General features: G+C 40.9%; 1 protein-coding gene and 1 pseudogene across 1 annotated transcript; one reads left to right on the top strand and one right to left on the bottom strand.

Moving 5' to 3' along the window:
* Nucleotides 1-9940: 9940 nt before the first annotated feature.
* LOC124791138 lies at nt 9941-10040 on the top strand (annotated as a pseudogene).
* Nucleotides 10041-29035: 18995 nt separating this feature from the next.
* LOC124788843 lies at nt 29036-45782 on the bottom strand. Its single transcript, XM_047256126.1, has 2 exons — nt 45586-45782; nt 29036-30034 (listed from the first exon to the last, which is right to left on the bottom strand). The coding sequence occupies exons 1-2, from the start codon at nt 45743-45745 to the stop codon at nt 29637-29639; spliced, it is 558 nt and encodes a 185-aa protein (XP_047112082.1). The 5' UTR covers nt 45746-45782; the 3' UTR covers nt 29036-29636.
* Nucleotides 45783-72089: the final 26307 nt, after the last annotated feature.

The following is a 72089-nucleotide window of genomic DNA, read 5'->3' as shown; positions in this document are numbered from 1 at the left end:
AAATCAAAATCATAAGTTTGATAAGCCAATGTTTCACCTTAAATGAGAATCATTCGGACTGTTTAATAGAGATGACAAGAAAATAACAAGCGAATACAGCAGGATAATTCTGTCTCACTCCAAGAAGAAAGCACAAAATATCATAGTAGCCAATATATATTCCACAATGTTAGCAACTGTTAGTTACACCAGCAGAAGGAACAATACATTTCCGATATTTTGCTTCAACTAGCACGCACTTCGGAAGCTCACGCTTCAAAGACGTGGTGGCAGCGGCTGCTGAAGCGTTGACCGGGGGCTGTAATACCTGAAGTATAGGCCACTTGGTTTCATTCACGTTTCTGTAACGAGGATTTGCGTCTGAGGCACAGTTACGAATAATATCCGGATACGCCAACTGCAATCCGAGCATCACAAATAAAGAGCAGTGAGAATTATTTGGGCAACATGCTATGTTGTAGCTATGTGTTTTATTTCTGTCTTAAGCAAACGGTGAAACTTATTCACAATGAGTGATTCACATTTTTATTAGTATCATCAGACGCTGCATAGTAGACATTATACGTAAATAACCTTTTTTCTTCTTTTGTTCACACGTCAATTATCGAAGTGTGTAATTCTTAGAACACCTTACTACCTTAAATAGCACACTATTTTGGATAGAATTTGACTCAGGAAGTGACACTAATTTTACTTTCGGTCCTACTGTTGATAATTTACCGTTTGACTGTTGCTTGACAACCTTGTGAATTTTTTAAAGTGTTGTGGCAGCTGGGAATCAGTACTGAATACAGATATGAGCAAATACTTTACTATTGTAGGAGTTTACTCTTCTTAAGTGCTTGTTTCCAACACAGCAATTACTAAATTAAATTAGCTCACTGTGCTAAAAATCTCAATGTCAGTAAGCACTTCTAAGAATCTGCGAGGTGGAGGAATGCATAAGTGACAACAGACTGTTGGACAGAAGCACGGACAGCTCCATGCCCTTTGCGTTTCCCATAGGGACTGTGGTAAGACTGTGTCATCACGTCATGCTGCAACATCGAACAATGTTAATCCCAGAAAAAGCAATGGCCAACTGGTGCAGGCTTGCAGCACGAGTGAGAGATATTTAGAGGTCATCCTAGAAATTTCTCATGCTGCTAGAGCATCTGACACTTGGCAGCCTCGCTGAATGTGTATTTCAACTCCGATTGTCCACTTACTTCATCGAGAGACAAAGAATTATCATGCTAAATTCATTTAATATTTTTGTTATTATGTACAACTCTTATTTAAGATGTAGCGATGGATTAAAATGTTTAAATTTTAGACTGACAATGACAGATAATAATTCTTCATCTCTTCTTTCTGCAAGTTTTCTACACCATGCGACTTCTATCGCATCCAAGTTTCCATTTCCCTCTGCCCCGCCAGTCCTCTTCTGGCATGGCTCTTTCCTGCCCCGCAGGACTCACTCCACCGTTCCATTGTAGCCGAGGTCTTCCTTTTCTGTGTCGTGGACGTCTCCAGCGCCTTATAATACTGGGCCAAGAACGCAAATATAGGCGTAAATTGCAAATTCTCTTTCTATGTGAGCAATTTCTTTTTATTTCTTTCTCTCATATCTTTCTCTCTCTCTCTCTCTCTCTCTCTCTATTTTGTGGCGTGGTGCAACAGCAACGAGATAGTGCACATTTCAGCGTCGTCCCGCGAGCACTGTACTAGTTTGTAGAAGTGTATGCAGCTATAGCCGTATTACTGTCGTAATTATTCACAGCTAAACAGTATGAGGATAATTACTCTAATTCTTTGTATTCCCTTTCTCTTGTTGCCGTATTCCCTTTCTCTTGTTGCCAAGGGCATTTGTACCAGAGGTATTAATTCAGTTGATTATTATTACGGTCATGACAAGTCCTGACATTTGCTATTCAATTGTGTTTGGGATACGTGTTATTTCTCATTCTTTCTTTACGGTTTACTTTCCTATGCTGACTATGTTTCCTTTATTTTGTCACTTTTTTCTGCCAGGGACACGATCAGAGTCATTCGAAGATGTTTAATTGACACTATGTATTTAGGTGGAACATCATATATCTTTATCACTCATTTTGACAGATCATTCCTTATAAATGTCAGTAACTCAAATGCGTTGTTTGTCACCAATATAATGTTGCACCTGAAGTTCGATTGGAGGTTTTTTTTGTTTTCTGCTCATTATAGTGCTCCAACTTTATTGTACCTGAAGGAGTTAGCTTTGGCTACACGAAAAAAGGAAATAAAAGTGATTGGTTAGCTCCCACCCGACGGGTAATCATTAGCGACGGAAAACAAGCTAGATCTGGCCTCGTCAGTGATGCAGAAAGTCACGGCAAAATCTAAAGCTGGATTTTCGTTGGATATGAACCCATCTCCTTTTAATGTGAGACCAAGGCTTTACTAACTACCAGGTCATTCGCTACCCATGATAGCGATTGTCACCAACTGAAATTATTTGCGCAGAAGTAAATTCTTCGATCGCTCAGTACAGCTTCGTCAAACAATGGGACCAAAATTTTAATTGGTTTTCTCTTTCTACAGTCAGATGTGAGACGAGGAACACTGCAATAAACATCCTTTTGCTGAATTCTGATTGTCTGAGATGCGAGGCACCGAAGACTGCCGTTACCATTCCGGCCCTGGCGACAAGTATGTTTCAAGCGAAGAGCTACCGGAACGGAGTGGCGTGGGTGTCACGTAGCTCTTAACAGTACACGCTAACTGTATACAGTCACCTATCTTGTGACCGATGGTTCCACATGAAACTCTAGGTCCACATACTCTTTGTCTAGTAGTTCTAGTTATTCGATCCTAAATTTCGGTGTTTCAAGGCAGTATACAACATTTACCTTAATTAACAGCGAAAACCGATGTGGCTGAAGATATACCACACTTGTAGCAGAAGAACATTCCAGAAAACGAACCGTTAGCGAAATAATTGTGAATCTGTGATTGTGAGGTGCCACCGACTTCAATTCGATAGACTGTCCGAGTTATACAATGTGTCTGAAATGTAAACTTATCGATTATGAGCTGTGGATTAGATATCAAAAGATGTCGGATCAATTCGAGGTGAATTTCATCAACAGTCTCAAAGAATATTTTGCGAGCTGTTTATTCCGCAACGCTTATTCTTTCGCAGAAAAGAATACCTTTCGGTGATAACGCGAAGACAAGAAATTAAGAAGGATAAAAGGAGTGAGCCACGAAATTACACCCTTAACATAGTCTTGCTGCGAAATTCTTGGGCGTATTCTATGTTCGAATATAATAAATTTCCTTGTGCGAGAGGAAAGCTACTATCCATAAATCAGCAAGAATTTAAGATGCGTCTCTCGAGCTAAACTTAGATTTTCTCGCACCATGGGTGAAGTTCAACAATCAGATGCCTTATTCCTAGATTTACCGACACAGTACTACACAGCTGACTATTAACGAAGCACACAAATTAGACTGTAAAATATGTGAGGGGCTCGAATAGTTTTTGTGCAATAATTCCCAGAACGTTGTACTGGTAGGCAAGTGCTCGTCGGAAACGTAGGTGTCGCCAGGTGTTACCCACAGTTGAAGAATAGGACTGCTCTTGTTCTCAATCTACGTAAACGATCTCACGGATAGAATGAGCAACATCTGCAGTTGTTTAATTTTGACGCTGAAATGTAGGGGAAAGTGTCGTCATTGAGTGTAGGAGAGTACAAGATAACTTGTCTAGGATGTCTGTTTGATGAGATGAATGGCAGTTTGCTTCAAATACGGTAAATTGTAAGTTAAAGCAATTCAGTAGGGAAAGCCATCCTGTAATTTTCGAATATAGTATCAGTGATGTGGTGCTTGACACAGTGATGCGTAATAGCTAACAGAATGTGACAGTGCAAAGCGATATCGAATGGAAAGATCCCTTAAGGTCTTTTGTAGTGAAGGCGAATGATCGTCTTTATTCATTATAATTCTAGAAAGGTTAACTCTACCATAGGTATTTTGCGACATACCCTTGAGTGCTGTAGAGTGGATGGGATCATCACCAGGTCTGATTAAAGCAAGACATCCAAGCAATTCAGAGGCGTGCTGCTAAACTAGTTAGGTTTGATCAATACACAAGTTTTTTTTTTTTGCAGACACCATTCTTTTGGCTGGTTTGATGCGGCACCCTAAAAATTCCTGTTCCGAGCTACCCTTTTAATCTCAGAGCCGCACTAGCGCACTACGTCCTGAATTATTTGCTGGATGTGTTCCTATCTCTGTCTTCCTGTACCGTTTTTACCCTCTACACCTCCCGCTGTTGTTGTGGTCTTCAGTCCTGAGACTGGTTTGATGCAGCTTTCCATGCTACTCTATCCTGTGCAAGCTTCTTTATCTCCCAGTACCTACTGCAACCTACATCCTTCTGAATCTGGTTGGTGTATTCATCTCTTGGTCCACCTCTACGACTTTTACCCTCCACACTGCCCTCCAATACTAAATTGATGATCCCTTGATGCCTCAGAACACGTCCTACCAACCGATCCCTTCTAGTCAAGTTGTGCCACAAACTTCTTTTCTCCCCAATCCTCTTCAACACCTCCTCATTAGTTATGTGATCTACCCATCTAATCTTCAGCATTCTTCTGTAGCACCACATTTCGAAAGCTTCTATTCTCTTCTTGTCCAAACTACTTTCAGTCCATGTTTCACTTCCATACATGGCTACACCCCATATAAACACTTTCAGAAACGACTTTCCTCACACTTAAATCTACACTCGATGTTAACAAATTTCTCTTCTTCAGAAACGCTTTCCTTCCCATTGCCAGTCTACATTTTATATCCTCTCTACTACGACCATCATCAGTTATTTTGCTCCCCAAATAGCAAAAAACCCTTAACTACTTTAAGTGTCTCATTTCCTAATCTAATACCCTCAGCATCACCCGACTTAATTCGACTGCATTCCATTATCCTAGTTTTGCTTTTGTTGATGTTCATCTCATATCCTCCTTTCAAGACACTATCCATTCCATTCAACTGCTCTTCCAAGTCCTTTGCTGTCTCTGACAGAATTACAATGTCATCGCCGAACCTCAAAGTTTTCATTTCTTCTCCATGGATTTTAATACCTACTCCGAATTTTTCTTTTGTTTCCTTCACTTCTTGCGCAATATACAGATTGAATAACATCGGGGAGAGGCTACAACCCTGTCTCACCCCCTTCCCAACCACTGCTCCCATTTCATGCCCCTCAACTCTTATAACTGCCATTTGGTTTCTACTAGTTTTTCCATTCGTCTGTAAAGAATTCGCGTTAGTATTTTGCAGCCCTGACTTATTAAACTGATTATTCGGTAATTTTCACATCTGTCAACACCTGCTTTCTTTAGGATTGGAATTATTATATTCTACTTGAAGTCTGAGGGTATTTCGCCTGTCTCATATATCTTGCTCACCAGAATGTAGAGTTTTGTCAGGACTGGCTCTCCCACGGCCGTCAGTAGTTCTGATGGAATGTGGTCTACTCCCGGGACCTAGTTTCGACTCAGGTCTTTCAGTTCTCTGTCAAACACTTCACGCAGTATCATATCTCCCATTTCATCATCATCTACATCCTCTTCCATTTCCTTAATACTGTCCTCAAGTACATCACCCTTGTATAGACCCTCTATATACTCCTTCCAGCTTTCTGCTTCCCCTTATTTGCTTAGAACTGGGTTTCCATCTGAGCTCTTAATATTCATACAAGTGGTTCTCTTTTCTACAAAGGTCTCTTTAATTTTCCTGTAGGCAGTATCTATCTTACCCCTAGTGAGATAAGCCTCTACATCCTTACATTTGTCCTCTAGACATCCCTGCTTAACCATTTTGCACTTCCTGTCGATCTCATTTTTGAGACGTTTGTATTCCTTTTTGCCTGCTTCATTTACTGCATTTTTATATCTCCTTTCATCAATTAAATTCAACATTTCTTCTGTTACCCAAAGATTTCTACTAGCCCTCGTCTTTTTACCTACTTGATCCTCTGCTGTCTTCACTACTTCATCTCTCAAAGCTACCCATTCTTCTTCTACTGTATTTCTTTCCCCCATTCTTGTCAATTGTTCCCTTACGCTCTCCCTTAAACTCTGTACAACCTCTGGTTTAGTCAGTTTATCCAGATACCATCTCCTTAAATTCCCTCCTTTTTGCAGTTTCTTCAGTTTTAATCTACAATTCACAACCAACAGATTGCGGTCAGAGTCCACATCTGCCCCTCGAAATGTCTTATAATTTAAAACCTGGTTCCTAAAACTCTGTCTTACCATTATATAATCTGTCTGAAATCTGTCAGTATCTCCAGGCTTCTTCCATGTATACAGTCTTCTTTCATGATTCTTGAACCAATTGTTAGCTATGATTAAGTTGTGTTCTGTGCAAAATTCTACCAGGCGGCTTCCTCTTTCATTTCTTACCCCCAATCCATATTCACCTACTACGTTTCCTTCTCTCCCTTTTCCTACTACCGAATTCCAGTCACCCATGACTTTTAAATTTTCGTCTCCCTTCACTATCTGAATAATTTCTTTTATTTCGTCATACATTTCTTCAATTTCTTCGTCATCTGCAGAGCTAGTTGGCATATAAACTTGTACTACTGTAGTAGGCGTGGGCTTCGTGTCTATCTTGGCCACAATAATGCGTTCACTATGCTGTTTGTAGTAGCTTACCCACAGTCCTACTTTGTTATTCATTATTGAACCTACTCCTGCATTACCCCTATTTGACTTTGTATTTATAACCCTGTATTCGCCTGACCAAAAGTCTTGTTCCTCCCGCCACCGAACTTCACTAATTCCCACTATATCTAACTTTAACCTGTCCATTTCCCTTTTTAAATTTTCTAACCTTCTTGCCCGATTAAGGGATCTGAAATTCCACGCTCCGATCCGTAGAACGCCAGTTTTCCTTCTCCTGATAACGACGTCCTCTTGAGTAGTCCCCGCCCGGAGATCCGTATGGGGGACTATTTTACCTCCTGAATATTTTACCCAAGAGAACGCCATCATCATTAACCATACAGTAAAGCTGCATGCCCACGGGAAAAATTACGGCTGTAGTTTCCCCTTGCTTTCAACCGTTCGCAGTACCAGCACAGCAAGGCCGTTTTGGTTTGTGTTACAAGGCCAGATCAGTCAATAATCCAGACTGTTGCCCCTGCAACTACTGAAAAGGCTGCTGCCCCTCTTCAGGAACCACACATTTGTCTGGCCTCTCAACAGATACCCCTCCGTTGTGGTTGCACCTACGCTACGGCTATCTGTATCGCTGAGGCACGCAAGCCTCCCCACCAACGGCAAGGTCCATGGTTCATTGGTACCTCCCGCTAGTACCATAGAAGTTGTTCTCTGATGTCTCAACATACGTTCTATGATACTGTGCGTCCTTCTTGCCTCTTATTTCCATATATTCCTTTCCTCGACGATACTCCGGAGAACCTCTTCATTGGTTACCTCACCAACACTCCTCGGTAGCACCACACCTCAAATACTTTGATTCTTTCCTTTTCCGGTTTTCCCACAGTCCATGTTTCACTACCGTTCAATGCTCTGCTCCAAACGTACATTCTTAGAAATTTCTTCTTCAAATTAAGGTTTAAAGTTAATCCTAACAGACTCCTCTTCGCCAGGAATTCCCGTTTTACCAGTGCTAGTCTGCTTTTTAGTCCTCCTTGTTCCTTCGTGATCAACAGTTATGATGTTATGCTTCTCGCTCTTCTCATTTCTGCTACTTCTCATTACTTTCGTCTCTCTTCCATTTACTCTGAATCATTATCCTGTACTCATTACATTGTTCATTCCATTCAGCAAATCCTGTAATTCATCTACACTTTTACTGAGCATAGCAATCCCATCAGCATATCTTATAATCGATAACCTTTCACCTTAAATTTTAATAACGTTCTTGAACTTTTCTTCTATTTTCGTGCTTCGATATATAGATTAGACAGTAGGGGCGAAATGTTGCAGGGTCCCTGTCTTACACCATTTTAAATACGAGCACTTCGTTCTCGGTCTTCCACTCTTATTTTTCCCTCTTGTATTGTTCCCTGTTGTATATTACCCGTCTTTCACTACAGCTTGCCCCTATTTTTCTCAGAATTTCGAAGATCTTGTAGCATTTTACACCGTTAAATGCTTTTTGCAGGTCGACAATTCTTATGACCATGTCTATTTTTCTTCATTCTTGCTTCCATAACGAGTCACAACGTTAGAACTGCTTCTCTGGTCCCTTTACATTCCCTAAAACCAAACTCATCGTCACTTAACAGACACTCGGTTTTCTTTTTCGTTCTCTTCTGCATATTATTCTCGTCAGTAGCTTGGATGAGTGAGCTGTTAAGCTGATTGAGCAATAATTCTCACACTTGTCGGCTCCTGCAGTCTTCTAAATTCTATGGATGATGTTTTCCCAGTCCCATACATTTTACACACTACCATGCATAGTCGTTTTGTTGACACACCAATAATTTCGGAAATTCCGATGTAATGTTATCGATTTCTTATGCCTTATTTGATTTTAATTCCTCCAAAGCTCTTTTAAATTCTGATTCTACCATTGGACCCCTGTCTCTTCCCTGTCGACTCATAATTGTTCTTCTGTTATGTCATCAAACAAGTCCTCTCTCTTTCACACACAGAGAGGCATTCAGTGTACTCTACCCACCTATACGCTTTCTCCTCTGCACTTAACGAGGGGATTTCCTTTGCCCTCTTAATGTTACCGCCCTTGCTGTTAATTTCAATGTTGTTTTGACTTTCCTATATGCTGAGACAGTCCTTCCGATAGTCATTTCTGTTTCGGTTTCTTCAAATTTTTCATGCACTTTTCTTTTTTCGCTAGTTACTGAATCTTTTTCCCACCGTAACCTTACGCTAAGCAGTCCTCTGTCGCATCTCCGAATGGAGGACTACTGTGGCGTCTTTTGCCACTGTAGAGATCATCTGACTTTTATTCAGTTACAGGCCATATGTCCTGTGGATACATATTATGTGCCGTTAATGCAGTAGTTCCATAGCCGTCTGCATCCTCATGTCGTTGATCATTGCTGATTCTTCGGTCTTTAGGGCAAAATCCCAACCCAAGTGCAAGAGAGTGCCCTAACTTTTGTTCGGTCCTCCACCCTCCTTGACAAGGCCGTCACGGCTGATGATTTTTAATTCAATTTTAAGCTGTGATACGGATGAACCCGGAACCGAGGACTTTTGTTTACTAACCAAAAACGTTACCCCAGGACCACGGTGCAATAACATATTATCTGTACTTTTGGATACTGACTAATATTTCTGTGCTGTTTGTTTGTTGTTACAAAATGGCCGTAACAACGAAGAAACAGTGTAAGAAATTATAGTCAGTGTCAAGAAGAAGAGCACCGGCGAAGAGTAAACGAAAAAGCGTGTGTCTTTGCCATTCTGTAATTCAGTGATAGGGAAGATCAGCTCCCTCCTGAAGAGCGCTAGTATTAAGTCAACACTTGGGCAACTATCTAAATTACGCCAAGGGGCGAGCCCTGTGACAGATTATATAGCCTTATAAGTTACTGTGCATACAAAATACTTCCAATGGCGAACAGTATATGTCGAGTAGACCGTGCGCACGATATAACAACATATAACAACAATTGGTTGGTGCTGAGAGGTGTCCGCGACTCCGCAATCTAGGAAGAACTACGGGAGTCTGAAATGCGTTTGAAAATACATTCAACGACAACACCAACATCACGAATAGTAATGCTTTCTGATGCAGCGTAATTAAAGAAGATTTAGAGTTCAAAACATCAAATAACACAAAGAATAAAGATGGGGATCTGCAGGCATCGCAACGTTAAAACGGTCATGACAGAGGCGGTGCGAAATAATTATCTCATGCCGTGATGGACTGAGCACCTGTGACTTCACTGTCACTACCACGACTCCACAGATTCTGCTGTTCATACACTAAAACTGGAAAGATAAAGAGAAGATTTGCTTCTGTGTAAGAATCACATGAAAAACACTGAGGTGATCCACATTAATCACCGGATGCTATGCTAAGACATTCATATCACTGAAATCGCAGTACATGAATGTCAGAACGGAAGAACTGCAATACACCAAAGTACAGTTGTTGCAGAAATGCAGGGCAAATGGCAGACGAGGAGTAACGCATTATATGTGAAACGCTATAGTTGGAACAAAGCTATGATTCTCAGTACAATATAGGGACACAGAAATAATATTGGTGATGTGAATCCATTGGACATCCTTCTGCCAACAATCGTAACACGTTATTTAGCGGCAACCGACCTACTGCTGATCAGACTTACAGACAGAGTTAGAGCCAAACATCCATCATTTTTTGACTTGAGAGGGGAATGAGATCCTAACCACATTTTGTACAGCCCAAAACTAAGGGATGCTACGACGCACATAGCATTGTAAACTCAATTTACAGTGACCACTTGGCTGTTTTGTTCTCGACAAATTATACCATTTGCACCAGCCTGTATAAAATCTGTGACAAAACAGTATAGGTCGCGATGGTACTTTAGTAAAATGACCAGTTTCGGTCTAGGCTTAGGCCATCTTCAGACACTAGTATGAAAGATATAAAACGTGCTATTTACATAAACAAGTCAAAGGCTTAAAATAATTAATACACATTAAAATGGAAGAGTCGTTACCCATCAGCTGAAGTTGACGAGACATAACACAGTCAGCTGACCGCAGTCGCTGAAACTGTTGCTGTTGGTTTGGCGGCATTACATTATATAGATCTGGAGAGGGCGTATTTGTGCTATGGCGTCAACGTCAGCCTATGAGAGACGACTTACATAAGTTATGTATCATTTGAAGAGACCGTTTATTTAAAAGTGAATAATTATAAAAAGTCATGCCTATAAGAGAGAACAGAATGTTAAAAATAGTGGTTAATATAACAAGATTATTTAAAAATTACTACTCTTATTTCTTGTTGTACCATCTGGCGGAAATAATTTATTTAACTAGTTTAAAATATCCACAGCTTCAGCTATTTAATCAAGAGAGAGTGTGTACAGAATAAACAAACATAAAATTATTATCATCTATGATGATTATGCAGAAATTAAACTGTGTGCTGAATATTACGAACTCTGGTGGAACGTTGGCGCAGTCTTCTGGCCTGAAGATGCTATCTGTTGACGCCTTTCCCATGGCCAGTAAGTATCAAAGATGTATATCATGGAGGCCATGTGTTACCATAACGAATGATGTCGATCACAGATGTTAAAGATAATCAGGATGCCGTCTTGAAGTGGCGCCGGTACAATTTTTATTATAGGTTGCCCAAAAAAGCTGGTCATACTCGTAATACAGACCCGTTTTACTAGAGAACACTAACACTTGGAGGCCAATAAACTATTATTTGTAGTATATAGCGTCAACGTGTAAACACTGATTATAAAATAACGTCTAATCGTATAACAAAACTGAAATGCTGGTCATATTGTTTAGTACAGCACTATTTTTTCACAGGAAACAATGTACTTGGCATCCAGTAGACCACATAGATCGGGACATCTCGTCAACGTATAAAATGTGCTGATAAAAGAGCCCATGGTCAAATAATATAACTCAAAAGAATCCCAGAGTAGTCACTCGTGTCTACAATTTCTTAATAAATCTACAACAACATAATTATATGGATCTATCAGTTATGAATTTTAGTTTACAAAATGAAAATGCCACTGGAATAAAGTTAAAACAGAAAAGCAGCAGTCTATTCAAATGATGTCTTCAAATAAATCGAAGAAAGCTTTTTCTTGAAAGTCCACCAATTCATCAACAAGATTGATGAATTATTTCTGAAATACAAAAAGATTTCTAATACTTAAAGACTGTTCAGGAGTAAACCTTTTGGAACAGTACGCAGAAGTTTGAGGTTATTCATGGTAATTCCTTCTGAATGACTATTAAAATTCAGATGTTGTCCAAAGTACGTGCTGCACCCTAGATATGTTCTTTGAACCGTGTTGTAAAACCACGTCCAGTTTGACCAATATACAGGGTGTCCCATTTATCTTGACCACCCTAAATAACTGTTTGTCCTGATGCGAATTACAAAATGTTTCAAGCAAATGTTCCTTAAAGGTCACGGGGAAATCAATCAACATGATTTCTTAGTTGCAGCTTTATTTTTTACAAAGATATGAAGAGTGGTATGACTTTTTTAAATGGCACCCGGTATTTTTTATTTGGTAATTCATTTCCTCTCATAAAGACCGACTCAAAAATGTATCACAGTTCACCATTCATTGAAAGACAACGTTTTTAGTTACATAACACAACAATGACTTTGAGCCCGGGACCACAAACTCGTCCACTTGCTGGAGTTGCCAGAAAAAAATGAAAACCAAATAAAAACATAACACAAAATTGACTTTGACTCTCCTGTACCATTACCCAGGAAGAGAACATTCAAAGGTGCTCAGAATGGTAAACCTGGACATCGGTAACCTGGTGCACTCGTTGAATGAAAGAATTATTTACTGCTTACAGTGTTGCTGAAGAGGATTACAAGCAAGCACGATACGTTCCTGCATGTTGGAATATCGCGATAGACAACGTCTTTAATGCATTCCCAAAGGAAAAATGTCCAGATGATTTAAATCAGGAGACCTAGAAGGGCAAGTAACTCTTTCTCCTCGACCAATCCATCTGGCAGGATACCTTCGGTTCAGAACACGACGTGCACGTAAGGCGTTACGAGCTGGACATCAATCGTGTTGATACCACATAAGCATTCTGGTTCTTAGCGGCACTTCATCCAGAAGAGGAAGAAGAATTCGTGTGCGGTTATTGGCAAACGCCGTGCCGTTTAGCCTACCATTGATGAAATAAGGGCCAATAATTGTAGTACCTAGCATCCCACACCAGACTTTAACTCTCCATTTACGCTGATGTTCCACCAGTCTGAGCCATCGTGGGTGGTCGCGGGACCAATAATTCATGTTCCTTGTATTTACCTGTCCTTTGTTTGAGAAGGAACATTCATCGGTAAGTAGAACATTAAAGAAGAAGTTCGGGTTGGCGACGATTTGCTGCTGTGCCCACTGACAGAACTGTACACGATGCTGGAAATAATTTCCATGCTCTTCTTGATGTAGGTGTACATGTTAATGATGGAACCGGTGACGTGTAAGAATACGATGTACACTGGTTTTAGGAATGCCAGTCTCGTGTTCAAGCTGTCGTGAGTTCACATGTGTTTCTTTGGTCATTAATACAGTCTTACATGTCTCGTGTTCATTTAAGCTATTTCATTTAGTGGCTACCGTAACATCAGCATTGATACGTTTCATATTGTCGTCATTTAATCTAAGAGTACCATTATATATTAAATCTTTGTTAAGGACGGCTGTCCGTGTTGCGGAAAAGTGTGTGTCTGTTAACTTGACAAGCCACGGGTAAAATTCATGTACTGGTGAAGACACTGTACAAGGATCACCAATGTGCTGTGTAATTAATTCTGTTATCTTCTTATTGTGCGTTTTTTCGATATTTTCCTGTATATAATTAATTCTGTCTTCAACTATATTGAGTAAAGTGGAGAAGCAAAGAGGAGACATTGTGTTACTTAATGAAAGGTGCAATCTGTACATTTTAAAATTTAGAACATCTTTCATTTCAAAGAATCTCTAATATCGTATTTCATACACAGAATGATGTTTTTCAGTTGTACAACAGTACTTCTGTACAACGGAAAAACTGATATCTATTATTAATCATTCCTCTAGCATATTTGAGAGAAATTTTCTGCGCTAATAACTTCAATTAAAACAAATTTTTGAATTCAGTTTCACTATTTTTGTTCTGACTCCTCTAGGCCACAAGACCTACCACGAGACGAACCACAAGACAGTGGGTGAACAATGACCACGAAAAGTAGAAAGACCTCCTGACACAGGACAAGTAAACAACTGCCTTCAGACTGCAATCAGACATATTCTGCAGTGGGGAAATAGACTCCAAGTTGTGTAACCTAAGATCGACCACTAAAGCGACCTCTTTAGGAAACAATGTTATTACTAACACTAACGAGTACAAAAATGTTTTCTCCATTCCGTTTTAGGCCCTATAACGTACAAAATTCCTCGTCATCTGATTAAAAATATGGATCCAAAGTTTCCTTTTCCATGAACAATAACTCGCAAATCATCACAATCTCAAGCCACAGTTGCTCCGGTACACAATTCAGGAGTGTATAAAATCACTTGCGATATGTGTCTCGTTTGTTATATAGGACAAGCTGGAAGTTCTTTTAGTGTCAGGTACAAGATCATTTGTTGGGGAAAAGAGGCAATATTGTACACAATTCCACTTTTGCTGACCATCTGCTAATTTCCGGACACAATTCGAAACCCATCGAAGAAATTTCCTTTTACGTAGAAAAAAGAAAGGTCACAGGCTCTATGTACTCCAAGAGCTGGAGATTCTCAAGCATACTTCTAAGAACGATTGCTTTATGCTCAATGAACAGTTACAACTACGTAACAAATATTTTGTCAATAGTTTCAGTCCACTGTTTGCGGAATTTAGATTCCTCTATTTTTTACTATATTTTTCCCTGCTTCTGGTTCTGAAACTTCATTTTCTTCTATTCTCATAGATATGTGCCGCTGAAATTACCTACATGCAAATATTTGCTGGATTGTACAGCTGTTTGTAAATTTTTTTCTGTATCATTCTCTCGTTTACGTAATAGTAATTTCAGTAAAGCCTAACATAGGGCTCTTTTATACTTAATCTGCTTGACTACTGTGTATTGTCAAAATTTCTGTTATAATGCTTAAAATGAGCACCTGCTACTATCCGCGCCTGATATGTGGTGCAACTCCTATTGTTTTCTTGGCAGCAATGTAAGCCACTGGGCTGGTTAGTCTGATGTTCCCAGCTGGGCACACGTGGCAAAGGCTAGAACGTTTTGTTTCACTTTTGACTTCAGTATAGCAGCTCTAAATTCTGATCGTTGCTTTTCAGTAATGTTATTTTACGTAAGTAACGTTTGTACGTTATGAAAATTGTCATCTTGGGTAATGCGTTTTTCTCATTCCTAATTCTCTATGTATTATTTTATAGAATTTATCAAAATTTCATTCTGATGAGGCCACTCTCAGTAGGTGTCGAAATCTAGGTCAATGTACCTACCAGCTATGCGTAACCTGTTGACTGTATAATCCTATGTTGAAATTAGTATACGGTTGCAGAGAAACAGTCATGTTCAAAACTTCTGCTTATAAGAAGCATGGATCACAATCGCCAGTCTCAACACGTTCAGGATCAGCCCAAGTCTCGAAGTGTTCAACGGCTCGTACCAACATTATTTTTGTTGTAATACGCATGCAAGGCAATAAGTGCATCTTCTACCGACGGCACCTTGTCCAAATAAAGTATTCATTTAAGTCTGCTCACATCAACTATGACTTTAGACAAGGAATATGTGGGCACATGCAATCTGACCATGGAAACATTATCTTTTATGAGAGTCGCTGGGTGAAAAATAATTGAAGAGAGTCTGAAATCACTTTTTGACTATTATTCCATAAATAAGCACAAACATTATGTAACGATGTTACGTATGCTCCATAGGACCATATGGAATACAGTGCCACAAATCATCACAAATAGAATAAAAGTAGATAGAAGATATTATAATACCTGTAGTAGTATTAAGTAAATGGGATACTTAGCTGACCCATGACCTATATTCGCGGATGAATTAATGAAATATCGGTACTAATCCTTGAACACGGAAAAAATTTTGTTCCATCGGAACAACAGAGTTGACTCTACTGTATTGGTCAATAACATAGTGCTCCAAAGTACTGCTTGTAAAGATGTTTCCACTATACAGCCAGAAGTTTCCATCATTTTGATTGTCTCTAACTAGTCAGTAAACAAAGGAGAAGAGAATCGCTATTCGCTGCACGTTTCACAGTCTCCACGACAGAGAAGCTGCATATTACTCTGTATCAGCGCCACCATTTCTTAAAAAGAAAGCTTTTTTATTATCTGTAGGAATGCTATGGGATATTTCACCCATTTTGCGCCTGAAATATCTTGTAAAGTGCAGGTGTTAGTTTCACATAATTATGTATCTCTGGCGTAATATTAAAATTAATAACATTTACTCACAATTGCCGTAAATACACACGCAGACACACACACACACACACACACACACACACACACACTGCACACTGTACCACATTCCTCACTTATCCTCCAAGCAAAGACTAATACTTCAGCAGGCAGTTAAATGAAAGAGGCAATTACAGTTATCTCCCTCTGTGGTATGCTCAAAATTATCCGAACTATTTATCAAAAAAATATGTTTGCAGTGTTTGCACATGGTTTTTATACATCTAAAATGTGTAACCCTACCTTAATTTCGTAAAATAATGTCAAATTTAATCTTAACTATGTTTTTACTTCTGACTGCAAAAAACCTTTGTGGACTGGTCCGTGAGACGCATCTCTGATTTCTTCGTCTTTACTGTTATTTCACCTCCCTCACCCAGTTGGATGCGGAGAGAGGGGGGGGGGGGGGCACAAGGACATGTAGCACTAAGCAGAAAAATACACTAAATTAAAAGGTAAGTTATTTACGAGAGAGCTGAAAAAATTTAAAGCTGAAATTACTGGAAGTTTTTATGCAAAATAAACTTGCATTTAGTTATTGACTGAAAACAGGAATAACAAAAATCCAAAACGAGAACAATAATAATACACCTAAAACATGATTTACAACATTGATCTTAAAAAGAAGCACTACGTGTCATTGAGAATTGAAGGACTTTCCCTGGGGAAAGGTCAGGCAATGTGAAGGTTGGGAGAGTGGAAGTAGGAGGATGAAGGACCGATGGGAAATATCGATAGAGGAGGAGTGGATGTTGGGAAACATGGAGAAGTAGTTAGGGATGCTGGAAATAAAAGAAGGGGGAAAAGGCATAGAGAAAGAAAGGAGAAAGGGGTAGGGAAAGGTAGGGTGGGAAGGAAAAGGGAGAACCGATGATGTGGAATGCGTAGGGTTGATTTGTAAATGGTGGAAAGTGTACATCTCGGGGCAGACAAGGTTGGCAATTCGTTGCGAGAGTATGTCAAGGGTGTGCAGGTGGGATGAGTCGGTAAAGGCAAGGCAGCATACTAGGATCGGAAATCAGAGGCAAAGAACAGATTTATTGGAATCGAGTTTGCGGATGATTTTCGAAGGTGTGGTTAGTGCGAGAAAGGAGAGGTAGTAATTTGATAAGATGGTAAAGAATCAATGTGGGGAAAGTTAAACAGATGTGGAAAGCTACGTAGAGCGTTTGACTTTCAAGGGTTTGGAAGGACTTATTAAACTTAGATGGAGCGGATATCCATGCATTATTTGCATAGGAAAGGCAGGGTCGACTCTAGATTTTGTATGGACAGAAGACAATGAAGGAGTGCAGTCCCCAAGTTCGGTCACTTAGAAGTTTTGACCTATTGCCATCATTCTGTTAGATAGTAGTGAGGTTTCCACTTAGTTAACGGTCGATGGTTAGTCCAAGGTACTTCAGTGTATTATTTAACTGGAGAGGACGGTCATAAATGGTAAGGTAGAAGTAATGGAAGTGGAAAAAACCATTGCCTGCGTTTTTGAAGAGTTGATCTTGAGGAACTATTATTTACATCAGGAGAAAAATTGACTGAGGTAGAGTTGGAGGGTTTATCAAGATTTCTGGAGTGTAGGACAGAGGGCGAGGAAAGGAGTCCCATGAGCATACTGAAAGAGGTGGACTGGCTGACATGGTCTGAGCATATCGGCAATGTACATGACGGAGAAGTCGACGAAGCTTTGGGACACACGTGCAGATGGAGGGAAAGTATGGGGACTGGTATTGTTAATAGTGATAGAGAAAGGGCAGTCAGGAACAATGGGATAAGGCAGACATATGTGGATATCGCATCTGTGAGTTTCAGTGGTGCCTACTTATCATTTGCTATGGAATATTAGAACAAACATATACCACATTCTCCATAAATAGTGAAACAACAATATTTCCTCATGAAATGCAGTCAACAATTTAATAATACTTAATTACTGAAGAGGAGTTTTAGTTAATAATAATTCACAAAGCCAAAAAAATGGGAAATAAAATCAATTGCTCATACAACCTCCTGTTGTCTGTTTTTGCCAACACGTGGTTGCACGAGTAGGCGTTCAAACTACGCTGATTGTACCATAGTAAAAGACATAACAGAAATCAAATTAATCATTTACGAAATCTACGATGTTTGCCAAATGTCTCAGCATTCTAAATGTCTGCAAAAACACATAAGCTTCAACGTGCAATGTTTATATCGAGTATAAAAATGTTTAGAACAATTATCATATTGTTTTTTCATAGGTATTCGTCAATTTGGTGTTTGGAACATGATTTTGGCTGTAGAGAATACCATTCCTATGATAAAACACTTGTGACTTAAGGAAATTAACAGACAGTTTACTCTTAAACTCAGGCCTAAAAAACCGAAACTGACCTGAGAAGGCTAAAATACTAGGCGAATACACAAATAAATAGTAATATAAATGTAATTATTTAGGCATATTCAAGCTGTGAGACCCTAATGAAATACTTAAGCGTTTTTACAGTACCTAAATACTTTAAGACTGTTCAGTCTGTTGCTGTTTACTGTCATCACCTAAGTTCTATTACCACCAATTGAAATATGGCTTTCTAAAACGTTTACCAGTGGGAAATGTGGACTGCATTTCCTACAACCAAGACTGAATAACAACAAAAGGTAATCAAAAATGCAATACAAAACATCACAATCCTGTACTACACAGCCAAACGTGATGTTAAGGAGAAAGGAAGACGGCGTCTTTATCACTTACAGTGAAACATGATTTTAAGATGGAAGGAAGAAGATGTCTTACGACGACGTATATCTCACATTAAAAAATGACTGCTTTGTTTATTTGCATACCTACAACAACAACTGCATTGTCAGAGTCGATATTTCGAAAGTTAAAATCTTTAATAGAATTATCTATCACTAATGGAGTACAAAAGCCCACACATACAGACTGATCTTCGTAAAACGCAAGTATAATTACGGAACTCTACAAAACCTCTAACCAAGTCCGAAAGAACAGATACCATCTTAGTATATATATATATATATATATATATATATATATATATATATATATATATATATATATATATATATATATAATAATTGGTTGCAAAAACACGAACGTGAGCAGATCTAACCTAGTGGTTAAAATGTACAGGGAACTACCAATATTAGTCTCATGTCTGAAACTTGTCTGATATCAAAGTCAGTCAGACATATCGGTAACCTCATGCTAAGGTATTAACCTCATCTTGTAGATAAATTCATTGGCATCCTCTGTTGTTAGACTATTGCGGAAACTGCATTCTTTTCATCCCTTCTGTAACATATTAGAACGTCGTTGACTAACTACTATCAACGTTACAGCTTCCAATCCCTCTGTATTAAACGTTATAATGTTATTTTCTCTTTAAAGTAGGCATTACAGGGAGAAAGAGAGAGACAGGGTTTTATTCATCGTCACTATTTTCCTTATATATACCATAAGCTGTAGCCAAGTAGTTAGCTTCACTGCCTCCAGTCCCTTAGAAGCTAATTTCGATTCCCAGCACCTCAGACGTTTCTGTGGTAGGTAGATCTAGGGCGTGTGGGCAGAATGAAAGTCAAGAAGAAGCATTTCGTAAATATTTAAAACGGCCAGTCCTACTGCAATGGGTTCATCAATGTCTCTATTAAGTCTAGTTAAGTCAATCGTTATCAAATTTTCGTTAAAAATAATGCTCCACCGGAAATTTGATTTGGTAATTAATGCAGCTACCCCATATCTGTCTTCCCAGGGTACCGCTAGGCTTTTGTTCAGAATCTTTCACACTTTTTCTGTGGTTTTTCCAATTATTGACTACTTTGAAATTTCTTCTCGAACTCATTGCTTACACTAACACGGTTTTATGCATTAGTCTCATTGTACGGCTTAATCCAGGAAGCTTGCCTAAGCGATGAAGACATTGACCAGGTGCGAGATGGACTCGACGCCCTGAGGGTTCCGTACAAGACTAAGTATACAGGCAGCTAATCCATTTCGCGAATCCAGGTCACTGACGATTCTTACCTTTTATCGACATTGATACTGCCAAGATATTCGTCCCATAGATTTCAAAACTTTCGAGAATTGTTTTAATTTCAAGTTTGAAGTGCGATAAAAATTGACAAAGGAAGTATTTATCGTGTGATATAATTAAAAATTAACAGTTTCACATTATTCCATTTACTTGTACTGTGAAGCCTTGCTTCTTGCCAAATTTCATGATTCTGTCCAAATGGGAAGTGCCCTACAAATTTTGATGAGTGAGTCTTCGAGTATCAGAATATGTGACACGAATGGCCATATCTTTTGAATGAATTTATTTAGAACCCTAAAATTTTTACACCTCCAAGGGACCATAGACCTTAATATGTGCCATAAATGTGTACTTCATACGTCCACTCGTTCCTTAGAAAAAGGGTTCTTAAAAGTCTGACAGAAAGCAGACAACAAAGTGGTCTTATAAGATTTACGTTTTTAACACCGAGGTACGGACCTCTAAAAATTAAATGAAGCCCTTTAAAAACCAGTTTATTTTGAAAACATTTCTTAAAATTTCTGTTGTGAATGACATAGCTTTTAGTGTCGTATAAGGAAGAAAATAATTTCTTTGGTGTCTTAGTATGGGACGCTGGCACCTTTTTCTAGACATAATGGCAAATTCGAAAACTCCATGTTGCCATTGTGAGGATAATCAGCAGATTACGCCACAAAAAATCGCAACAAACAGTAACGAATGACCCATACGTCGTCATTCAGTTAAACAAGAGAAGCTTGAATATTGCATCAGTGTACATGCACGGATGTCCAAGTCTTATCATGATGTCGGCTAAAAAACTTGAGATTTTTTCCAGCAAGTTGTGATACGCAAATTGAGTTGATACTTATGAAGTCAAGATCTGGGGAAAACTGTAGTCCCTTATTCTCCCCTAACAATCTTTCTCTGTAATGTATGAATATTTACGTTAGTGTATAAATCAGAGGGATGAAAGTTACTGATTAGATAATGAGACAGATGTGGAAGCATAGAACATGCTATTATCGACAGCTGAGTGGGAAATCTGTGGAGATGTGATTACCCAGAATTCCTTACCTTGTGTCAAACAGCATGTGGTTAGGAGAGGATTCATCTGGAATTTTTTTCTTTAAGTCCTCCTCTTACTTTTTCTCATTTCCAAGAAACATCACCCCCAAAGCATATGTACTTTAACACTAACCACAACGAAGTAAAATTTTATGCTCAGGAAAGTATATCATAGTGAACTGGATCAAAACGTTATCATTTGTTCGAAATATCACACGAAATCCGACATCCAAACAACGTACAAATATTTGCAATGACAATGTTTTCACCAATGAAATGTGTAATATATTGTGGTATCATGAGTATCATGAAAAGAAACCTCTATGAATCCTATGTTTGGAAAAATAAATAACAACATTCTTTCCCTGCGTAGCGTTAGTCAATCTATAAACTGACCATGCTTCACAATAATGAACGAAATTATATTAAGAGATATATTTCAGTAAGTTTGTTGTAGCTGTACTAAAGTTCACAATAATTGCCTTCTGTTAACATATTATTAATTACACAGCCTCAAAATAAGCCCTGGATAGTTGCTTATGAAGAATTTTAAAGACAGTGGATTATGAAAGTCGCCCTGTACTCTAAGCATCTTTCTCAACTGACTATAAGTCTCCATTGAGCATTACTCTCCATTGGTCACAATTCTCCATTGAGCAACAATTGTGATTGAACATTATTCTCCACTGACAATCATTCTCCACTGACAATAACTCTAAACTGACAATAATTCTCAACATACCATCGATCTCCATTGACATTAATCCTCCTTGATCTATCATTCTATACTGAACACCTTTCTCCACTGACAGTAACTTACCAATTACAATAATTGTCCTCTCACCATCATTACCCATTGGCTTTCTCCACTGACCATCATTTCCCACCGATTTTAACTCTCCACTGATAATCAGTCTTTCAAGACAATAATTCCTCACTGACCATAATTCTCCACTGACCACCATTCTTCGTTGAACATCATTCTCCACTGGCCATAACATTCCATGGACCATCCTTCTCCACAGATCATCACTCTCACTGATCATCATTCTCCTCTGCTGAATGTCATTTTTCATTGACCATTATTATCCCTATTGTCCATCATTCTCCATTAACCATCTTTCTCCATTGATCATCATCTACCATTGACTATATTCTCTACTGACCATCATTTCCATTGATCATCATTTTCTATTGCCCATCATTGTCCATTGACTGTCATTCTCCACTGACCACTACTCTTTGCTGAGCATCATTCTCCACTTATTGTCATTCTAAACAATGAACATAATTCTCAACTGATCATTGTACTACAGCAAGGAAGAAGAGGAAAAGGACGATTATTATGACGTTCATTACTGGGAGACATTATCCAACAAATCGCCGGCAGATGTCGACCCAACCGAACTGGTTGCGCTATTAGTCTTCATGCTGGCTTCGGATGTGGTGAGCAATAATCGCATGATAATGAAATAATTTATATTGTGAAGGAACTTACAGCAAGCATCGATTATTACTTGATGTGGAAAATAAAATGAAAGACCGTTAAGTTTCATGTGGAAACATTGAGTCTCACCTATACAGCGTAAGTTAATGAAGCGACATATAACTGCTATTTACTAGCATAAAATGTTGCCACTGTTTACTTCGTTAATTCTTGGAGCATTTAAAGCCGCATGTTAGATCTGCAGTTGTGCTCATGTGTGTGTTTTTGTAACCAATTTTTATGTAATTAGATATAATTAATGTGTGGTACAAAGAGCAAACTACAATCGTCCACTAACTTGTAATTTACTTTGGTCGTAACAGTAAGCAAGCCAGTGTATTTAAATAATTAATACAGTCAATTTATGTGTGGAAATATTTAATTTGAGGACCACAGAGCTTGCGAAGTGCGGTGCAGCACCGAAATTATTATTCCAATTGCTGGTTAACCTAAAAGTGTGTATAAGCAGTACCAATATGCAAGATATATACATTTTAACAAGTAATATAAAATGATAAGAGTTGGAAACATTTAATTTTATGGTCCATTGTGGTTAAAAATGTGCAAAAGCGTTATTATGTCAAGGAAAAAACAGAACTTTATTTTCGTACAAATGTGTAATTTTACTTGTAACCTGCTTTTGTGTGCTTATTTTTATGCTTGATAAATGATAAATAATTTTATCAAAGAAATTACTTTCAATATATCGACTCTGTGTCGAGTTTCGCGAAATGTTACACCACCGTTAGCATCTTTGGTCTTTGTGTGTGTGTGTGTGTGTGTGTGTGTGTGTGTGTGTGTGTTGCAAGAATAAACAGAACTTTATTTTCGTACAAATGCGTAATTTTACTTGTAACTTGCTTTTGTGTCCTTATTTCTATGCTTGATAAATGATAAATAATTTTATTAAAAAAATTACTTTCAATATATCGACTCTGTGTCGACTTTTGATATGTTACACCTCTGTCACCGTCTTTGGTCTTTGTGTGTGTGTGTGTGTGTGTGCATAAACATAGGAATCTTTCTCCAGTGTGATAGACTGTAATAAAATGATTTCTTTCTCCCATCCAAAAAGGTTGGTTGGCTATGTTGTGTGGGGGTGTGGTGTTTTAGACTGCATATTTTTATTACATGCTGGCGTTATTTAATGAGTAATTATAGGAAACACAGTCTGTAAATATTTTAGAGACCTTAACTTCTGACAGATACACAGTTTAGAGATCTGTAGATTCGACTGCAGCTGTTTGTTTCTTACTTAATCTTGACTAGGTCCAATCATTTGTAGTAACTGCCAATCAATACACTCAATAAGATTTTTCTAACGATATATTATCTTTGCCCTTGTCCTAAATTGATGGTGGGAAACGTTAACGTCAGTTACATTCACAAAGCATATTAATTTGTGTGCTTGACTAGCCGCATCATGTTAGTTTCGAACCGTGTGGCCTAAATTTAGATATCAACTGCTTAATTTCTGTAAACCATATGTGTTAAGGCATTCCAGTACCATTCTTCAGTGCTCAAAATCACGTATTAGGCACCAGTTTTACGAATATATGTGATTAATAACACTGTGATACCTGACATTGTCATTGTGATCCTCGACATAAACATTGCACGGTTTTGTCTTGCTGATGCATTTTTACAGACTTTTAGAATATTGCGAATTTTCGAATATTGCGACATTTTACAAGCATTACATATTAATCTGAGCCACCGTTGCGTCTTACACTGTGCCACAGCAGTCTTTACTTCTGCAGCCATGTATTGGCGAAGACAGGCAAAAAGGACATAAACTAGCAGTTGAATCTTTGTGGAAAATTATTTAAAGTGAAACTCATATTCAACAACTATGTATTATTATATCGTTAGTTAACTGTATAAGAGAGCATTGGATTTTAAATATTTATGGAGAATATGTTTCATACTTGCTACAACATTCCATAGCAAATGTTATACTGCTTCTGATGAACTTCACAGATGAGACTAGTGAGCTACTCTGAATTCGATTTTTTGGAGTTTTTGTAGTTAGTGATGAAAAATTGTTTACATAACTTTAATGTGATTTCACACAATTCAGGGACGTTGTGTTTCGGATGTGGAAATAGTGGAAACGTAAGGTTTGGATAAATAATTCGGGTCCTCTTGTGCAATTGGGCCTTTTAGATTATTGGCGACTAAATTGCTGACCTCTGATGGTAGAATAAGGGTTGGATGGATGTGTTACGTTATGTAGTGTATGTGTGTGTGTGTGTGTGTGTGTGTGTGTGTGTGTGTGTGTGTGTATGTGTGTGAAATCGCGCTCGTATATGCGCTTGTGTTTGTGTTTTTATATGTGTGTGTGTGTGTGTGTGTGTGTGTGTGTGTGTGTGTGTGCGCGTGTGCCTGTGTGTGTGTGTGTGTGTGTGTGTGTGTGTGTGTGTGTGTGTATTTATGCAATGTAAGTAAACGTCGCGGATATAATACAGTTTAGTGCCAAATTTAAGCATCATTTTATTATTGCACCAGAGATACAAACATGTGTCTAAATATCTTTGACATTCAAGTGAATAATGCATATTTAAGATATTTCTTATTTATTGTTCAGTGTCATTTACACATTTTTAATTAGAGACATGTTTCGATCAGTCAGGATTACCGTCATACCTACGAAGTAGTGGCAGCAACCTGTCTTGTCTATTCAGAATATATCAGGGTACTGTACTCGTCAGGATTCTAATAATATGTTCTGAAAAGAAAGGATGTGTTGCTGATGCAACTGCTGGATGTAAAGTGGCTATACTGACTAATGCATCCATTTGACCTTGGCGTCATTTTTATGCATCATTTTAATATTAAATCAGAAGAATGTTAGTGCACACAAATATTACGAAGATAATGTTACTTGTTACAATTTTTGCACCTCATTTTAACAGTGTAGTGTGATTGCTGGAAAGCAGGAGAATGGAGGATAATGTTACGAACTACAACTAGGCTAGTTCAACCATTTCGTATTTTTCTTTTATTTATTTTTTTATTAATGCTGTTTTTTAATACTGTGCTTTGAGTGACTGGAGAGCGTGGTGGCAAAGAGCAAAGGGGTTGTTGTTCGATGATGTCATCAGGGCATAAGGCTAGAGCCCCTACATCTAGGCAAACTGCTCTCTTGCTTCCATATTTCAGTCTCATTTAAGTGGATAGTGGCATTCATACAATTAGTTGATTGTAATGTCGTCAAAGGAATTTTTATTCTGGAAATCATTCCAGCAGTTGCTATGTGCAACTTGAAAGATGCATGTAGGTAACATACGAGAAAAAAAGGAGAAAATGTTTCCATAAAAAATTTGTTTTCCAAAGAGAAAGACATTCTTTTCTTATCGTTCGATATCAAATGATATACCTTTGTTCTGGAAGTAATGGTGTGTTTCTGTAAAGTCGTGCTGTATCTGTGTTATATGAATGAGGACTATGAGAATACAGGAAACGTAAAATATTCGACAACAATGTGTAGTAATGCCGAGGCAGGGCCAAATTGAACGATCCCATCCTATGGATGACATCACTGGATGGCTACAATGCACAATACACTGCAGAGACCTGTGGAGTGTAACTCAAGACATTGGTCCAAGGTCAGATGATAGGAAAGTTTGGTCACCAAATTTTCTCACATTCTAGACGAAACACGGCAACGAAACGTGTTTGTCAATAAAATTCAAACGTCTTTTAGGCGGGCAGAACAATTCCGTGATTTGGATTTAGACATCAGTCTTATGACAAGATCCAACATGAAATGAAGAAATTCATACTACCGTTATAAGCTTTTTGTAATAAATAATGCTTTATTGAAGACTAGTTTTGGCAGGAAATGCCATTTTCGTGTCGACGTAAAAATAAGTTACAAAAGAAACATATTGGCAGGATATGTTAACAAGTAAAACGTAACAACTAAGTAAGCATTTTTCTCTTTTTTCTTACATCAAAACTTTACACTGTCTGCATATTTCTTGAGATGGTCAGTTTGTTAATGTCCTGTTTCTATGAAATGTTCGATTCTTAATTACATAATGGACATCAGTAAATGAAAAATGGAAAATATATAATACATAATACCCCACCTCCCCCCTTAGACTTACCGTACTCGTCCAACGGCGTATTCCAATCGAGAACTTCAAATTTCCTGACTCCGTTTAATGCCGTTGGGACCTAAAACGGTTTCATCCAGGCTGGTAATCAGCAAGCACCCATAGTCCCTCTCTTCCCAAATATCTGTGACTAAAACTGCAATTACTGTCAGAATTCAAACCTACTACGTCTGCTTCGCAATTTACCGTACCGATGACATGTGCATCTCTTATCGTAGCTGTAAGTATTTCACTCACAACAGGCGGCTTCATCCGTTGCCTCTTCGTGGTACACCGTTACAGTTCGACAACAACTAGAGAGGGGATAATTTCTAGAATTGGGGAGAAACAAATTCCTTGGCACAGCCGCACTCCCACGCTCGGCAGGTCCACATTTCGGCCCAGAGGGTCAGCAGGCCGCGCCACGGGCCAACAGGGTTACCGGAGCGGGTCGCGCATGCGCATTCCGTTTGCAGGGCTTCGCTGCTGGCTGGCGTCATCTGGACCTCCACTCCACACGACCGAGGCCCTGCTCCCAAACCGAAGCGGTGCGTCTGCCTGATGGGACCCATGACAACTAGTGTATGCCGGGACTTTCAAGTCACCTGTGAAGACATTAGTCAACCTTTTAAAACAGCAAACTCGCCGCTATGAAGCACTGGAAGTGATATGGAACTGGTGTCAGGCGAGCAGACAAGTCAATTTTCACATTTGTTGTATGTGGTGTTAGGTAATTAGTGAATGTTTAGTGGGAATATTACTCGCACGTTTTAATGTTCTGAGATGTTCTGAAAATCTGGCTGTACAGCTCATATATTTGCGGCTCACATACAAAGATGAACAACAGTTTAAGTCAGGTGGTTATATGTAGGAGTGGTTAATGCGGCAAGTTCTTATCTATTGTGTTGTTGGTTGGTATGTCGTGTTACGCCTCTGTCATTTTGATATTGTCTGTTCTCTGTGTGATTTTGTTACGTGTGCCGACGTCTGCTGATTTTATGTGCATTGTGTTACGTCTGGCTGATAATGTAATTTTTTCTATATATTTTTGTATTTTGTTTATTTTCAGTACTGTCTTTGTATTGCAGCTATTCTCCAGTGCTATGTGCTTTATTTTCCTTAGTTCTTCTTTGTAGTCATGTGTTGTTCATTGGTGCTCTGTTCAGGGTTAGCAGTAATGATCTGTAGCTAGCTTATTTATGTGATATGAGGTGATCAGGTAGTTGTGGTTACAACCCTCCTGTATAAGGTGAAATGCTACCAGTTGTTTTCTTTGGTTATGCTGCAGTCCAATAATATTCATTTACGAAACTGTAGTGAATTATATTTGTGTGTCGTTAAGGTTCATATTACCATCTAGCTCATTCGTTTGAGTATGTGGTTCCTCCCCACAACACATGGCCCAGTAAAGGAAAAATCCAGAAAGACTTGTAAATATGAGAGCAAGGTACAAAATGAAAAGTCCTTTGAGATTCGTTAAACTTCACGGTAATTTAGCAAGGTCATATCTCCCAGTTCAAGTAAAATTAAAAATGACCTGATGTTTGTGCTGAAGCAGATAATGGAGGCAATATAGTCATCAGCAAAGTCTGAGAACCAATGTCTTGTGAACGTATTGAACCAGTGACGCTGTATTGCTACTTGTAGATGTGTTCCTGACTGGTGTTCTATTAGGAGCTATTCATTTTTATTTTTACTGTTTGATAGGAGGAATATCTGGCATTGTGAAAATTGTTCCTTTCATTGTTGATGGCGGTGTTTTCCAGTGGCAACGAGGAGCAGTTAACAGTTTATTACCACATGGGCCTTGTTTCTGCAAAATATCTTCAGCGAATTTTTGTCACAGAGAACACCAAAAATACTCTTCTTATTTGACATCTTCGACAAACTAGCATCCTGTATGATAAGATGTTACTTTTAATGATTTTACGTTCATCTGCAGGTAATATCGTTCAGCAAAATCCGTCTCTACGAGTAAGCATTCTTTTGTGGAAATCTATGAAGGATAAATAAGGAAAAGGTGTACAGCAACAGAGAAATTAATGTATGTAATACTTAAACTATCTAAGTGCCAGATTTTCTATTAAAAAACTTTATTACAGTATCAACAATTACACTTGATAACACAACAAAGTATTTGTTACACTGAATCCTTGGGATTCATCATGAAAGTATATTTAGGACAATTCTTAAACAGTGTTAAGAGAGGACTACATATGAAATACACTCCTACAGCTATCATAAAGGTAGAATGGACTTCATACAGATGGTCTATAAACATAACATTCGGACAGTCTTCTTTGTGGCCGGTTGCTGAAGGAAAATTTTTCCTCTTTTCGTTCATCAGTCCCAGTAATTATACATATTTCAAGCGAAAATAGTGCGTGAATTGAGATACGATGCAAAGTGTCACTGATTAATGGAGTGAGGTGATTCTCGTATGTCACGTTTATTGTTTCCCAAATCGTTTCTGATACCTATTGAACTGTTCAGTGGCGAAATGGTATTGTATCTATAGCGATCTATGAAACAGTTGCTATAAGTAACGCATGAGAAGTTCGCGTGACATAGCTGGAGACTCTAGGTGTATTTTTTACATAATTGTATTAATAATAAGATTTCTTTTGTAATTACGTACTTCCTAAGTATTGTTACAACGTAGTGATCCAAAATAATAGCTGTCTACTGAATGGATTGTGTCCACTTGAAAGACTCAGTGCAGTCACACAGCAGGCACTCGGCGATAAATAACGAATAAGTTAGGGGGATTGAGGAGGAGGTGGAGAGGGCGCTAGTCCTGGTGCGGGCGCGGCGCGTGCGCGCTGTATGCGATCTCCTGCGCGTCGCCCTCCAGGCTGCGGCCCCAGCCGCCGGGCGCGCCCCCGGGTCCGCTGGACGCTCCTCCAGCGCTCCAGCCGGAGCCGACTGCGGCCGGCGCGCTGCTCCAGCCACCTCCGGACGCTCCAGCGCCGGCCCAGCCGCCGCCGCTGCCGCCAGAGCCGCCGCGCAGGAATTTCTGCACCGCCAGCACGGCCCCCAGGACGAGCGCGATCTTGCTCACGATGAGCGCCTTGAACGCCAACACACCCACCACCAACAGACCCAGGGGTACCAACAGCAACATCTTGGCGCCCACTCCCAACAGGATGGGCAGCAGAGCCTTCAACAGCTTCTTCTTCTTACCACGGCCTGCGGACAGTAAACGCTGCAGTTAGCTTGTGCCCTAATTTCATAATTTCCCATCGCTTATGAAAATTGAAACTGAGATGAATACATATTTAACGGTTGCTCATGCTGCCTAAATGTCAGTATGACTAATTGTGATATACCCTTAATTTTGATATAAACCAGGCAGTTAGTTAATGATCAAATTCCATAAAAGTTATGCTATTTAGTAGGACAACCAGTTAGTCAGATAGTTCCCAACTATCTTGTCAAGTTACCTATGTAGCTTGACAAGTTGTTTAACTGATAGGGTGTTTAACTGGGATACAGTGGACACTAAATTTTAAACGTACTAATTGAGAGCCTTTGTAGCCAGGAGATCTACTTTGGATGATGTAGATTTGCAACACCAGTTCACGCATTTGGCCAACATACGGTGGAGTTATCTAAAGCAAAAATTCCATAATGACCTGTGTAGTATCACAGATCGGTACTCCCCTTCGCGCAGTGTCACAATAGATAATGGAAACGCACGTTTCTGACACACACCGACAGCGGTCACGAGGGCACCCAGCGGATCCAATGATATGTGCCACCTGGTCAGTGGCACTGGTATCACATGGCAGGTGGTAGCTACGCGGCACAATCTCAGTTAGTCTTCGCCAGCCTTCGGTCTCAGTCAGCCTTAGAAAGTTCGTTCGTGCATTAGTAGAAGGAGCCTCACACTGCATGATGCACTTTAGTTTACTTATTGTAATAGCTAGACTTCATGGCTGTTTGTTCTTTTGTAAAGTTTCTTGGCAATGCTTGGACAAAGCTACAAGTTAATTAAAACTTCTGTTAACTATATTTTCAAGTTCGCTAAACATATGTGCTCCTGTTCACCTTCCCTACGACGGCAGCTACACCACTCTGTAGCCCACCTTTCCTTACTGTTGTGTAGGAAGTAATGCACTACAATCTGGCCATTTCCCAAAAGAAACAATTGCTCGAATGGATTCCAACTACCTTGTCCAGTTACCTGTGGAGTATACTTGTTTGGATGGCTAGTTGGAACGCTTTTGCTATAAGTTAAGAGGCTTAGAAGTCAGGAGAGTGAAGATTTTGTAATTTTTCCGAATCACTTCATGTAAATTAAAAAATATCTATCCAATTGAGGAGATCACATGAGGAACGACAGGCTGAGGAACGTTTCTCTCATCGTTATTACTACCACCGTTTTTACAGGAATATGAAAGACGTTGCTATTGAAGTAACGGGTGTACATGCTCAGCAGCAAATCATTGGTGGTCCGAGTGCTTTTAGAGAATGTCATTTTGATTCTTCTGTATTTGTGAACAAATGGGTAGGAGGCATATGAAGAACTGTAGCAATGACTGCTAGTTTCCTTCCAGAGTTTTGGAGCTTTTGAAGCATTTGAGGAAGAGATATTACAGCGTCGACGACATTCAGAATATCAGAAGGTACACAATATGGAGTAATATCAGCAGACAAACTACAGAAAAAGGAGGAGATGGAAGATTAACGGAGATGAATGTGTTCTTATTTGATGTCAAGGTGATAATGACACTTTTGAAGCAACTGCATCAGGTGATATAATCATGTATTAAAAATGTGGAAGTGCGAAAGCAGAGAAGTGGTTCTTTTTAGTGTAGCTCCCCTCCCTACGGACCCATCAATTGCTGGGGCTCTAGGTTCCGCCCTCCTCGATGACTTTAACATCAATGGAGCGCTGAAATATAATTCGTGGTTTTAACTCATAGTACGACGAAGGATATTTTAATTTCATCAGCCTTCCAACCAGTTTTCATGCTCTCCGCTGTCATCTCCTATCTTCACTAATCTTTTCATTTTCACTTATTACATCCAATATATCCATTAATTGGTGTTCGTGCTTCTAATCTTTATTTATACATTTTTGTGGCCATAGTATCCAGAGATGCTTTATATTTATTGAAGACATTTTAAATTCGCCTTTGCAACTACAACAAAAACCATGTTCTTCTCACCCAACGCGTTTCCTTTCATTGAAACAAAAACATCATCTATGGTGGTATCTTAAGCCTGGTTTTCGTTCACATCGCTATATCATTGCACGTTTTTGAAGCATTCCTTCGTTTGGCACTAGTGGTTCTGGTCTAATGCTACCTTGATTTGCATAGTCATGCATTTCTTCATGTGATACAGACCACAATTAAGCTTTGCAATCAAGCTTTGGTGAGAAGTATGCAGAAACACCGGAACATTCTTAATCATGTGAGTTTTATTGAGACTTATGGTTATGGAGATTGTGTGGTGTCATAGATTTCTTACGTTTTCTAAACAGATAAATGTGAATTATCAAGGAGTGTAGTTACAACTGTAAAAGTGGAATCGCTAAAACAGAGTTTCTTTACTGTACCTTTAGTGTAGTGATGACTTAATGTCTCCATTTCCAAGAGGCAAAAAGTGGTCTCATAGCCTGTTATTTGAAGTTAAAGACGCTTTCCCATCACTTCGATTTACACCGGGGGTAGCACTAAAGCTGATACGAGTATATTACTCTATCCTCCGTTAACGGTTTGCATTTTGGGCCTGAGTTCGAATAACTGTCTGGTTATGTATGAAACGCCCTATAAATCTTTGGCTGTCCGCTGAATCGGCGCAATAACTCCTGAGAATATATAAGGAATTTTGTGTATCTACCATCAGAATGTAATTCAGAAACTATTAACTGTAATGGAAAATTCTTTTGTGTAATATACTAGTATTTCGATACATAATCAAAAGAAAAGAAAACGCTCGTAATCATTTCTTCTACATTCTGGTGAAATATGTCCTAAGAAAATGCGTACAAAAAGCTAGCATTTCTTCCACAGATTGCAAAAACGGGTCTTTGACTTCCTGGCATAGATCAGAGATTTAGGCAGTGATTTATGTTTTCAAATGAATACAGACTATATCCAGATAAACAATGTTCTTTATACTCTAATAATGTGAATTTCGAGCTCATCAGTAGCAATCTGTGCCGTTTAGCGAGGATTAGCAATACAGAAGTACTGTGCCCTTATAGAAAGTCGTCGCTGTTCTATTTCGAGAGAATATCTGGTAGGCCGCCGCCCTTTCCATTCGTACACTTTCAATAATTACCAGTTATGATACACACTGTACAAAGATTTTACACTTCGACGCTCCCCTACCTCCCCACTCTGCTTGGGACCCAAAACGGCCGCTACGAGTTCTCATACGTCCTGCATAAAAAATCCACAGTGGTGGCGGCTCGAGCGTCCCTCACAGCTTTGCGCCGCAAAGAAACGGCTTCTGTCGCTTGTTTCTTAAACCGGCCCTCAGTCTTCCTCGCCACAGTAGCAGTAAATCCACGAGTTACAACACAAGTACGTGTTACATTGCAGATATGCTCTGAATACCCGTAGATGGGATCTTCAAAGGAAGTCATATACTCAGTAGTTCAAACCAAAACTCACACAGACAAAGTTTTAGGTGCTACAGAGGTTACCTCGAGGACAAATCGAAGATACGGCACTATGTCTGGAAACTTCATCCAGTAACACTACAGGGCATCGGAGACGCAGGGGTCAACACGGTCTTACTGTGAGGGCTCCCGTTTTCAGTCCGTCATCGTCATGAGACGACAGAAACAGGGAATACCAGACAGTAACGGTCTGTGACGCCTCCGTCACACATATCTTCCACCCATCCACGATATCTCGTAGAGGTCATTCAACTGTTGGCAATATAATGTGGACAATAGCTGGAAAAATGTAATTGTAAGAATAAAAATGCGTTAAAAGTTAGAAGTATACCGAGATACTATATTGGACGCGAGCAGCTACAGGAAAATTTCTAAATAAATGAGAACAGGTTTCCACGGTCTATGTCCAAAGAATATCCTGCTAGGTGTGTGTTGCAGTGTTCAGTATCGTCACTGCAATGAAAACAATACCAGCTGAGACTGGACGTTATGTCCATATTCACTTAACTAGTACGCAGAATAAGCTCTACAAAATGAGATTTGAACCTGATATAAAAGCAAGTGAGAGTACAAAGTGAACGATGGAGACGAGAATGTTTATCACTAGCGGAATATGTACAAAATATCGAGTTGGAATAACATGTATGAACAGAAGTGAGAGGGGAAATACGGATAACAAAGTAAAGAACTACGAGGAAATGTTATAAAATAAATACATGCATTTTGCATGGAATCAGCTCCATTTTCTCATGGATCTACAATAGTAATACCAACAAATATACTTATTTGACAACTAAAATGTGCTAACAACTGGGTCTTTTGAGCCTCGACGAAGAAGCAAGTATTTTATAATTTTCTCCAGAAATACACAATATACACCGAATAATGATTTGTGAAAAAAATTCAATAACAGAATTATGAATACTTGTGAAGAACAATATTTAAGATGAGAACCACGCATCCGAAATGAATTTGGTTTTTGTATCCGACCCTTGCACCTTCAGAAAGAAAACTGTTCCACAAGCAGTACGTAGCGAATGTTATCTGTACTCAGTATTCTTACAGTTTAACCGGAAGCAGACTATCATAAACTGGAAGTACCTTGGAGTATGAATATCTTTCTAAATACGCTGTTAGTCATGAAGTTAACACCCGAGCCTAGCTTCATAGACAAACATTTACTCCGTGCTGGACGCAAAACGTTTAACGGTTTCCAGAGAAGTAACGTCATCGAGCTGGCCGTTTACATGCCTCACTACCGGAAATGAGGCTGTAAAGGACCCGTAAAACGAGACGCATTCTCCTCTGTCACGTGTCCCTCTTTCATTGCTTTACAGTCCATTCTCCTCTGTCCGGGTCGTTGCTCTTGTACAAAGGAATGTAAAGGAGTTCAACAATAGAAAATAGCAACAACTGCACTCACAACCAGTCTTAAAAATGTTATTAGTAACGCTTTTAACACATTTTTATGAAAAAGAAGTTGCCACACTTGAGTAATTACATGATTAATTGTGGGGGAGCCGTGTGAATTTAACGTAGCATTTAAGAACACGCGTTTCGTACTAGATTTTAGGAACCTTTACGTCTTCTCAAAGTTCTTCAGGAGACAGTGTTGTATCACATGTGTGAGCTAATACAAATATTGAAATTTTCTCACAAAATTAAGAAATAGCGTTGCAATATAAAAGTAAGGTAACCTGCTCCTAACTTGGATTCTTGAAACTAATAATCTGGTGGTTTATGAAGGCTGTGAGCTTAAAAACATAGTAGTTCAACAACTTTGCTTCTGCCGTTTTGCAATAGATGGCGGAAGCGACGAGTGGTGGTGCAGATGGTGGGTCGTAAGTGTCGTGTAATAAGCTTAACTGCTTGTAAAGGAAACGCAGTCAAACTAATCGTCGGCTTGTCAGTGCATCATAAAGTTATTCTCGATTGAATGTGTCAACTTACGAGCCCAATTTTCGTCATCTCCTAGTGAAAGAGCGTGCAGAGAATGGTTTCAAGGTTTCAAGGACGGTGATCTTGACGTCAAAGACCGGAATAGCGGTGGAAGAGAGAATTTCAACTCTACTGAAACTTACAGAAACACTCAGCGGCTAACATTATCGAAAGAAAATTATGCTCGTGAGCCGAGCACCGAAAGACAAACGAACACAACACAGGGAAAGAAATAAGAAGGTGATTTTTCGGCATGACAGTGCTCTACAGACGTAATCGGAAACGTTGGAAACGGAAGTTCAATCCCACATGCCCTATAGTTCAGACATTGCTCCCTCTGACTATCACCTTTTCCGATCAATGGAACAAGACCTGGCCGACCAGCACTTCCAGCCACATGAACAGGTACAAAATTGCACCAATTCATAGAACTCTCCAAAGACTCTCAGTTCTTCCGCCGCCGGATTCTATGTTGCCCGGAAGATGGAAGAAAGTAGTGGCCAGCGATGACCAGTCCTTTATATCCACAAATTTTTTGTAAGTGTTTCACAATAGAGCCTCGAACGGCGAGAAAAAACAACGGAAGCAAAGTAGAACTAATAGCTAATTTCGATGAAAATGTAAACTTCAGTAAGGCAGTAGTCAGAGACAATCACAGCGTCGTGCTATTACTGAAAGTCGCATTTGGACCATAAATATATCTGTCTGAAGTAAAATTCTAGAAATACATGTACTATTTGCCTATTTAGTCAACACTGAACCTCGAATTACTGACAAAGATATAGACAACTCCACATGTCCAAACAAGACGGTGGTCTCCATACGGACATTCTTACGAGTGTATCACGAACTTCACTACTCCCAGTGCAATACCTCAGTAATTAAGGTACGAAGACGCTCACTCCTTTATATGCTGAGGATTCAGCACTGGTATTCGCACACCTTCTTTATTGATGCTGGGAGTACCACTCAGTCCTTCTTTATACATCACTTCCCAACGCGTTGTTGGTACTTGGTGTTAGGAAGCGACTCCTGAGAGATGAGAGTCACGGCCAAGCAAACAAGTGCTGGTCGCGTGTCGACGCTGGGTCCACAGAGGGCTCTCACGCCGTTAGCTAAACAGATGAAGGGCGACACCTCCTGTCGAGCCAGGCACCAGCTTCGTGAGAGGCAGCTGACTGTGGCGCCGTCCGCTCCGTCTTTTTCTTTTTCTCAAGTTTTCAACGTTTAATCCCGCCCATTCCTTAACTGCTGAACAGCATACCCTTAGCTGTTATCTCCCAAGTCTACCATTAACGATGGTCTGAGATAATGGAATGCAGAATCAAGATCTGGAATGAAGCCAACTTACCACAGCCCAGTGAAATATACTGCAGAATTCATTTCGGTGATAAGAAAGGAATGAGTCTAATCATCAGCAAGCTTACGTCGAATTTGTGAGAACATCCTAATGACCACCGGTGGTTCAGAGTTTAAAGAAGAAGCGATTCGAGCATTACTCATTATAATTTAGTACCAATCAGTATTTCCCTTAATAACTGCGTACACTAAGTGACCACGAAAAGTGTGGAAGTTATTTCACACAAACCCTTAAAGACCTGTACTGAACACTTTCATGCTTCCATATTTCACCAGCTATTTCGGCTGTAGTGATTTTGAAACGATAGACCTTCATAACTGGTAAAGATACAAACATTTTATTTATTACATAGCAGCAAGTTGTTCCTCTTCTTACATTCGGCGGGTTAGGAGAAAAATATCTGCAACAAATGTCAATCCCTCCTACAAGAGCTACGTTCATGGTTCAGAGTCTGGGGTCGAATCCGACCACGGGTGACAGTTATAGGAATACTTAATGGGAAAATATGGCTACGCCATCAAGGCACGAAGCGCTCATATCCTCATCCGATCACCAAGATTTATTCTGAATTACCGAAACTGCTTAGTGTGAATGCCTGGATGTTTGGAAGTTGGCCATTTTCTTTCCATTCGTGTGCTGTTCGAGGCTGTGCTCTGCCTCCAATGAGGTCGTTAGCTATGGCACGTTCATTCAGCATTTTCTTCGTTTCTCCTTCGAGAATGTGAAATCGCGAGCTTTGTTAATGATAAAATTTCGCCGACATTTTCGTTTCCTTCGAGATATTTCGTCCAAGTGCGTCTCTAAGAAGCTACTTTGCGTTCTCTGTCAATAGTCCAATGCAGGTGAGATCAGGATGACTGCCTTACGGAAGATATGTGAACGATATGGCTGACGAAATACACGTACATAACTGTAGAGTGGAACGGGAACAGAAACACGGAAACGGAGGCATTAAATCTTTAATTTTGTCTTTAAAGCAATGTAGAGAGGATGTCTCTATGGAAACGCAGTAAGGTCGATGACATATTCTCTCTACGTCTACTTTAATGGCTCCTAGTACACTTAACTAAAAATTTACACCGTCTTCGTGATGTGAAAATGAAATTATGACTGAACCACCAAAGTAATATGCAGCTATGTCTTGAGAAATATCACACTGGCACAATTTTAAACCGTCGGTCCGGAGATAAATTTTTGTTCGCCCGGGCACGAATCACCTCTTGAGAAAAGGTGGCTATATAAAGTGTTACGGTTTGGAATGGATTAAGATGTAGGGACCATGTTTCATCTGAGTAGATTTGTACTGTACTAATGATTCGTGAAAAACTAAGTGCCGAATCGTGACTCTTCCGACTGAGATGACTTATATGATTACATCCCATGAATTTATTCAAAGTTCCATTTTAAAGTGGTTTGTTTCCTATGTTTTCAGCATCTTTTCAGTACTGTGGGGTTGTCATTCGTTGACAGGGGCGTACCTGTATGTGGAGTGTTTGAGGAGAATGAACGTCGCTATATTGCATTCGCCACTGTCATACAGGTGCACCATTTGGCACGCTAGTTAGGAGACCGGTAATTTGGACAGTTGGCGTTTTATTTCTGACATGTTAAATCTGATGTCTGTAATCTGTCGTCGAGGTCTCCGTAACGTTAACTTTCAAAAAGATAACGCAGTACCGCATGTTTCCCGTGCACAGGGTATTGGCCTGTTCCCTTGGCCAGCATGTTCTCCAGGTATTTGACCCACAGAGAGCCAGTTCCAGAGATTAAAGTTGATGAATTCCGACACAGAGTTGGAACAGCACGGATTACAATTCCAATCCATGATAACAAAAATTGTCGTCAGGCTATCTGTTTCCTTCTGAAGTGCCCATCTTTAGACCCGCTTAAAACATGTCCTATTGCACTATCTGATTCGGACACAACTACGTAATGCAGAATCTATCGTCAGACGTCATGAGAGGCAGACCCGCGAATATAAAAAGAAACGGGGACTGCTGCGTTGTTAGCAGAGAATGAGTAGCGGCATATTTGGTCTACAGGAGAGCTCAGTTACTTAGAATCTGGTTATAGGATGTCATCTGAGTAACAAGTCGATGCCGCATGGAGTGGCCGCGCGTTTTGAGGTGCCGGAGGTTCGAGTCCTCCCTCGGGAATGGGTGTATGTTGTTCTTAGCATAAGTTACTTTAAGTTAGTTTAAGTAGTGTGTAAGTCTAGGGACCGATGACCTTGGCAGTTTGGTTACTTAGGAATTCACACACATTTGAACATTTTGAACAAATCGAGGTATAACATTTCAACCATTCTAAAGCTGCCCAAGAAGACTGTTGATGAAGTGACTGTGAAGTGGAAACGTGATGTACAAATCACAGCTAAACCTAGACCAGGCGTACTTCATGTAGTAATGGACAGGAACCGTCGAGCATTGCGGAGGGTGGTTGTAAAAAGTCCATTAAATCAGTGGAAGGAATCACTCATGAGCTCAAATGTGCTACCTGTAGTCCAGCCAGCACAATGGCCAAGCAGCTTCTCATAAGCCACATGTTTCTGTTGTCAATGTTGAGCGACGCTTGAGCTGGTGTAGAGAGCAACGCTATTGGACGGTAGATGAATGAACTAGTGAACTGGAATGACGTGTATCCAGTGGCAATGAGGTGGAAGGATTAGTGCGTTTGGCGAATGCTCTTAGAACGTTACCCGCCATTACATATAGTGCGAACAGTGAGCGACGGTGGAGGTGGTGTTACTGAGTGCGGGTGTATTTCCTGGTTAGGGTGTGGTTCGCCTCGTGATTAACAGACCAGTGAATGCGGAAGGGTATGAACACATTTTATATCATCAAATACTGCGCACAGAAGAGCAGGAGCAGCTCCGAGCTCAGCATGACAATGCACTCTGTCATAATGCAACATCCCTGTGGAAATGATTTGTTGACAGTAACATTCCTGAATTGGACTCATCTGTACTGAGTCCAGACCTGGTCCCAAAGGAGCACCTTTGGTATTAACGGTGTGCTTCTGGTTGTTCTGCCGAATTGTTGTTTCAACAACCGATCCGACCGTCCTTTCCATGTGCTGCGAGTTTATCTGTTACCTGTACTTGCTGCCTGGACTTCAACAACAATGGTCGAAGTGCTGTGCATAAAATATTGAAACAACAACGCAGCAGAGCACTCAGAAGCACGTTACTGATCATTCGCACCGAGAGAACTTGAGAGATCACCTTTGGGATGAGTTAGATCGTCGATTTTGTTCCAGCCCCCAGCGTCCATCACTACCTTCTCTGATTTCGACTCTTGCGCAAGCTGCCACTCTTCCACAGACAGCCCGCTGAAAGCGCTCCGAGCAAAGCCGCCATAGAGGCGAATGCTGGACACCAACCTCACCAGTGTTCACAAACACTTGTCCGGATACTTTTGACGCGACGGTGTTCACTAAAATCGGAGTGGTATCGTCAAGAGATACAAATGATGACGTAATCGTATATGTCTCTCCAGCCGCCTCATAGCCATCGTTGCTATCATAGGTGGCAGCTGTGTGGAGTCAATGACACAGCCCGTATACCCGCAAATGACCTATCAACTGAATCATGTAGTCTTCTTAATATACTATGTGGGCACAATAAATAATGTTTCATTAGATATCTTTTCTGGTGCTGTAATTCTTATGACATCAGCGTACTGAAGTAGAGAGTTCTCCCTGCTTCACAACGCCTTGGTGCCCCGCCGCGTCTGCCGATTTCGTTACCGCTGCCTCTATACGAGATGTGGCTAAAACCAGTCGCGGTCACGACCCACGCAGCGCCACGGGTAATACGATAGCCGGCGCGGCCAGTGGAAGGGGGGCAGGGCACTTTCATCGGGCCTCGCGGGAGAAAGTCCCGGCCGGTGGCGTCACCGGACGCTCGCATCCGCGGCTCATCGCCTTCCAAGAAGCGGCCGAGGTGCGGCGCTGCCGGATGCTGGCCGAAACGCGAGCTTCGGAGAAGACGCCACCCCTGCCGCGGAACTGTGCCGCCTGCCTTGTGGGTCACGACGGAGCGCGTGGGTCGGCGCTCATTGTCGCGACCCCACCCTGCGTCGCGATTAGGCGTTCCCGTTACGGCTCGGGCGCTGCACCTCCGCACGTCCGCTCGGTAATCATGCGGGCACTTACCGCCAGCGTGGCTTTCTACTCGACCTTCGCGTCTGCTGCCTGTGAGGGCGGCACATCCCGTGAGAGCTGTGCATTGTCTGGTTTTAGGCGGTCAACGCAGAACAGTCTGATCAGAAAGGGTCGGGTGTGCGGCATACATCGAAATGTTGCAGTCATACTTGTCTATTCGTACAAAAGTGAAAGCTACCTCAGTACCTATTACTGACATGTCTTCTTTAGGTAACCCAGCGACTTAGACGAATAAACATCCGATCTCGGGAACTTTTGCATATGACATCTCCTCGGGTTTCTAGAATGAAATTTTCACTCTGCAGCGGAGTGTGCGCTGATATGAAACTTCATGCCAGATTAAAACTGTGTGCCGTACCGAGACTCGATTTCGGGACGTATGCCTTTCGCGGGCAACTCTCCTGCAGGAGAGCTTCTACGAAGTTTGGAAGGTGAGAGAGGTACTGGCGGAAGTAAAGCTGTCAGGAGGGGGCATGAGTCGTCCTTGGGTAGCTCAGATGGTACAGCACCCTCTCGCGAAAGGCATAGGTCGCGAGTCCGAATCTCGGTTCGGCACACAGTTTCAATCTGCCAGGAAGTTTCATATCTCGTCGGGTTGTCAGACAAGCATCACCGTCGTCTTGAAGAAAGATCGCAGCAAGTGTCCTGAATGACAACTTCTCGCAATGATGATACTGGAAAACTACTTATTTCTTTTTTCCCCTTGATACTTGTACTTTAACGATATTCTCCGATTCCAAGTGAATAACTTGCTGGTGTGAGTGTACTGGGGACACTAAATGGCAGTTCAGTATTGAATGTAGAGTCCATGTAGACCACGATGCATTGAAAACTGGGCTGATTTAACCTGTTTTTGGTCCAAAGTTTGATCCTTTTGGACCCCATTTGACTAATAACTCCTCTAAAATCCTTTCTCTAGTATTGCCTCTTTTCCGTTGCTTCGTCATTTTAGAGCTTAACATCATGAAATTATTTACCTCTTTTTATGAATCGGCCAAAAAGTCAACTGGATTGGTAGTAACAGAAAGATAATTGACACAGTTATGGTATTATTTCCCTGAGTCCGTTGGTGTTTGCTGAATAATGTGTTATGTTTGATAACTATTGAACAAAATATGCAGCAGCTCTTATTTTTAATACCAGTCCGGGGCCGGCCGCGGTGGTCTCGCGGTTCTAGGCGCTCAGTCCGGAATCGCGCGACTGCTACGGTCGCAGGTTCGAATCCTGCCTCGGGCACGGATGTGTGTGATGTCCTTAGGTTAGTTAGGTTTAAGTAGTTCTAAGTTCTAGGGGACTGATGACCATAGATGTTAAGTCCCATAGTGCTCAGAGCCATTTGAACCATTTGAATTTGAACCAGACCGGGAACAGTCTATACGGGTATGGTGTCGCTGTCCTAGGTAGCAGCAATGTCATACTTGTCAGGCCTTGTTCGTTATACGCTTCTTCTGACAGAATTTATAGCATTTCATATCGATTTAACTCTACAGCAGGTACAATACAAACTAAAGCAGATGACAGTACTGAGTTTTCAACGTTCTGTATCGTGGTGAAATGGTAACAAAACCATTTACAACCACAGTATATGCTCCATCTGTGTCCGGAAATGAAATGCAGTGTCACAGCGGAACGACAGTTATAGCAGAAGAACAAGCAGCTAAAGCCTATAACATTTGAAGGAACTCTTTTTACTACGGTTTGTAATAGAGTATGAGAGTTTTTCACTGAATGGGACATTTCTCAACACAAATGTGGATGGCAAGAAACAGCAATTAAACTACGGGACGATGTTTGCGATCATGCCAAACAAACACTGAACATCCATTAACACCGAACATTATTATTATTATTAAGTACGTGTAATTAGTATGAGCACGTTTCTAACGGAATCTTGGATGTTACAACGTCAGCACTCGGGATGAATTGCATACCTTGCTGGGAAACAAGAAGTCACGGGAAGGGTTGTCGCATTTGAAGATGAGCTGTGTATGAGACCCGAATGTTGCCGTTATATGTCCGTAAGGCGAAAGTGTAGAAACGATATCCAAGCATTCTGTTGCAGAGGAGTGTACAGTGAACGTGACAACACGTAACGAGTCAACTGACTTAAAACGTGAAACGATGATCGGTGCAAGACGAATGTGTTATGGACTGTCGGGAATTACAGAAGAATTAGGGTTTCTAGGCTCAACAGTTAGTAGGGTGTATTTTCACTGCCACAGGGACAACGTTTCCCTTAGTGTAATCCGCCATACAGGTCGATCGTGGAAGTGTTTGAGGAATATATGTCACGTATACGCAATAAGCAGTGATCCATGGTCAGGTGTGAGTCATAGCGGCACCGAGTTGTGGAAGACAGGAACGCATTTCTGCCATAGCTGTACGGAGAGGATTGCTCCGTATTGGTTTCATCAGCTGACGATTGACTTTATTCTGCTACTTCACGATGAATTTGGCGAGGAAGGTACTGCCATTAGCATAACGTAAAGAGATTCAAAAGTATTATTATTTTAGGCTGCATATGCAAACCCTAAGCTGCGTTTGTAGCATTTGTGTTTTTAGACAAAGGTGACTGGTGCATATTCTTAGAAATTTTGAAGCTAGCAGGTATTAAATATAGGGATTGAGAAATCATTTTTAACTTGTACAGAAACTAATCTCAAGTCTTAAAAGTCAAAAGACATGAAAGGCAAGTACTGGCTGGGGAGTGAGACAGGACTGTGGCCTACTCATATTTTATTTAATCATTTAACAAAGCGTGGAATAAAAAATAAGAAATCTTGAGAGGGAATTAAAAAAACTTGGAGAAGAAATGAAAAATTTAAATTGAATTGAGATTTCTTGTGCCTTAAAAAAAAAAAAAAACGCAATAGATACTCAATGAAGAAACAGACCCCAGAATTGTTTCAGGTATTGACTCAAGTCTCTCAGAAGTGCACACATTTCAGGTATGTAAACATGTTGTGGCTAACATAGTCCACTAACAGTAACAGCACTTCAAATGAAATGTCATGTCCGATAATGTATTTCGGACTGGTGGCTTTTGGATATGCGTGCGTGTTACGTTGTTACCTGTGCTCAAACTGCATGCCAGAAATCTTATGAGTATATTATTGTTAACAAATTGCAGAAACGTCTGCACGTACTGTTAATCTCACGTTATATTGATCCCGGTACGTTGTATTACGCTTTGTAGATTCTTGAGAACATAAATGCAGAAATTACAATAGTAAAATCAAAGTAGTAACAGCTGAAGGCAAACATGACGTCATTTAGCAAATTTAAGGTTTCTCTAATGCCAATAACATTGTGATTCTCTCAGAGACAGCAAGAGACATGCAAGAGAAGCAGAAGTAGTAGAAGTAGTAGTAGTAGTAATAGTAGGAGTACGGAATGTAAAGGGTCTTGAAATGATGTTATAAGATGAACAGCAACAAAAGTACAGCTAGGGTAATGGAAAGTAGCCCCTTAAGCGATACGGACGGAATTAGATTAGTATATAAAACACTAAGGATCGTAAATGGGTTTTGGTATTTATACAGAAAAATAACTGACGCTACTGGAAGTGAAAAGGATATAAAACGCAGGTTGCCAATAACAACAAAAGTCTTTTTCTGAAAAAGAACCAATATGAGCGACTTTTGATGCCCTTTAGCCGCGCGGTATTAGCCGAGCGGTCTAGGGCACTGCAGTCATGGACTGGTGGTGGTGGTTAGTGTTTAACGTCCCGTCGACAACGAGGTCATTAGAGACGTAGCGCAAGCTCGGGTTAGGGAAGGATTGGGAAGGAAATCGGCCGTGCCCTTTCAAAGGAACCATCCCGGCATTTGCCTGAAACGATTTAGGGAAATCACGGAAAACCTAAATCAGGATGGCCGGAGACGGGATTGAACCGTCGTCCTCCCGAATGCGAGTCCAGTGTGCTAACCACTGCGCCACCTCGCTCGGTCATGGACTGTACGGCTGGTCCCGGCGGAGGTTCGAGTCCTCTCGGGCATGGGTGTTGTGTTTGTCAAATGGTTCAAATGGCTCTGAGCACTATGGGACTCAACTTCTGAGGTCATCAGTCCCCTAGGACTTAGAACTACTTAAACCTAACTAACCTAAGGACATCACACACATCCGTGCCCAAGGCAGGATTCGAACCTGCGACCATCTCGGTCACACGGTTCCAGGCTGTAGCGCCTAGAACCGCACGGCCACTCCGGCCGGCGTGTGTTTGTCATTAGGATAATTTAGGTTAAGTAATGTGTACGCTTAAGGACTGACGACCGTAGCAGTTAAGTCCCATAAGCTTTCACACACAGTTGAACATTTTTTGATGCTCTTTAGAATGTAGCCTTACATGAAACTCAAACGTAGACGAAAACATTTCGGGAAAAAAGAGAATAGAAGCTCTTTTGAAATGCGGTGTTAGAGGAGAACGCTGAAGATTGGATAGCTGACGAGGTGCTATTAAGAACTGAAATTTCTGGAAGAAGTTGAGTAGAAGAAGGGTTCGTTTGATAGTACCGTACTGAAACATAGAAATTGCAAACTGAAAACAGCAGTAACGATTCGAGGTATACGAGTTAATAGGCAGAAAGTACTGAAAGTATCTGAGACAAAAACTGAGGAAGAAACCGACGCTGGTGGCCTCACCTTCATCCTGCAGGGCGCGCTGGATCTGTCCCGGGATCTCGTCGGGCAGCTTGAACTGCAGGGAGTGCGTCCTGAGGAACCTGCCGGTGGCCTCCATCATCAGGTCGACGAGCCTGTCGGTGCGGCTGGCCGGCTCCTGGCTGTCTATGGCGTTCTGCATGTCGGCCTCGGAGGCGAGCGCCCGGCCGCCGTCGCGGTCGTCGGCGGCGCCGGTCCTCACGAACGACACGCCGTCGGCCAGCTTGATGTCGGACATGCGGGCGGCGCGGACGAGCGCGGCGGCCGTCTTCACCCCCAGACAGCTGACCAGGTCCCCGCGCTCCGTACAGTCGGCCAGCACCTTGACGGCCAGCCGCCAGCCGGCTCCGTCGCCGCCTCCGGAGACGCCGCGGCCCTCCACGCCCACCTCGTTGTCCTCGACGGCCACCGGCGGCACCACGGCGGCAGAGAAGGCCGCCGCGGCCAGCGACAGTAACAGCAGCAGTGAGCGCATCGCTGGTCCCATGGCGTGCCGTGTGAGTGTGCTCGCGTTCACGTTCGCCAGTCGGTCGGAGCTGAGTGACCGTATCGGTGGCTGGCGTCTTCCCTTTTTATGAGCCGCGTGGTCGCGCCCTCCCACCGACGCGCCGAGCAGCGCTCAGCGCCGGGCCGCCCAGCTTTCCCCACCACGTGACGTGAAGCGACGCGACGCGCACCGTACAGCATCCTGCGTGCCTTCGGCTCGGACCCCCAGCAATGCGGTGGGCGCTGGAGGGATGGGCGAGGGGGGGGGGTGGGGACCAGCAGGGTGTTACTCTTTAAGAGAGAAAGGGTTTTATGGAGGAATGAAAAGTGTCGCAGGAACTCCGTTTTCCCCTACGCGCCTACATCTTCACTTTCTGTCTGCCTACCACAGCGCGGTAGCTGGCAAAATTGTTCAGCTTACGACAGAAAGTCGTACAAGGCATGTGTTTTATTAACTGAATACGCCCGTAACATTGCTTCAGCTCGTTAACTAACGAGAATCGACTGTGCAAAAAAATGACACACTGTCTTCGAGAGAAATACATTAATAGTAATAACAGTAGCATCAATATTTCGAGGAAAATAATCAGGACACCGTACGAAGGAGTCAGCTGGGTAAAGACGCGGAGACACAAGGATATAACCGTCAACATAAAATGTTCAGCGTTTGCTGATGATACACTACACGAAATCTCAGCCAAAACAAGACTACAAATCTCTTATGGGAAAACGTCGTACGTGGACAGAAAAATCCACGGACAGACATCTACTGATAACAAAGTATGGAAAAATAACACAAGTAGAATGTTTCAAATACCAGAGAGATTATGTAGAAAATAGGACTGAACTCGATATTCAATGAGGGAAGGATCACCAAACTGCAAGGAGCATACAGACTTGGGTGGAATCATTAAATCAAAAGAAGTATATCCATCAATGCCAAATTAAGAAACAAAAGTACCGTAGTCTTACCGGAGGCCTTGTATGCTTCGGAAAAAACAGTAATCAAGGGAAGAATGAAAATCAAGACCGGAAACTAATCAGGAAGGTCTACGGGCTGGTTCAGAAGGTGGGGATCTAGGATAAAGACACCGACAATAAAGTGTACGAAAAGACTGAGACGAATACGCAAAAAATCAGGAAAAGAAGACCAAAGTTTTTCGTAAACATACCTAGGATGAACGGAAATAGGCAGACCATGAAAATTTTTGACATAGCGACAACTAATACAGTGAAAACCAACTAGTTTAAGGAAACCATGGAAGACCTCAAGAAACTAAACATCTCCACAGAGGGCATGACAGATACGGAAAAATGCAGAGAAAAATATCTGAAAACAAAAATTTACGCAAACGCCTCAAGAGAAGAACACAGGAATGAAGTGGAGTGAAAAGAGGAAGGGAAAGACAATGAATAAAAGAGAGGGTTTCGAGAAGAAAAAAGAAGAAGGGTAAAAATGCCATGGAAATTGGCCGTGTTTTAGCTCTCTCCTTAAGGGTGAATTAACGACAATGTCAATAATCATAATAATATAATGGCAATAATTCCATGTGCTACAATGGCTAGATATCAGTCGTTAATTGGACGTCACTCAGGTCACATGAGTGTCCCTAAGATCGGAAGTCTTACCCGGAAAATGTGGCCTACACTTTAACACGGAATCCGAACTATTCGTCGTTCTTGGCAAATCTCCACATGACTAAAGATTAAAGCTATGTCAAACACAGACTAAAATATTCCGTGGTCCGACCAGAATGCGATGCCAAGATTTTTCCATTTCCAGACACGCACTTTACAGCACGAGCAGCAAGCCCGCCTCGTTGGATATTATGTGTTCCCTTATTTGCTGTATTTTGTGCGACAGACATGAGCATTTCGATATTGCAGTAACAGCTTTCGACCACCAAGAGCTAATCTTCCGAATGTAGATAGAGTCAAACCCGGAACAAAGAATCTTGGTACGACGTTTATAGATTAAATAATGATTTTTTGTTTTCAGAATGAAATCGTGGTCCCAGGCTGCATTCTTTTTATTATCTATGCGATTGGGCAGTTTCGAACTATGATCATTTTCAAGCACAAGTTTTAAGATTCCTGCTTCATTATACACTGTAAGATACAACTTGGAAATGTGTACAGAAATACATCTTATTTCTGTGCGCCTGTGGCACAGAAACAATGTATTATTGTACATGGTTACGTCTTTTAGCCCACACAAACAAGAAGACCTCATCTCTTAGTATACTAATAGCTTTGACTATACCAAGAGATGGACCAAATTTCATTCTCGAAACACGTTGAGGCTGTGGACACCACAAAAATAAAATGTTAGAAAAGGTTCTTTGTTTCCTCTACGGACAGTGTGAAGATGAACAGTGGCTCGTCGAAACCGGTTACTGCACTATGAAGTGCTCATCTAATATTATATAGAATACAAGAAATAAATAAAGAATATGAAAAATAAATATAACAAATAAAAAGGAATATAACAAATAAAAAATAAATCAGTTGTTGTAAAAATCATATTAAAGCGTTTCTAGCACCGCTCATTTCAGAACATCAGAAACAAATTTGGTATAAAATACCGTATCAAGTGCTAACATCTATAAAATAGAGCTACCATTTCACATGATTCATTCTATAAACTTTGATTCAGGTATTGTGTTATCTGACTACGCCCGGAACAAACCACTAAATTTTAGGGAGACTGTCAGGGGCCGCGGAAACTTACGTATTTATGTACGTCGATTGAGTGTTATGACGCATTGTTTCTTTATGGGACAACAAGGATATCAGCTAAACTATTAGATTAAGGCAGAAACATCAATATGGAAGTAATATCTGAAACGAAAACCAAACTGAAAGGGACAAAAGATTTGGATGAGTATGTAGCGTTTTACAGCAGAGTGAGTCCGACAACTAGAGCGTAATATGGAGTAGCAATCTTAAATGACAGCAAATTAAAGAACAAGATTCACCGCTATACCTTCACGAAAGAAGGAATCAGATGCTTAAGGATAAAAAGAGACAGAAACCATCTCATAGTAATGGGAGTATATGCCCCTGAAAAGGAAGGAGAGAAGAAACTTAACTGTTCTATTAATAACTTCAAAAACAAGTAGATCAAAACATGGAAGATTATCTGATAATAGATGGAGACCTTAATGCATGTGTATGGGGTTGCCTATTCTTGGAAAAATACGAAAATTTGAAGAGCAGGTCATAAATAACAATGGACATGAGATGCGTCACTTTGTAACATACAGCGAAAGGGAAATGGCCAATACCTTGTTTAGAAACAAGGACATTCATGAATTCTTGTGGAGCGCAATGAGCTATAGGTCGATTATTTGCTCTGACATAGTGGACACAACGCTCGGAATACGAATACAAGATGTAAGTGTGCATAGAGCTAGCAACGTAGAGTCAGACCATTTCCTGCCGATTGTCAAGGTAAAACTAACTACAAGAGGGAAGAAACACACTATTATGAGAAGTAAACTAGAAAACTAATGTTTCAAAATCTACCTTCTGACACAACGCTCTTTCAACAGCGACTCAAACATTATTTACAATGTTCATAAAATAGTATAAATACTGAAGGGGAAAACATAAAAACATGTGTGATCCAAACGGTGACGGAGGCAGCAGGAAGAAAAAAGATATCTGGATGAACAACAGTGTCAAAATATGGAATGATGACATGACGATGAAATTATAGGGAAACAAACGGCTTACTTTAAAAATCTACAGAACAATACAGAAGAAACGAAGGCGCAATATAAAGAAAATGTAGCAATGCTAAGAAAATAGTAGAAGAAACTCATAAGAATTCTGTGGCAGAATCATATCAAACGTTGAAAACGACCTATACGGTAGATGAGAGGTGGTTTACAAACCTCTAAAACAAATAACAAACAGGTAAAACATCCTGCACGGTGAAGAATGTTGGATACAAAACTATCATGGATTATGGGTAGAAAACAATGATAAGATAGAATTAATGAAAATAGTCCAAGACAAAAAATAATATGATGAAACATACCAAGGAAACTATATTAGAATGAAGGAGATACAAGAAGTTTTAAAGCAAATGAAAGGTAGAAAAGCAGTAGGGCAGATAATATTAACTCAGAACTTGTTAAATTTGTAGGTTTTTTGTCAGAAGAGAGTCTGTCTCATTTTTTAAACAAATGTTGTGCCTGAAGTAATATCGCTCTATAAAAATGAAACTTGAAATGCTTTTGAAAACTACGGAGGAATAACTCTGTTGGACACTGGCTATTAATTACATGCCGAATAATTGACGACACACTAAAGAGAACAACTGACGCGTTCTTACTGAGGAAAAACATGGTTTCAGAAAAGGATGATCATGCAATGGCAGTATTACAATAGTGTGGAAGATAACTGAAAAGAGAAGAGAACAGTATATGCAGACTCACAGTGCAATTGTAGATTACGAGTAAGCCTTCAATATCGTGTGTAGGTATACGCAATGGATCATAATGTAAAGATGATGTTATCCTAAATATTTAATACAAGTGATAAAATAAGGTATTTAAATAGCGAAATTTTAGTTAATGAAGGCAATGAGCAAACAGGACAAGTAGCAATTAACGAAGATCGAAGAGCCATGACAAGGATGCAGTCTCTCACCCACTACATTTAATATAAGTAATGACAGTACTGTTAGACAATGGAAACGATAAGCTAACCTAGAAATGAAGCTAATTGCTAGAACTACATATTTAAATACTGTACGCATCCTTGATGGCCAATTAATTTCATAAAACACCGAAGCTGACATAGTATTAGCTCTACATCGAGTGGATGCAATAGGTTGACTCTATATCTTGAAAATATCAGAAAATAAAACAAAAGTTATTGATTTTAAAGGAAAATATAGGGCACGCTCATAAATGTTACTAAAAGGAAAAGAATTTGAACAGGTATCTCACTGGGACGTCACTTAATTATGAATATGATAATGAATTTTAAATAAGTTAAGTAAATTTCAAATGATATGTGGCCTATGCTTAGAACATCTGTTAGTAAAACCAGGAAAGACACAAAGACAAAGTGACAACGCAGATACTCACATACGGAAGTGAGACCTGGAAACAACTAAGGAAAACCAAAGAATATAAATCTGACGTAACAAAAGTTTCAATATTTTTTTGCATGAATGAAGGAGCAGAAAACGAGATATCAGAGTGAAAGAAGCATATTGAAAGAATGGAATCAGAAGGAATAGACTGACATGTAACAGACCATAGACTTATAGGAATGAGAGATGTTGGAAGACCCAGAAAAATGTGGCATTTGTGAAGACGGAACAGGCTATAAGCCTCCTCCTTGAAGTGAGGGAGATGGTATGTATAGTGTGCAGTAGAGCAAGAGTAAAAGAACTAAGAAATTAAAATATTTCCATCCTCTTCGATCAAAATAAGTAGCTATTTTCATTTAATTAGAGAGTGAAGAAACAGTACCAAAAGATCCATAAAATAGTAATGCCTCCTCATTTCCGTCTAATAAAGTGTACAGATATTTCTTTCAAGGGTCACTCACTGGGTCCATACACTCATGATGACCAGCGCTACGGTTTTTCATTGCTCCTAAAGTCAATTACTTAGATACACTATCTGATCAAAAGTATTTGGACACCCTTATGTAAAGTGGAATTGGCCACTAGATGTCACGAAAGGTGAGCCCGCCAGTATGAAAGATGGCAGGGAATGGTGTGTTGTCATTATAGAAGCAGTAACAGCAGAATGGGTCGGGCCTCATGCGTGACTTCGAAGATGGGTTAGTTATTGGATGTCAAAAAAAAATTAAAAAAAACAGGTGCCGTTGAGCATTGTGGAGAGTGATTGTAAAATATCGTATGTGATCAGGGGAAGGAATCGTTCGTGAGCTTCGCAGTGCTACCAGCAGTCAAGCTACAATGTTCTAGCAACTTCTCATTTTTCCCGTCCGCACTTTACAAATTGTCCAGCCATCTCTTCTTAGATCTACCAACATCTCTTTATCTTTAGGAAACTGAGGTTAGTTTGGGAGGATTTTATGTCTATTGTTTGTACGTTTTCGTACCAGATGTTGCAGTATTTGGTTATTCTGCTTTCATTTGGCTTTATAGTTCTATTCGCACTGTTTCATTCTTTGTGTTATCCTTGAATAGCCTTTTGTTCGTTTTAGAAATTTCGTTTCTGAACTTCTTATTTTGTGTGACTTTCTTGATGTAGGTATCCAGCAATCACGCGCACCAGAAAGGACTGGAGGAGTACTAGATTTATAAAAAATTACCATAGCTGCTTGTCTTAAAGCAGCCGTTACAGATAATGCAGGTATCATCTCTGATGATTTACCTACTGTAATTTGCCTCCTGTGTATGTTGAGCGACCAGCAGTGGTCTCTCGTTATATTGGCCTTCTAGCTGTCCTGATACTACTTCTCTGAACTCTTGATGAATTTCTTATCTAGTTACTCATTGCCATCACTAATATTTTCGTGGAAAAAATCAAGCTCAGTGTTTAAAAATTGAATCTGGAGGCTCATTAAACAGCCGAACCTCTTGAATGTTTCAAGCACACTGGCAACAACATATTTGTGATAAGGGTCCTTTTAATGCCTTAAGATGGTAGTAATAACCTTCTCACAAACATTTTTGAGTGACAGTTGGAATCGCATATCGTTTTCTGCGTGTCAGAACCAACAAACACGATTCTGACACTTGAATAACTTCTCGCGGGGGGTTATTGAAATTTCGTCCATGTTTGGATAAGGCTCTCACAGCTTCATTTGGATCAAAGTAGTGCGTAGATGCAGAGAAGCTGATAGAATTTTTCTCACGATCCACGAAATTCCTGCGCAAAAATAACCTGTTCTTTAGTTTATAACTTGTCACGGTGGCTGCTACGATTGAACTTCATGTTTTTATTAAATGGAATAATATATTAAATATGTACCATCTAGGAGAACTGGGAAACGGTAGCAGGGGAAGGAGCAAATGAGTTATGGGAGAATGTGGGCTTAGGAGTACGAATCCAGAAAGGGTTCAGAAGGTGTAAAAGAATTAAAGATGTTATAGAGTGTCTGAGGATGATTGAAGAAAGAACAATAGAAATGGAAAAGGAGGTGTATATTTGCTTTATGGACTGGTACAAGCATTTCGACAGAGTCAACTGGAACACGCTGTTGAGAATTGTAAAAGATGTTTTTATAGGCTGAACTGATAGGAGGATAATAAAGAAGCAAAAACTGAAAGAGCAGAAAATAAGGAGACGGAAGAGATGACCACTGGAAGAACTGTAAAGCAAGAATGGTCACTGTCGCATAGGCTGTTCAACAGTTACAGAGGAAACTGCCATGTAAGACCACAGACGCAAGGTACATCGTAATTAGAGGAGAGTAGGTAAAGACTACAAAACACTTGTATGTTCAAGCAGTGTTGGCGGAATCAAAAGAGGAGCTGCAGTAGATATTGAAGAGTATTGCAAACAGGGCGAGGAGTTTGGCATCAAGATAAATACAGGAAAGGCGAAACTGATAAGAATAAGCGAGGATGAAGCTTCAGTTAACATGGACGAAAGATATAACAAGTTAAATGTTTCCTGTGCCAGGGAAGTTTAACGTCACGGATCAGAAGCTGTATGGAAGAAAAAACGAAAAAGATATCTATGGGAAAGAGATCACTTGAAAAGGTGAAGCAATTACTAACGTCTAGAAGAATTCCAGTGGAGTCAAGGAAAATTTCTGAATGGTATGCCTGGAGTGTATTGTTACAGAGCAGTGAATAATAGACAGTTAAAAAGAAGCACTATATTTAGAAAGTTTTGAAACGTACTTATCGAGAAGTATGCTTACGATGAAGTGAACTGACAGACTTGAGAATGAAGAGGTAATGAAGGAAATAGAGGAATAAAGAGGGTAATTGGAACTGATAAGAAAGAGAAAAATCTGGCTGTGGCATATGCTCGTACTGTGTAGCAATTGCCTGCAACAAAGAATCATGAGGTAAAAGTGGAAGAGACGAGAGGAAGAGGTGCGAAGAGAACTGGAAGATGGACGATATTATAAGAGAACGAACTGACAAACTGATGAAGGAGGAATCTCAGAACAGGACACGATGAAGAGGCTCCAGTTGTACCGTAAGATAGATAAACCAATGAAGAAGAAGTAGAAATGTGAGAGGAGAAAGAGTGTGTTCTGCAATAAATTTCAGCTGGTAAAAGCGTATATGCTGTTCGAAAGTCACAAGAGGAGGAGATATACTTGAAAAACATCCGGAGATAAGGGGAGATTCTAGCTGGTTTACGTCATAGTGAGACAGAGATCCCGACTAATAGATGCTACGATGATGGATACCATAGTAGCCAGGTCAACTGGATATTTCTAAAAGTGGCTGTCACAGACGTAGGGCAGACAAATGTAGGTACAAGGACTGTAACTGTTACTTAGGGTAACAGAATAAATGCTTCAGATATCGATGAAAGAAGTAATTAGAAAAATATTCATAGAAAATCACGAAAACAGTAATAAAATTCACTTAGAAAAAAATTAACAGAAAGTGCAGGGAAGCCAATGCAAAATGCTCACAGGAGAAACAAGAAGTAAACGAAAAAGGAAAGGTTATCGGAAGCACTGATTCATGGTGCAGAAAAGAAACAATCTTCGGCGAAATTAAAGGCAAGAGCGTCAATACAGTAGAATTGGAATTCCACTGTTAAGCATAGAGGAGAGATTGGTTAAGTGGGCGAATTCATTGAAGGCTTCTACGAGGAAGAGAACTTATCTGATAAGATGATTAAGGGAAAAAATGGGTGTCGATTTAGAAGGCATAGGGGATCCATATTAGAATCAGAGTGTAATTGAGCTTTGCAAGAGGTGCGATCAAGTAAGACACAAGGGATATATAGATAACATTCAATTGGAATTTCTGAAATCGTTGTAGGAAGTTTCTACCAAGCAGCAATTCGATCGATTTGGTGTGTACAATATATATGGGTCTGGAGACCATACCATAAGACTTAATGAAAAATAACGCCCCTACGATCACGAAAATAGCAAGGGCAGATAACGGCGAAAACTATCGGATCCATATTGGTGACAAGAATAATGTGCAGAACAATGGAAAAAGGAAATTAAGGATCTGTTAGACGGCTTTCGGAAAGGTGAGGGCATCAGTGAGGCATTTGAGACGTTCCGATTGATAATGGAAAAAAATAGTATAAAACATATGCTAACGAGAATAAGCCACTTTTATTTATCATTTGCTGGTGTTAGTTACCTAATCTTTACAGTGGTATGCCTCTAGAACTTGTGTGTGATTTTACACTGTAAGCTTTTCTCGCTGAGCTGATGCGTACGGCTTGAGAGATGCTAATGCCGCGGCCTCCCATGACAAACGCGCAGTCTTTCGTGTCGTTCGTCCGCGTTTAACACCTGGCGACCACGGGTGTCGGTGCCAGCGAACGTGTAAGTGGGACGAGGGGAGTAAGATGGATCGGCGAGGAGGACGCCGATCGGAACGACCTACTGGTCCGTTTTACTTTCGCTGTTCCGACGAATACACAAGGCTATTGTTGTCAAGTTATTCAGCGAGTGTGGCAGAGGTTTCGCTCATAGTTTCATGAACTTTAAGACGGTTTTTCAACATAGTACTCAAACAACATATTCAGGATATTTGGGCTCTGATCCCACTGAGCGTTTTGCTCACTGCTTGTCTCAACACAGGTCCATCTAAAAATTCCTCAGGCAATGAATTCTGTATAGTAATAGATTTATTGTATGTGGTGTCACCGCCAGACACCACACTTACTAGGTGGTAGTTTTAAATCGGCCGCGGTCCATTAGTACATGTCTGACCCGCGTGTCGCCACTGTGTGATCGCAGACCGAGCGCCACCACAAGTCAGGTCTCGAGATACGGAATAGCACTCGCCCCAGTTGTACGGACGACGTAGCTAGCGATTATACTGACGAAGCCTCGCTCCTTTGCCGAGCCGATAGTTAGAATAGCCTTCAGCTAAGTCAATGACTACGACCTAGCAAGGCGCCATTAGTAACATTGCATGTATCTAAAGAGTCTCACTTGTATCGCCACAATCTCCAGACGTACCAAAAGGATGGATTAAAGTTAAGTATTCCAGGAGCTACGTACTTTTCTTTATAGCATTCATTACGTATCCTGTTTCAGACCTCACGCCCTCCTGCTTTAACTTAGCGCGTGCCTTTCGGCTTCCTCTCATTGTGTCTAGGCTGTCTTGTCTAGACACAACATTGTACATTAAAATAATTGGTGTTGGTGTACTGCGACCTTCTCTTTCGATCATTGTGCCTATAAAGAAAAGAGTGCTACATTGCGTGTAATATCGATTTAGGGAACACCACCTTCATTTTTGAGACGTACGTGTCGACGACGTAATCATTTAAGCCACTAACAGCGCATAACATCAAAGATGCCCATACGATAGTTTGATAGTTTGTTGGGAGGGGAGGGAGGGGGGGAGGGGAGCCAGACCTGGGGGATTGGAGCACTTTTAATTTTCTGGAAGACGAATGGCGACTTGTATGTAGTAGTATAAAAGTTTCTGTTCCGATTCTGTTAAAAACCTGCGTTATGCCAACATTTAAATCATTTTCTTGAAAGAGAAACACTTGACTACTGTTTTCCTTCCCCTGAGAGCTAGGGAGATGGGGGTGGCAGCGGCCCCTCTTCACCCTCGTGTACGCGCGCCCTTGTGTAACGTATAACTGCACAAACCTGCCAATACGACGTACTTCAATGAATGCCAAACGACAGATAACCGCTGACAGAAAGGTAGTCATGCCTTTGTTTATTCATTCCAGGCAATGTATCCTCCATGAGTTGGTGATTTATTTCTAAATTGAAGATGTGAGCGGAAAAACGTGCTAACCATCAAATGTAAAACCTTGGAGACACGTGTTGCCATCTGTTGCTGGGCAAGGGAACTATGAAAACTGTCATTGGTCTCAACCCTAAATATCCTAATGTGATATCTAAAGGTGAGATCAATGTCAATTTTGATAGTTGGCAACACTTATCTCTAAGCTTTTACACATGGCGGTTAGCCCGTTTTTCCGCTCATGTCTTCAATTGTATCAGTACTTCGTGCTTGTTTAGCGTAATTTTTGAATAATCAGCTCTGATCTAAATATTAGACTCTTATGCGATTTTCGTCAGCGGAACTATAGCTTAACTCTTCGAATAATATTCACGTTCTTTGTGGAAGGCACAGTCTTGAAGTAACATTAAAGACTTAAGGCGACATTATTTCGATAGGTTCGACAGTGAAAAATTTGCTTGAAGCGAGACAAATCAGCAGTACACGTTTGGTGGGGTACATTTTACCAGTTGTCATTGTTAAAACGAAGGAGGTGATGAACAGGCGGTACGTCACCTGATACAATTTGCATCAATGGCGTCACTGCGACCGTAAAAAGCCGACGGTAACACATCGGAGCTTTGTTAAGTGTAGGCCACTCTTGCGAATTTAGGCATAGTCATTAAGGTCTTCCTTTGATGACGGTAACTTTTCTAATTACAATCGTTTGTCTGATTGGTTCCCTCGATATGTGCTAATGCGGGTAAGAAAGAGTTCATGTGTTAAATAGAGCACCATGATGAGCAGACAACAAGTTGAAGGTGATACTTTCTGTACGATACATCAGGCCAGCTTCAGGCAGTTAGTATCTCCTTCGGATTTCGACCATTTGAAGGGTTAATATAAAAGTCGTAGCCTGAGATGATACTAAAGACACATATACTTAACGGTGGAACCCTTTGATACATTCTGATGGATGTTAAAATTAATTACGGATGGATGTTACAATAAATTACGGACGAGATACACTCCGTTACGAAAGCAACATGCTGTATCATAGCTTTTATATTGAATACACACCGTTAGCGAAAGGAACATGATCCGTCTTCCTTTAACCGTGTCGATCTTCCTGCGTTACTAAATCGACATGCAGTGCAATAATAAATACGGTGAAAGTGTAACTTTAATTGTTGGACTACATCGAAGACTTACATAAATCATGCAGTAGTGTGATAAGACTCTTGTGTTGAACATTTGTCATCAGTTACAGCTGTGAGACTGCCCAAGACTCGAATGAAGTCGGAGATCTTGAAATATGCTAAAGTTAAGCCACTTTTTAAGAAGGAAGATAAAGAAATAGCGTCAAATTTCCATCCAATTTCACTTTTTCCAGAATACGAAACGTCAGAAACTGTAACATGTCAACGCTCTAGAAAAGATATTTTTTGGTATTTCAACTAACATAATTGTTTTCCTCTTACAGACTGTTCTACCTCTGCCACTGAATTTATAGTGATGTAATACGCGTTCTCAGTGCACTCATCAAGATGTTTATCTAAGCGTCAGATTGCAATATTACTATAAGAATTTTTTTATTACTGCTAGTGAAGGATTTCATAAGATTATTCTCAACACCGCCTTACTGACATGTGTCAACAGCTTTAGGTCCAATATTTAACGATGGAATGCTGCTTGAAATTAGGATGACAAGAGTAATGGTGATATGTTAATGAACACTGCTTTATTATGAAGCTTGCAGTGTGTCGTCGAAATTACAAAGATATGTCACCATTGCTCACAGAGAGTGAGAAAGTGGAGTGGTTAGGACACTGGACTCCCATTCGGGAGAACGGCCGTTTAAATCCTCACGGCTAGTTAGACCTTTAGGGTTTTCTGTAGACCATGTTGAAATCCGTGACTGACTGCTAGGAAAAAGGGTACACCGATATTGCACAATTTCTTGAGCTGCCCAGATTGTGAAAAACTAAACTCGAGCTACAGTCGTTAATCCGTAGCGGATGTATGATACCTGTCTAGCTCAGTTACCTGTCTAGCAAGCTAACACTGCGCGCGTTACGCTATACAACCAGATCATTATCGTACCCTAATAGAGGAGCCAAATTAAAATGACGCACCCCACCTCCACTATACTAAGTGCCGCCATAGTGGCTTGCCCCAGTACCATAGCACACCGCTGGAGGAGACAAAACAAATTGGCGCAGCCCACTTCCACTATATCAGCTGCCTCTATGGTGGCGCACCCCAGTATTGTAGCATGCTGCTACAGTAGCCAAAACAAATGGTCGTAGCCCATCTCCACCATAGGAGCTCCCACTATAGTGTTGTGCCCCAGTACCGTAGTAACTCGCTAGAAGAGCTAGAGGAGCAACATAAATGGGCTGCACCATTTTGTTTTGGCGTGTCTGGTGGCGAGTTATGGGACTATGGCTAGGGGATATGGAAGTGTACAGTAACTACCATCTTGTATCTGCAAACAAACAGCAACTAATGACATAACTTAATTGTTTCAGAGTATAAATAGAACTTTACATCCTTCATATTGTAAAGATTATAATGGTGCGGTTAGAAGCACCGCTTTGCTGCGTGGTTAGGGAAGTTGTCTTTGCATATTTAGAGTGTGCCCCATTTATCTTGAGCACCACACCAAATTTTTTATCTAGAAACAAAATAAAAAATGAACCAAGCAAATGTTGTTTATTACTACAGAACATTAACTAGCACGATTGCTATTCTTGTAAGTATGTTCGTTATGAAGATGTGAACATCAATACTTTTTTAAAAAATGAAACCTATATTATTTAGTTAGTAATCCACTTCCTCATCCCAAGATATGTTCAGAAAGTATTACAATTTACTATTCACGTGAGAGTAACGTTCTTAAAATATAACACAAACCTGGTTTTGACGCTCCTGTTCTAGCTCACAGACTAGGGCTCGTCTAGTTTTTGGAGCTGACAATAAACACATGGAAACTGAAGGAAAATGCATATTTGTCATTCATCTTCACTTGAAGGCTTGTGTGAGCATTATGCTCACCAAAGGAGAAACAATGTAAATGCTACTCCTGATACTCATCAATAGAGAAGTTAGGTTAGCAGAAAAGTAACTGCTAAACGTTTCTCTTTTACAGGGTGATGATTATTGAATTATATGAAATAAAATGGTCATAACTTCTGAACAGTAGGCGTTAGAACGTTCGAACTGCGAGATTGGCCGCGGGGCATGATGGGAATTAATATGGTATGTATGGTTTGGTTTAGCGACGAAGCTCACTTTCATTTGGATGGGTTTGCCAATAAGCAAAATTGGCGCATTTGGGGGGCTGGGAACCCGCATTTCACGGTAGAGAAGTCTCTTCACCCTCAACGGGTGACAGTGTGGTGTGTAATATCCATTCAAGGAACAATCGGTGCGATATTCCTTGATGGCACGGTGACTACCGAACGTTACCCGAAGGTTTTGGAAGATGATTTCATCCCCATTATCCAAAGTGGCCCTGATTTCAACAAGATGTGATTCATGCAAGTCGGGGCTCGACCCAATCGAAGCAGGGGAATGTTTGATGTCCTGAAGGAGCACTTTGGGGACCGCATTCTGGCTCGGGGGTATCCAGAGGCCATTGGCATTGGCCTCGATTGACGGCTGTATTCCCCGGATCCGAACATAAGCGACTCCTTTTTGGGGGCTATATTAATGACAAAGTGTACAGCAATAACCCAAAAACCATTGCTGAGCTTAAAACACTCATTCAGGGGGTCATCGACAGCATCGATGTTCCGATACTTCGACGGGTGATGCAGAATTTCTGTATTCGTCTGCACCACATCATCGCCAGTGATGGCAGGCTAATCGAACATGTCGTAACCTAAATCCGAATATCTGTAGTGACATTTACATGTTGATTAAAGTGTGAGAACGCCACAGCTCGTAACTAGTTTACTTTTTTTTAATATAGTTCAGTAATTGTCATCTTCTACAATATAGGTACATGTAGTACAGTGCTGCAGAACTTTTAAACATTGTATTGTGTGCAATAAAGACAGTCCTGGATGAAAAACTGCATCATCATCATCACTTTAATTTCATTACGGTTGAAGTTAAGTGCAATACTTCTCACAAAAAGGAACTCTATGGAGAGAGACATTCTGACACAGACCCACCTTCCAGAAGTATCATTGCCTCGCTGTGACACTTCGTGTCACATTAGGGAATCACTGTGACCAATACAATGAACGGCATGGAAATTAACAGTGATTATACAAGGCAGTGGTTGTAAGGCAATTCTGCATGCAGTATTTTTTGAGGTGAAAGAATTATGCTCGAATAGGAAGCGTGTCTTCCTCATGGACAATTGTGGCTCTTGTTGGGCGCAGAGACCAGCATAGATGGAAGATCAGCCACTTTAATGTTGGAAAGAGAATGCGAGGGTCTGAGTTCAGGTATATGGGGCTGAAGGGCAAGGAGTCTTGGTCACCTACTCGGAGGAACAGGGGGGAAAAGGTCTTAGCAGCAGGGGGTTTGCCTGTGTCCCATAGGGATGTGCATTTAATAGGATTTGGGGCATATCTGTGCAGAGGCTGGTACTTGTGTTCTCGTGGCTCCTTTACCCGATTACTCAGCGTTGGGCACTAATAATTGATAATTGTAGACGATAGAGAGCATCTCAACTTTCGTAGATACTCCTGAAAGTGATTTTTTTTCGTGGGCCTATCTGAGAATGGTGAATCTGCTTGTGGAAGAATACATTTCGCTTTGGTCGCCATAATGGATCGGCGAATTTTGACTTCTGCCACACAGGCATTCCAAGAAACTCCCGTATTTCTTGAGGGACATGTCGGCTACCATGCCACTGTTGCTTGGAGAATGGTGAATCTGTGTCTCGATTGGCGAGCCAACTTTGACATCGGGATATGTGCTGTTGGGCGTCAGTTCGACGTCACAATAGAGAGAAGATTGGTAGAAAAGGATCTACCTATCTTTTAGACAATAATTGGTATTAAAACACTTGCTATTCGTAAAACACACCGCTCACGCGCCGCCATTGATGGAGTGTGCTTTTTGAAGGAGCTATGTTTGGAGTGTATGGTTTTCGAGAGAACATTAAGCAGGAGTATAACAGTGAGTGGCGGGAAGGCCGAGATAGATGACAGTTATGATCAGGCTGCAAGAGAGACTCGTGTCAGCTGCATCATAGCACTTTTTGATATTCATTCCAATTAGGAGTTATTTACGTTTGCTCATCATATTTCATCCTTGTGTTTTCGACACTAAATCTATGTAATTACACTGGACACCTTTCAATTTCAGTAGATATCACACCTTATAACCCTTTTTAATTTAATTTATGTCGGTGGTACTTGATTAGTTGAAACGCTGTTGCATTACATCCACTTCAGATTCACCATTAGAGCCAAAGCGTTAGAGTCAGACCATCACTGCCCATAGTTGTATATTGGTGTAGTTAAAGGGTGGTTCCGTCACGTAGAGTATTACCTGGTAGTGGTATCTCATCCTAAAACGTCAGCAGTTCCATGAATAACACTTGCACCAATGTGCAGCAAACAGTAGAAGCACATACATTTGTATGCGTTTTAACTGTTCGTCGCACATTTTTGACACGGTTTTCACATCTCCGGAAATGAATTTTTTACTATGTTGCGATGATCTGAATATGGGTCTCGGCCGAAAACTAATCATCGAGTGAATAAAAAATGTAAAATTTGCAACTTTGAACTGGTTTTTGGTTGCATGGCATATTTATTGATCAGTGTAACCATCCCACTTAAAAATACCTTTAAGGTGGTCAAATTCCTGTATCAAATTTTCTCCACTACAAATGGCGTAATCTCTCTCAAAGTCCGCAAGACCACCGTGTACTGGTCTGGTCGATGACAACTCATCACATGAAGATAAAAATCAGTGTGCGTGGGTCTAAAGATGACTACATTATTCTGCTGCACACCGGAGAAAAGTATCATCATTACATGCTGGCCGGCCGGAATGGCCGAGCGGTTCTAGGCGCTACAGTCTGGAACCGCTACGGTCGCAGGTTCGAATCCTGCCTCGGGCATGGATGTGTGTGCTGTCCTTAGGTTAGTTAGGTTTAAGTAGTTCTATGTTCTCAGAGCCATTACATGCTGCTGTTTAAAAAAGAGGTAATGGTGGTTATTTCTCTAAAGAACGAACATACAAGGAAGGCTATATGCTGCTTAATGTCTTTCTGGTATCCAAACATTTTCTTGGCACATTTTTAAATTTTGCTTTTCAAGAGAATGTTACATGATGTGCTCAAGACAAATGGGAGGCACAGTATACACCCTCATGGGTTTGAATACCTTTCCTTTCGCTCCGGGGAGGACATGTATTTGAAAAACACCAAGTGTCACCATGGGCTGGAGACCACATTAAACTGTAATAAAAAATTTCTTTCACTGTCCATGCGATTCGAAACAACGCTTTCTGGTGCCAACATAGAGCCTACGGAGACAGATATTCAAAAGAATGTTCTGTGCCGTACGCGTCCTCATAATTGCAGCGTGGGTGACAAGCCTGCGTGGGTGGCCACAGCTGAGTGAGAGACCCGCAGCTGGCTGCCCGGTTTAGGCATTCCGGCTCCGCGTGTATCGCACACGGCGGGCGTACGTGCTCGGAGCGCGGGATGGCGCAACAAAGCCCAAAGCAGGTATTTACAGTCCATTCAGCCCGCGGCCCGCGACGCGCGGGCATCCAGCTGCCATTGCCAGCAGGAGCTTTGTTTACTGCTAAGAACGACGAGCGACAGCCACCAGTCAAGTCCCGATTCCCCAGCCGTGTATCAGGCCCGGTTTTCTCCGCACACGCGTGACCGTAAATAGTAGTTTCTCTGACTACAGAGTAAGAAGGACATGAGCGTCTGCCGAGTCAGTGTTCTATGTCAACTCCGAGTAATTCAAGTTTAGTGTCCACCGCTATTGTCATGACCGGATGAAACTACATTCGTCTGGTCATAACCGTGTATTTTTTATTACCTTGGGAGATGGTTCATCTGAACCACAACAGACGAAATATAACTATATCACATGATTGAATAAAAATATTTAATTTATAACTGTCACTCACTATTACAGCATCACTTGGTGCTCACAGTTACAACTCTTCTCATGAAGTCCAGTGCTCAACATTTACGAATGTACTTTTCCGTCTGAGACGTGAACAACTGGTTAGTGCTACTCGGTGAAGTCGACTGCTTCAGCTGAGGCGACGAACTGCGCCAGAGCGCTTCCATGTTCGGCTCTATACTGACCTACCTTACGAGGGCGCTGCTGTGCTGAGAGAAAGGACGCGTCTTCTTCAGTTTCTCCGATTCGTCTTTGCGAATTACAGCGAGACTTCGATAACACCAGTAGCATCAACCTGCGTTACTGACTTTGGTGTGGCACCGCGATCTCTGGATGATACCACAAGTATAAAGTCCGGAAATGGAACAGTGTAAATTGAAGTCAGTGGATGATAGGACTGTACAGGGTGCCACATTAATTTTGACTCATACAAATAACTTTATGTTCAAAGTCGAAAAAAAAAGAAATGCGTCAAGCAAAGGTTGTTTAGCTACAAGGAGGCCATTAATCCGTATGACTGCCATTCCCATAATTTTGTTTGTTAAGAAAATATGAACGACTGTATGCCTTTTTTAAATAGTATCCTATATTTTTTATTCAGGTATCTAGATTATCTCCTCATGATCCGTTCAAAAAAGGTATCACAGTGCATAAAGATAATAAAATTGATAACATACTTATATGGAATGGAAGAAACTGGGATTAATGAAAGGTCAGTAATTATTGTGGGATATTACAACAGAATTTGAAGTTAGAGGGGAGACATGAAGCTCGTGGAGTCTTGTGACTGGTATGAAACCCTCGTGGGGGCGGTTGAGCGAGTACTTTTGTGGACTTTACCGAGATTTGATTGAAAGTGAGGGAGTAGAAACTTGGTTTTCCGGCTGTTGTTACGAGTATGTGTGGGTTGCACTTACGACATCTGTCCTAAGCGTGATTTCGCACTAGCTTCGGTCTTGACTGGGGAGCCTTTGGTGAGGACTTAGCAGTTACGAGAATTTAGACCTCAGTCTCTCGGACGAGTCACTGTGCCGATGGCAATATTATTCGTGACAGGTCTGCCGCGTTGACGTATGATCTGCTTGTGCGCACTGCAGTATAAGTGAGTCAAATTGGTCCATGGTATGACCGGCGAACAGGAATGTGACACGCTAGAATCTGCCAAGATTTGAGGACTCCAGCAGAGAGTAATTGCGATCCCTCTAAGAGATCGACAGCCGTGATAACGAATTCCAGGCACCGCACAGGGCTGTCCGCGGACCCTTTGAACCACGACCGTCGCCTAAGCACAACATATCGAGAAAGGGGCACACCACTGCTGCTCCGGCTAGGGTAAACAGAGTCACGTCCCGACACTTGTTCTCAGCTGCATCACCTTAGTGTAACTTCTGTCTAGAATAAATCAAAGTCTATTCAGTGTTAGATAATTTCAGATTGCGTTACAGTGTTCTGAGCCAAAGTAAACAGTTCAATCGGAGAAACCTTAGACTTTGCCAACCGATAGCCACCCAGTGAAATGTTAATTATTTGTTGCGTTTATTTGTTACCTAATGTTCATGTTTTATTTGTCATCACGCATAACATGTATTATTTGTCCTGTTATTAATCATACACTTGTGCCGTAACTTTTATAAAAGATCATCTCGTATTGACACATTAATCACCCATAAACAATTGACTAAAATAATGACAGGGTCATCATTTCATTAATATTGTTTCTGCACTAAAGTTGATTTAGATTCTGACAAATGTGATAACCTCTAATGCAGGCTAACAACTACAAACACAGTCAAAGGGCAAAATCATTTAGCGGACGCATGGGCCAGGCAGGCTTATTACACTCCTGGAAATGGAAAAAAGAACACATTGACACCGGTGTGTCAGACCCACCATACTTGCTCCGGACACTGCGAGAGGGCTGTACAAGCAATGATCACACGCACGGCACAGCGGACACACCAGGAACCGCGGTGTTGGCCGTCGAATGGCGCAAGCTGCGCAGCATTTGTGCACCGCCGCCGTCAGTGTCAGCCAGTTTGCCGTGGCATACGGAGCTCCATCGCAGTCTTTAACACTGGTAGCATGTCGCGACAGCGTGGACGTGAACCGTATGTGCAGTTGACGGACTTTGAGCGAGGGCGTATAGTGGGCATGCGGGAGGCCGGGTGGACGTACCGCCGAATTGCTCAACACGTGGGGCGTGAGGTCTCCACAGTACATCGATGTTGTCGCCAGTGGTCGGCGGAAGGTGCACGTGCCCGTCGACCTGGGACCGGACCGCAGCGACGCACAGATGCACGCCAAGACCGTAGGATCCTACGCAGTGCCGTAGGGGACCGCACCGCCACTTCCCAGCAAATTAGGGACACTGTTGCTCCTGGGGTATCGGCGAGGACCATTCGCAACCGTCTCCATGAAGCTGGGCTATGGTCCCGCACACCGTTAGGCCGTCTTCCGCTCACGCCCCAACATCGTGCAGCCCGCCTCCAGTGGTGTCGCGACAGGCGTGAATGGAGGGACGAATGGAGACGTGTCGTCTTCAGCGATGAGAGTCGCTTCTGCCTTGGTGCCAATGATGGTCGTATGCGTGTTTGGCGCCGTGGAGGTGAGCGCCACAATCAGGACTGCATACGACCGAGGCACACAGGGCCAACACCCGGCATCATGGTGTGGGGAGCGATCTCCTACACTGGCCGTACACCACTGGTGATCGTCGAGGGGACACTGAATAGTGCACGGTACATCCAAACCGTCATCGAACCCATCGTTCTACCATTCCTAGACCGGCAAGGGAACTTGCTGTTCCAACAGGACAATGCACGTCCGCATGTATCCCGTGCCACCCAACGTGCTCTAGAAGGTGTAAGTCAACTACCCTGGCCAGCAAGATCTCCGGATCTGTCCCCCATTGAGCATGTTTGGGACTGGATGAAGCGTCGTCTCACGCGGTCTGCACGTCCAGCACGAACGCTGGTCCAACTGAGGCGCCAGGTGGAAATGGCATGGCAAGCCGTTCCGCAGGACTACATCCAGCATCTCTACGATCGTCTCCATGGGAGAATAGCAGCCTGCATTGCTGCGAAAGGTGGATATACACTGTACTAGTGCCGACATTGTGCATGCTCTGTTGCCTGTGTGTATGTGCCTGTGGTTCTGTCAGTGTGATCATGTGATGTATCTGACCCCAGGAATGTGTCAATAAAGTTTCCCCTTCCTGGGACAATGAATTCACGGTGTTCTTATTTCAATTTCCAGGAGTGTAGTTAAAGTAATTGCTGCCGCGGCTTGAACACACAGTCGCCTGCAGCCTTTTAAATCATACGGCAATTCCAGTGTAATCTTACAAATCCATCGGACTTAGAGCAAAAATATACGCTCTCCAGACGGAAACACAACGCTTAATCTATCAGCTAATGAGTTATTAAGCATTAATGATTACCGAGAATAAGTATTAAATGACACTGGTAATTCGGCTGTTCAGTATATGATTCGTTCCAATTTACAGTTTTCACTATGAAGTTATGTAAATTTGCTTTCTCTCTTCATAGTCGATGATGAAGTGAGCGCTATAGCTTCGGATCATTTTCGACAAGACATCAATACCAAACTGAATGCGCAACAGAAGCGGATTTAGAATTTATTTAGCATAAAAATAGGTGAAACGGAAACTGTAAGCTTTGGTTGTGAATGTAACGTAATAAATTGTAGCTCTGTGCAGTAGACTGAAATTGTAAGCTATATCTTTTAGATATAGATGAAATGCAATGGTAGCAGTAACTGATATTGTAACTAATATCTTAAAGACGTATAAGGAGGACTCAAATGAAAATGAAATAGATGGAGGAAAGTACCAGTATTTCAGTATAAATCGCCATAACTGTCCACTCATTTATCCCATTATGAGACAAGACAGTCAATGCCTTCATGAAAGAACGTTTGCGGTTGCCTATGGAACCAAGTAGAGAATCGAAGCATTTGAAACAACCTTCTCGTCAGTCAACATTCCTGGGGTTTTAAACTTGGCGTGCTTCAATTTTTGCAAAGTCTTAAACATGGCCGAGATTTAGCAACTATATAAATTTGAAGAGGTTGAAAAAGTCAGCCAACCAGTTGCAAACCAAAGGTTTATTTAGCCGTTGGCCTGGGTTTCGATATTTTTAAAAATATATCCTTCAGAAGGAATTGACCCGAAAAATGTATATAAACGACTACAAACTATTTTTAAATACATAACACATTATTAATAACAGAAAAATATTTGTGAAGGAAGCGTACTCACTTGCTGCATTACATGGTGCTAAATTACATTAGCTGAAACCGAGCGGCTCTTGTCATTTATAAAAACCAGAAACATCACATGCGATGGCTGAAGACAGCAGCCACACTACATTCAGCGTGAGAATAAATACACAAATGTATTCGCCCACTGGTAAAGGCTCTTGTACACAAAAAATTTGCTTAAGTATTCACCACGCCAAAAGACAAAGGCCAGCTGTTCAAACGAACAGGCTGAAGCGGTAACAAAATGTTGGAATGCTGAAGGCGCTAGATACCTAGGCGTAAGAACTACAGCTAGTCTGTGTTAAGTAACAGAATTTTACGTTAAAGCAAGAATGAAAATCTCTTCAACAAGGCTAGTAATAATGCAATAAATTTACATTTATATATTACGTATAAATACTTTTGATGACAGAGTCATAATATACGTAGATTCAGAACGCAGTAGGTAGAGTTTAACTTACAGAGAATCACTGTTATAAATACATGTGGAAAGAAGAGCACATACTAGCTAAAACGACGTCACTAGAGACAGAAACTTCCGCTTAACATTACGGAAGCTTAAGCGATAAGGAAAGCAGTGGGCGCAATATGCACACCTGTACGCACTGCTTCTTGCCGGCGTTAAATAACGTAATTCTGCATTAAAGCAGAATGACAATGTTTTATAGAATGCCAGTAATAAAGGCAATAATTTTAGCGATTAAATATAAAATTATCTGCAAGCCATTTATGTAGAAAGGGATACTGCATGTAAATATAGCTTCAGAAGATAACAATTCAAGTACGAAAAATTACTTATGTAACAAAAACGGGGAGGAAAGAGTAAAATATGTAAAGTTACATCATAACCTAAAAAATAAGGAAGTTCTGCTTAACTGTACGGAGGCTTAGCAGAGTAACATTTTTTTACAAAATACAATTTTTTAGGACTACCAACTATAGGAACATGTGCTGAAAAGGCCACGAAAAATGAAACCCAATGGTATGAAATGTAACTCAGCAGTAGAGAGGAAGTAATTTGAGTAAAACATTCGCCAATATTAGCGGAGATCTTTAAACCCGTTTTATGCGACCGTGAGCGGAAGTTTAAAGCCATCAGGGAAGTGCTTGCTCGCGAGTTGCAGCTGATCGTTCGACCGTTACCGTCTCTCTTAGCAAGATGTTTATAAATTTTAAGTTCATCCAGTAAACCAAATTTCCAGCCTTTTATTTCCTTAGGTAAAATCACTATTTCTTCTAATTCCTTCTGAAAGTGGTCTGAAACAAGTAAATGTTCAGCAAAAAAGACTTATGAACATTTCCTCCTTTCTTACGTAAAGATGCTCCTCATACGTGGTTTTAATAGCTCTACCAGTCTGCCCTATTTAATAGCTAGGGTAGTCTCTACAGACGATTTTATAGACGCCTGAGTCTGTCAAAAGATCTTGTTCAATTTTTAATGTATGTAATAAATTTTTCTTAAAACTATTGTTAGTAGAGGAGATAACTTTACAACCGTATTTTCCAGCAGAAGACGGCCAATCCTCTAGGACATATTATCTAAAAATGGTCATGAAAAGAACTTGCCATTTCGCTCTCATTATTCTTCAGTCTGTTGTCACCTAATGTTGAAAATGTTTTATTTTCCCTTTCGTTACTATGTATCCGGTCGACTACGTCTTGCTTCTATTCATCATTGCAAGCAATAGTCATAATAAAATTAATTTATATCTGAAACTCGTATGGGGACAATGACGTTGCTAATTCACAGTTTATTACTGGATGAAAAATTGCAAGTTTATGAGCCTGTGGGTGGAAAGCATCTGATGGAGTAGTACACACATCAAAATAAGTTTGGCATCACTCCGGTTACCAGATCTCCTGAAGACAGACGTGGACTGTGGATATCGTATCACAGACACAGTCCTTTGACTGTTCAGAGATGTCACTAAACCCGCCCAAAGTTGTAAACAACCATGCATGAGCATCGCCTATTAGACGGAGTAGATCCGACAGCCGATCAGTTCAAGTCATTCCACCAGGAAGAAGGTATACGGCTCGTGTTGTCTCTGGTTCAACCATACTTAGACGGTCAATACCGCCGTTCGATCGCGTCCGCATTGTTACCCTGCGCCAGGAAGGGATCTCAACAAGGGAAGTGTGCAGGCGTCTTGGAGTGAACCAAAGCGATGTTGTTAGGACATGGAGGAGATACAGAGAGATAGGAACTGTCGATAACATGCCTTGCTCAGGCCGCCCAGGGGTTACTACTGCAGAGGAACACCGCAACCAACGGATTATGGCTCGGAGGAACCCTGACAGCAATGCCACCATCTTGAATAACGCTTTTCGTGCAGAAACAGGACGTCGTGATACAACTCAAACTGTGCGCAATATGCTGCATGATGCACAACTTCACACCCGACGAATGCAGGCATACATCAATGGAAGAGGACGTGGTACTAGGTATTAGAGGTACCGGCGTGTGCAGCAATCTGGACCGCCACCTCTGAAGGTCTTGCTGTATGGTGGAACAACATGAAATGTGTGGTTTTCATGAGCAATAGAAAGGGCGGATATAATGTTTATGTTGATCTCTATTCCAATTTTCTGTAGAGGTTCCGGAACTCTTGGAACCGAGGTGATGCAAAGCTTTTTGTGATGTGTGTATTATCAGAGTAGATTGTCTTTTGATGAATATCGAAAGTGACTGAAATTTTGTACGCTTAATTTCAGATCAAGGAAATTTATGTCACAGTTCTCATTTTGAATTTGTTTTGAAAATTTAACTTTCTCGAGGAAACCGTTTAAGATGTTAAATAATAAATCTAATTGTCTTTAAGTTCCATCAAATGCAAAAATTAATTAGTCTACATACCGCTCACTAAGCTTTGTTTTACTCGCTTATTTTGACTTCGTTTTAAAGAAGCCATTTTCAAGGGAGTTAATTAAAATGTCAGCTAGGATGCCAGCTGAGGAACTACTCATCGCATTGCCAAAGAATTGAACACACAGTTTACTGTTACAAGTAGAATAATTTAATTTGAGCACTACCTTTAATAACCTCTTCAGCTCTGTAATTAGCATCTCAGTTAGCGTTTTTTGCAATAATAGGTTCTTTTCAATGATTTCAAGTGTCACGCCAATAGGAAAGTTTATGTACAGGCTTGTAATATCAACGAACAACAACCTAGTATGAGCTTTGCATTTGAGCGTTTCCAATTTAGCAATCAGATCTTGCCTATTTCTAACGGAAAAATTATTGTCAAAAGTAAAAGATTAGTTGAGTTTACCTTGTAAGCGCATAGCTAACTTGTGGTGAACACTCCCTATACTGTTTACGATCTGTCGGATCGGATGCTGGTTCTTGTTAAGCTTAGACTGGTTTCTCAGAAGGGGAGGCTTTGGATTCATGCTCACTAACCCTTTTTCCTGAAATTTCCAGAAAAGATTTTGAGTGTTATTTAAACAGTTTAGAAGTTTTTCTTGCGGATGAACGGTGGGATCTGTACTAACTTCGGTGATGCCACATTCCTCAGAAAAGAAGTGTTATCCATGTACACATTTTTATACGCAACGGAAACTCTACTGCCTTTATCAACTTTAGTTATTTAAGCTTCATTATTTTTCAATTTAGCATTAATACTATTAATCACTCTCTTTTCTTTAGTGCAAATGCTACTGATAACTGCCATTTCTTTTTGTATGATGTCGTTACACTCATGAGCTATCGTACTTTCTGAGCCTTATCTACGTTAGCACTATCAAGACAAATT

This window comes from Schistocerca piceifrons, chromosome 3 (genome assembly GCF_021461385.2).
Source record: "Schistocerca piceifrons isolate TAMUIC-IGC-003096 chromosome 3, iqSchPice1.1, whole genome shotgun sequence".
In the NCBI taxonomy this organism is placed as follows: Eukaryota; Metazoa; Arthropoda; class Insecta; order Orthoptera; family Acrididae; genus Schistocerca; species Schistocerca piceifrons.
The sequence above is the reverse complement of the archived record's forward strand: the minus strand, read 5'-3'. Positions and strand labels throughout refer to the sequence as shown.

Excerpts from the sequence above, each read along its gene's own strand:
- LOC124788843 (XM_047256126.1), bottom strand. The coding sequence starts at position 45,745 with ATGCAGAACGCCATAGACAGCCAGGAGCCGGCCAGCCGCACCGACAGG. Across the intron at positions 30,035-45,585 it reads GCGCGCCCTGCAGGATGAAG|GCCGTGGTAAGAAGAAGAAG; the intron begins GTGAGGCCACCA and ends TACTGTCCGCAG.